This window comes from Barbus barbus (genome assembly GCF_936440315.1).
Source record: "Barbus barbus genome assembly, chromosome: 13".
Taxonomy (NCBI): Eukaryota; Metazoa; Chordata; class Actinopteri; order Cypriniformes; family Cyprinidae; genus Barbus; species Barbus barbus.
In genome coordinates this window covers 25,385,828-25,457,916 of record NC_136741.1, presented here as the reverse complement: position 1 = coordinate 25,457,916, position 72,089 = coordinate 25,385,828, and the positions used below count along the sequence as shown (strand labels likewise).

Below are 72,089 nucleotides of genomic sequence, written 5' to 3'. Positions count from 1 at the left end.
AACAAGAAATATTACAGACTACATGTTTCTACCCGAACATTCTTTGCTTGCAGTCTTTCATGATGTGTGTGCTGTCATTGATAGCACGGGACTAGACAGGTGGTGACATGAGCGTAAACAAACAATGGCTAGCAAATAGGTGTTCTGCCCAGTTTTATCGTCAGAAAAGCCCAAAAAGAAAGAAACTGGATTGCATGAAGAGGACTGTCAAAGAGAACTGAGGTAAAATAGTTTTTAACTGACCTTTTTCACTCTGAAAAAGCGGTAATCCCGGCAATCCCTTACACATCATAATAAATGCCGGAGTTTTATTGAAATAGCTCCATGAACATTTCCTCCATTGTAAAATTACACCTATCAGAACCAATACCGTTGTCTCTCTTTTGTTTCGGCTTGTTTGAAAGCATGTACGAAGGCGCTTCTATGCTGCTATTAGCCTGTGTCATAGCTGTGACGGAACTTGTCGTGGATGATGAAAAAAAAAGTAAACATGCTAGACTTTCTGTGTTGATGTTAAGAAGCATTGCAGAAATGGCATCAATTTTCATGCACTATTACATTCTACACAATATGAAACGACTGAATCTTGCATCCCGACGCCCATTGTTGTTTATGAATCCCTGTGACACCCTACGTCGAGCAAATACAACATTCCTATTCTCCACTATTGTTTTTATATGTGTTATTCTACCATCTGTATCACAACCTTTATCTAAAATAGTAATATTTAAGGTCTTCCGCACCAATATTAGGACACCCTTATATGCGAAGATAAATGAGATACCACTTCATTTAACTTATTATTACACCTGTGTATATCCTCCTCTTTTAAATGGGATTCTTGAACTAACACTATATCAGTCCTTCTTCGCAAAAAAATCCAGAAAACCTGTACGTTTGTGAGGGCCATTTAGGCCTGTTATAACTCAGAATATTAAGGTGAGTCATAGGTATCGAACATAATTACTGCATAATAAGACTAAATACAAGTTTGAGAATAAAACCAGTTGAGTCTACCCTTAAACCACCCCCACCCTTCCCATCACTATTCAAAAAATATATAAATACATTCCCATGAACTATGGCAGATCAAACCAAGAACAAACCATGATCTGCCAGCACCCCTTAATATGGTCCGTGGCGTCAACAAAACCCTGCACATTACTGAAGCACCAACATTGACCCCATAGTCACATATTGACTAGGTAGTATTTCTATTTAAAAAATTAAAAAATAAATAAAAATATAAAAATATAAAAACAAGGGAGAGAGAGAAGGAATACAACTAGAAACATAAATAAAATAACATAATCAGTAAGTGATACTGTATGCACAATGAAAGCTTCTAGTAACTATGAATTAAGAAGTGATCAGTGAAAGAGACAGTCACCCAACCATTTAGAGCATCTCTTCTCCGATTAGACAGCAAATGTCCAGCTGAAGCTCACTGAGAGTTGGTGGATGAATGGGATCTGAGAAAAACTTTTGCTTCTTCCAGGGAGTATAGCATTTTAGGTTCACCTTGATTGAGAATGACCTTCAGCGTTGCAGGATAGAGAAGAAAATGCTGGATGCCAGCTTCTCTCATTTCCTTCCTAATTGGCGCAAATGGACTTCTTTTTGCGATGATTGGAGAAAAATCTGGAAAGAAAGACAGCGTTGCTCCGTCGGATGTTTTCACCGGGGCATGAAGTCTGGCGGCCTGCAGAATGAGCTCCCTGTCCTGCACTGCAGCAGTTTAAAGATGAAAACCCGTGGTTTAGCCCGATCTGAGGAGAACCTTGTGTACACGCGATACGCTCGCTCTACTTCAATCTCTTTGCCCGCCAGAGACGGGAGCCACATCAGCAATCCAACCAGATGCAGATTGCTGCGCCTATTGCGATGCTGTAAATCCACAACCTGTTGCTCGAGCGCGGCAACATGCCTATCGTGATCTACGACGACTTTCTTTTGTTCTCTCATCTCCCCTGTAAGAAGATCCAGTTTAGAGCATAGCGACTGAACAACTGACATGTGAGAAGCGAACTCTTTCTGCATCGTGGTCAACTCGGTTCTTAGAATGTCCTCAAAGTGTGTAACGGTGTTCGCCATCTTGTCCATCATATTGTTCGCAGTCGGTAACTTAGATTTCTTCTTAATTGGAGAAGCCGACGGAGACAACTCCTGCTGTTTCCGATTGTATGCCATCAGTGAAAGTATTAGAATAAAACTTAAAATAAAACGAAAAAAAAAAAAAAAAAATGCAAAAAGGGCCAAACATACGGAGCTCTACTCAAGTGCGACTAGGTTAATGAGCACGACATGTGACTCCGTAACTTTTCTCAGTCTTGAAGTTCTTCTGTCAAAGCCAATTTTGGTTAATGCATGTTCTCTTGACCTATGTTTGGATTATTTAGAAGGAGTTTTCCCCAGATCCTTTTGAGCTGCATATTTGGGAACTGTTCTTTGTATTTGGATATTTTGCCTACAAGTCACTGTGGATCTGTACCTTCCTCAGCCCAGCTTTTGATGCTTGATTTGTTGTGCTTATTCAAGAAGGACTTTAAGTAAAGACAGTTTACTTTCCTCAAATCCTGCCTCATAATTCTCTGCAAATTTGGGTCTACACTGCTCCATAGTACAGTGGTTAGTGCATTGATCTTTCAACAACACACTCTGGTTTCAAGTTCCGGTTGTGACAGAAAAAGCTTTTTAAAAATGTTGTATCTTGCACAAGATGCTGCAAAAGACCAACGAAGCACAAGTTAAAAGAAGTTCAGATTTTAAAAAAGACCTTGAAACCTTGCATTCTTTCTCCCATTCCCCTGCCTGTGTCTAGTGTTTTTCAAAGCAAAAACACATTCTGTGTGAATGGCCCCTAATGTTGTAGCCATGGCCCTCTGATTCCAAACACAGCCAAAGTCTTAGTTTATGGTTATAAAAATAAAACCCAAAGAGACCAACCGTACATTACCATTAGGTGGGCATTCTGTGTTTGCTGGGTAAAGGTAAGTACATCTCTAAGGGCTGAGTGTGTGTAAGTCAGTGTGGCAGCATTGAGATCTTCAATAAAAAAAGTATTTTTACCACGGACACTCTTTTTTTTTTTTTTTTTTTTTAGCAAGTGATCTATGTAAATTAATAGCTTAATGTTATCATGTCAAATTATTTTAAAAATAAAATGGTTTAATATATTTCCTTATTAAACTAAATGCATATCAGACAAATTAATTTAAAAAATATATATATTTTAATTTCATAGAATGTTTGTGTTGCATTGAATGCTGCAGTAGCTGTAAATTACGTTTCAGTGTTGTATTGAATATTACAGTAGTTTTCTTTTTAATCATTCATAAATGACATTTCTCTGATCGTATTTTTTTTTTGTTCCACTGAGCTCACCTGCTTTAGAATCAGCATGAGTATTTTCCTACATTTTTGATGGCTTAAAATATTGCCTCCATACACAGCTCACTAAACTTTAGAGCAGAGCAGTTGATTGCTGGTGCTAAGGACTTCATACAGAACTTGAAAAGCCTGGAAAGTACTTGATAACTTGTTTCTTCAAAGCACAATAATACATTGAAACACCCTGTTGAAAACACACTCACTTGGGTGTTTCTGTTCATGACTGTGACTGATATATTCTGGTTGTCTCTCCATAGAACAATCATAAACCCTTAATACTTTGACTGGACACACACATTAATTGCAATAATTAAGTAGTGTTGTCGCAGGCAGTAGTGGTCTCTAAATTCCTCCTTTGCTTCTTAGAAGTGGTGGGGAGGGGGGCATCTGATTTATTGCTCAATAAAGCCAGGACCTGTTTTGCTCAATTAGCTCTATTTATCTGAGTAATGGTATTTTACTGAGTCTGCCCTTCCTACTCCATCGAGGCAGCGAGGTATGCATATGGCATCAGAGTCTGACTACATTTCATTCAATTTCCCCTGTTAATCAACAAGGAGAAAATATTGGAATGATGTGGATATATAAAGCTATATATGCTCCCTGTTTTTTAAAGGCAGTATAATGAAATAATTTGCTAGTCTTGTTGTCAAGTCATTTGTCAAATAAACACAGGTGTTTATTCTTATGCCATGCACCATAGAAGAAACGGGTTCATCATTAGGCACTGGTAGGATTAATCAAAGTATACATATACAACCAACATCATCTTCCATAACCTGAGTACTTTTAATCAGCTGCCCATCAACATAATAATTATATTCAGGTAGCATGGTAAATTGTTTATGTCGAAACATAATCAGAAATAATCATAATCACACTGATTGGCCTTATAAGCGACTGTAATGAACCTGTTTATGAAGAAAGGAGGTAGAACATCTGGTGTCCTGGTGCAGATAAATGCTATGAAGTCTGTAGAGATGATCACACACTTCAGAAGGTCTCCCGAGCTTCTCAATCTTATAGTCTTAATGACCAAAACGGTCGCCAAAGTCTAGAATTCAAGGTTCCTTGAAGGCATCATTACTAAATACCTCAAATGGAAAAGTAACATTGTCTTCAGAACTTAAAAGGTTGTATTCCCTGAGACTTCCCAAGAAGTTCAACCTGCTTCAGGCGGTTCTGCAGTTCTCTTTAGTCTTACACTGCTATTGTTGAATCAATTCTCACCTCACCATTCTGTAACAAATCGTTGGTTGCAGTCTGGCCACTTCTTCCAGAATATATACAAACCAAGATCTTGTATTATCAACAACATCAGAATACTTGATTCTAAAGGTGCAGTCACACTTAAAATACGGTCACATTACCCAAATTTTGCACCAAAAAAGGTCCACGGCCTGTTGTCAACAGAGTAGCAAATACAGTACATGAAAAACATCTCACACAGAAATAACTTTCAAGACAAGAAGTTTTCTGTTTGTCAACGTGGCAAATCTGCATGATCACCAGTAGTGAAATCTTTCACTCAAAATTCCCTTATTGTGTAATTCCCATTGAAATTACTGGATTTTGCCCACCAAAAATTGCAAAATAAAGGTAAATGTGTCCGCACAAATGGAGTCTCGCACAAGGACGAAAATATTCAGAACTCAGATTTCACTGGTGTTCAAGTTGGACATGTGAATTTGTTACATTGACCAACAGAAAACTAATTGGTTTGAAAGTAATTTCACAAGTTCATACTTACATATACTTAGCACGAGTAAGGTAATGTGTATTTGGCGAGTGGGAAGTCGTGGCCTAATGGTTAGAGAGTTGGACTCGTGATCCAAAGGTTGCGGTTTCGAGTCTCCGGCCGGCAGGGATTGTAGGTGGGAATGTCCAGCGCTCTCTCCACCCTCAATACCACGACTGAGGTGCCCTTGAGCAAGGCACCGAACCCCCAACTGCTCCCCGGGCGCTGCAGCATAAAATGGCTGCCCACTGCTCCGGGTGTATGTTCACGGTGTGTGTGTTCACTGCTGTGTGTGTGCACGTTGGATGGGTTAAATGCAGAGCACGAATTCCGAGTATGGGTCACCATACTTGGCTGAATGTCACTTCACTATAGTAATGCGTAATTGGCGTGCTGTCCGGGGAAGGGCTCCAAGCTCAGGAATGGCCCGAACCCAGAGTACCCCCCCGTATAGTGTGGTGAGAACTCTAGTGGTAACATCTTGAGTGGAGAAGGGGCGGTGGAGGGATGCTGATTAACCGTCAAATGAATAGAGATATGTCAGCTGTATTTATATCCGTGCATTGATTAACTTTGAGCGCGTTCCTCTTGTGTTAATTAGGCTAAGTATCTTACGTGCTCCTCCTGTGCTTTAAGAATCGCTATACTATTCTGCCATGCAAAGGCAAAAGACCGTAACTTAGATTTTTGTCGAAATTTAGTTATTGATATTTTTGGGACATTCAATACAACTTTTATCATGTACATAAGTATCTTGAGTCAATTTCGTTGTTTTTCCGAGAAAATAATGGGTCATCTCAACCGTAACTTTGAAAAGCCCCAGAGAAACCAAGGCAGAACACCGTATAACACCAGTAACGGCTCTTTCGCTTTGTTTGGAAAGCTCAAATTGATTTACGGCGTTCTGCCTTTGTTTCGCCGCGCGTCAAAATAAAGTTACGGTGCCGTCTTGGAGTTATACAGTGTTTTGCCTTTTTTTTACTGTCTATTAAAGTCTGCCGCATTTTAATTACGGTGTAGACAAACGAATTAGATCGCGATCTACCAAACAGCTCCATATAACAAAGCACTGTAATGACTAGACACCTTGGCAGCAATACATAATCGTGAATAACCTTTAAATAATAAAGATTATTTTTTCCCTTTTTGTAATGTAGATTATTCACCATGCTGGCACTTCTAGTTGGATGCGTGTGTACTTGAATGCCATAGCATGTAGCATGATCAATCATAAAATCAGTAGCCTAACAGTTCACAATAAAATCAATCCATAGCGCTGAACGTCGTCGGGGATGTTTAATCCACACGCATTTCTGAGCATGCCTGCTTGCTGGCGTTCACATAAATCCACAAATCATTCTTTTAGGTTAGGCTATTTCTGTCAGTCCTCTGTCGTGTGTGTCATGTGTTCCTGCCTCTTGTGCCCTTATTTGGTTTGTTTCCTGTCCTTGTTATGTGATTAGTAGTTTATTCTGTTCCAGGTGTGTGTGTTTGAGTTAATTTACCTGTGCATTTATAGTCCTGTCTGTGTAGTGCCATTTCGTCTGGTCTACTCGTTACTCCCCGGTGTTCCTGTCAGTGTCTGGCCTGCCTTGTCTTGTCCTGATGTCCAGTAAAGACTGTGTTTGAGTTACATCCGTGTCTGCGTGTTCCTCGTTCCTTCCTGCTGTGTGCACTGTGACAATTTCATTCAAGTAAAGCAATTATGCTATTCTTTTATGTTACTGAGCATAGCAAATAAATTGTTATCCACTCACATGTTTAACTTTTAGTCTGCTTGATACGGCCCAAAAAATAAATAAATAATACAGTCACATTACTATATGCAATAGCCAATATGAGATAGCCCATGATCAGTAGATTTTATACAGGTGTTACTATAACGATTTTGTAAATGGTGAACAGCCATCAAATATTGATAATGTGGAAGTTACTGCCTTTTGCTTTGGTCTGACATCTCACTTTTTGCAGATAATGCAAAGGCAGAGTACATTAACTTCAAAATAGGGGTAAAATTCAAGTTCACAATTTTTTTTATGTAGATAATGTTCATTACTAAAACATCTAATTGCCAAATTTCCAGTGTCCTACCTATAATTAATTTGGCTGGACAAGTAAAAAAATGTTAAAGTTATTTTTCTCAGTTTCACACTCTAGCGAGTTAAGCTCTTTTGCCTTTGTAGGGCAGTATTGACTTTGAACCTTTTTCCAGACAAATTTTACTGAAATGCCTCTATTTGACCACATCTCAATTGGTCAGTCATGACATTCTGATATTTATTTATTTTTGTTAACAATTGTTTGAGTTTTATTTTGTGGAACTGTAGTACAAAACAAAAATCAGCTGTACAAATTTAAAACCCACCCCAACCCATCCCACCCCTTGGTAGACTTAAAATAAATAATAATAAATAAAAAAATAACATAACATAACATAAATAATAATAATAAACAAATATGAATTAATATTAATAGACAAACAAATAAGAATCAAATCATTTTTACAAAGATTTTTAGAAAAGACAACTTTAAAAGCTGAATGCCATGAATTTACAGTTTTCACGTTAGATCCATGTATACGAGAAGTAGAGAGTTCCAGTGAGATAGTGTCCAACAAATACACAGTCCAGGTTCTTCTGTCCATTGTGTGAGGAGGATTCCAACGGTTGACAAGCAATTTTTTTGCTGCTGTGAGAGCAGCTAACAGTAAAGATCTTTGTTGGACGGACAAGGTGAAGTCCCAAAAGGGATTCATGAAAAAATGGTGCGGAGTCAAACATATCTCAGTACCCAACAAATATGATAGGTCCTGTGAGAGAGAGAGTCCAAAAAGGTGAGAGAGAAAAATGCAAAAACGTGCCTAAAACTCCTTGGGAACAGAGATTACAGACGACCGATTCATATAAAAACGTTTCATTGGAGTCAAGTAAACCCTATGCAGCAATTTCCAATTAATCATTTGGTGATTAGGGTTTTTAGAAGACAATTTAAACATACCCCATACCTGATCGGAAAATAAAACATGCACATCCTCATTAAGATACTTAGCCCAAACAGTAGTAATAGATAAAGGTTTGTATGAATGCTCAAGAAGAAAGAGATAGATGACTGAAGCAGAGGAGGGAGATTCCTAAGAAGGAAGGATCAGTTAGTGCAAAGGGTGAACAGGCAGTTGAGAGTTCCAAGGCACCCCATATGCCCGTAGGTCTGATCTAATGCGCAAATACATAAAAAAGGAGGTGCCTGGCAGATTATATTGAGTTTTAAGATTCTGGAAGGATTTTAAACCACTATCATCATAGATATCTCCCAGAGTATTTACTTTATTATGAGTCCATTGCGGACAATGAAATGGAGTACTGCCTGACGAAAGGTTATTATTGTGGAAAATAGGCGAATGCCTATGCAATTTTGTAACAAGTTGTGAACGTCTTTCAACATCCCTCCATGTGGAGAGGAGATTGGTTACAATGGGACCAAACCGAGATTTATACTGCCTAAGCGGAACTTAATAACAGAGGAGAAAGTGGGCAACCCTGACGAGTACCTCGATGTATAAAGAATGGGTTAGAGTGAACATCTGGATTGGCATACAGAACTTTTATCATACTTATGAAACTCGATTCCAGACCAAGATACTGCGGAACCGCCCATAAATAGTTCCATTCTAGCTGTTCGACAGCTTTCATCGCATCTAGAGATAATACTGCGCAAGGGGAGGACAAACTATTCTTTGAATTAATAATATGATATAACCTGCGTAAGTTATCCGAAGCTGAGCGAGATTTAATGGATCCTGTTTGGTCATGATGAACTAGCCTATTCATAAATTTCTCTAGACGACGAGATAGTACTGTAGCATATAATGTAACATCAGTCCCTATCAAAGAAAGTGGCCGGTAACTAGAAGAGGAAGTCGGATCTTTATCTTTTTTTAACAAGAGAGAAATAACAGCTATATTAATAGATGGGTGAAATGAGCCTTGCGTAACTGAAAAATTTATCATATCTAACATGAGGGGGCCTAAATCCGACCAAAAAGTAAAAGTCCAGCTGGAGCTCACTGAGAGTTGGTGGATGAATGGGATCTGAGAAAAACTCTTGCTTCTTCTGGGGAATATAGCATTTTAGGTTCACCTTGATTGAGAATGACCTGCAGTGTTGCAGGATGAAGGAGAAAATTCTGGATGCCAGCATCTCTCATCTCCTTCCTAATTGGCGCAAATGCACTTCTTTTTGCGGTGACCGGAGAAAAATCTGGAAAGAAAGACAGCGTTGCTCCGTCGGACGTTTTCACCGGGGCATGAAGTCTGGCGGCCCGCAGAATGAGCTCCTTGTCCGTGTACTGCAGCAGTTTAAAGATGAAAACCCGTGGTTTAGCACGATCTGAGGAGAGCCTTCTGTACACACGATGCGCTCGCTCCACTTCGATCTCTTTGCCCGCCAGAGACGGGAGCCATGTTGGTAGCGATCTTTTCAAAATGTCCATTGGGTCGTCCTTTTCGGAACCTTCAGGCAATCCAACCAGATGCAGATTGCTGCGCCTATTGTGATCCTGTAAGTCCACAACCTGTTGTGATCTGCGACAACTTTCTTTTGTTCTCTCATCTCCCCTGTAAGAAGATCCAGTTTAGAGCATAGCGACTGAACAACTGACATGTGAGAAGCGAATTTGTTCCGCATCGCCGTCAACTCGGTTTTTAGAATGTCCTCAAAGTGTGTAACAGTGTTTGCCATCTTGTCCATCATATCGCTTGAGTTCGGTGACTTGGATTTCTTCTTAATCGGATAAGCCGACGGAGACAACTCCTGATGTTTACGACTGCATGCCATCAGGTAAAGCACAACCAATGAATAAAACTTAAAACAAAACGAAAAAAATCAGCAAAAATAGGCCAAGCGTACGGAGCTCTACTCAAGTGCGACTAGGTTGATGAGCACTTTACGTAACTCCTGATATTTCTAAATATTGGCTGTCATTCATTCAGCTAACTAAAAACGCAGCAACTTTCATGTCTCGCACATGAAGTTGGTGTGGTCACATTAGAAAAATGAGCAAATTTGCATGACCAAAATTGAACACGAGTTACGTAATCAGATTACTTTTTTTTAAAAGTAATTAGTAAAGTAGCGCATTACTTTTAAATTTACAAGAACATTTCTAAATTACTTTTTCAAATAAGTAGGCTATCGCAGGTTACTTTGTTTTGCAATTTATTCACTGGCACCTCTCCTGTCCCCATGTTGAGACAAATTGGGAGTGAGTTGCGGAGGCAGAGGTACTTCCTTCTGGCTGAGGCATATTCATTTCACTTTTGGTGTGAAAGGGCCGTTACAGATGCCAAAGATATAACATTTGGGGTTTTGTTATTAAAAATAAATCAGCAAGCCCAGCTCAGAAGACAAAAAGTAAAGCTAAAGTAACGCAATGCATTACTTTCCATAAAAAGTAACTAAGTAAAGCAATTGGTTACTTTTTATGGAGTAATGCAATATTGCAATGCATTACTTTTAAAAGCAACTTTCCCCAACACTGCTCACTCTCTAGGGTGTAGTGACAATGACCTCAGAGGACTTCAGTATTATTAGTCTTAATATTGTTGTAGTGTCCATCGTGTTGCTAGGTCAGTTGTTTTGTAAAATTTTTGATACGTACTTAAAATCACCTAAACAATTATGTATATAAATACTACACCAGCTAAACATGCCTCAGTGCTGCCATAAATAATACTGAACTTTTACCCATATTCATCATTAATTTGAAGCTTGCACTTTTATTTTAGGTATCACATTTTAAAGCAAAAGAAAATATGCCTTGCTAAGCTCCAGCAAGTAATGAAGACAGAGACTGCAGAAAATCCAATCAATACATTGTCTCTGTGAGCACTGCGCTGCAGCCCCATTTTCACTTGAGGTCTGTCTCTAGCTACATGCGAGAAACAAAAATTAATTAAATGCACAAATATTTCAGCATCTCAGGGTCAGGCTGCTGTCTAGACTCCTAATTGTAAAAACGAGATGGCCGTTGATTGGATGCTGCAGAAGCTTTATCTAATGTCTCTCTATGTAATGCAAACCCTCATTATAGAAAATGTAGGCATTACACTAGTACAGTATGTGTTTCAGTTTCCAAAAGCAAAATAAATGTTAACAGGGGACAGAGCAATTATAATTCAGTTTACATATTTGAAAGATAGCAGTAATGAAATTAAAGCTCACATAGAAAATGTGGGAATTTGGGGAGTGTGAAATATGAAGTTGTGAATTATAGAGATACTGTATAAAGAGATGCAGATATCTTGTGTATTGTTAAGCCAATGCGTGAGTCTCAAGCTAAGGGTTAGATAAAGGAACTAAAATGCTAATACTTTTTCAGAGTTTTTACAAACAGTTGACTCAGTGTTTGAAATGAGTTTTTGTAAAGGTCCGACAAAATATCTTAAAAAAAAAAGAAAGAAAAAATAAAAATGTTCTGATATTTCTGCAACAGCAAGGAAGTGATTGGTCGATGGTGCTACAAGATTGAGCATGGACTCAGCAGGGGCAAACTGGGTCATGCTAACCAGCCAAACCTTGACCAAAACACTAAAGCACTAAATGTATCATTGAGTTAATCTTCAGTTGAATCAGTAGCCAAATAAAAGCTATTGTGTTCTCCATGGAGGGGGTCAGCTCAGGTAGCCACTATGCTGAGATCATGCTACCAGCAAATACTACTCACTTTATCTCAGAAGCAAAAAAGAGAGTGCACTTTCACATATTGTATTTTTAAAAACTGCTATAAAAACTCCTCTCTTCTTTACTTTGCTGAAGTTGCTGTACATAGAAGAAAAATTAGGATGAATGAAGCTTTCATCTGAAGTGAATAGCTGAGGGCCCTTTAGACTTGGGGACCAAGTCATTTGCTGCAAAGTTGCAATATGCTGAGATTATTCTTTCAGATGTCCAGAAAAAATGTCTGTCTGTCTGTATATCCATCTATCTGTCCGTCCGTCCCTCTGTCCGTCTGTCTTCTGTCTGTCTGTTTATCCATCCTACCTTATAATTGAAGCTGCAGATATTTTCATTTTATTGTGCTGCTCCACAGAGGCTGATCTTTGGGCTTTCTAATACAATATGAGCTTTTTATTTTGTGGATTTCATCTGTTGTATCCTGCAGGCTAACCACTGTTGCATTAAAATGTTACCGTATCCGTATATGCTGAACACATCATAAGAGTGGCTGACCCCTCCATACTTCTTCTCATTGTCTCATTTCCAACTGCTCGACCACTTTCACCGAGGTTATTTCCCTGACAGAGCACATCCGTGTTTTTACACCCAAATACATAGATTTCCTCTGGGATGAAAGCTTATTGAGCACAATGTCTGATATGCTTTGTAAAACCATATTCCAGGAATATAGCAGAATCTACGGTGCGTAGCTCTCAGACAGATGTACTATTTTATAGATCTTTACTTACGATATATCTTTTCACAGACTCTGCCTGCAGTATCCAATACTTTTTGCTGAGTTAACTCCAGTGTTTTTTAAAGTCCTTGTCATCTTCAGTCTGCTTTTACCTTAATGTATCCAGCGGTGGGCCTGGAATATGAAAGCCACGTAAGATGTTTTCCGCACATTCATAAAAGCCCCACAATAGGATGCATGCGTTAAGGCATTAATCAGCACAGAAGGTTCAAGCAAAAAGGCTGTGATGCTGCATTTAGCAAGTCCAGAGTGAAGAAAAAAATGATACAATTTAATGTCAAATCTGCATACAAACCTCATTCAACATCCTTAAACATGCAAACAGAATTTACATAAACATTGTACAGAATCTGGGTTTGACTCTATGTGGAGCCGTTCTAAAAACATACATAAATGAACAAAATTGCATTTCCTGGAGGACTTATTTGATAGGATTTAATGCCAATGTGGAATTTTGGAATTCCAACCCTGTATCACGAGAATTCGATTTGTCATACCAGAACATCAAGGTCATTCTAAGGCAAAAGAGGTGTTTTTTTGTTTGTTTTTTTTTGTTTTTTTTTTAAACATATGAACATTGAGTATTTGCCTATTTGATGATATACTATATTATGGATAATGGGTTAAGAGCAGCAGACTCACTGTAGGGTTTATGTGGTACTGAATATGGCTATGCCGTTTTTAGTATAGCCCGAACCATTAATAATAATCATTTCAATGCAAAAACTTTCAAAAAATAGCATGCGAGTAATTGTGAGTAAACCCTTATGTTGCCTTACGCTTTTTGGATTTCAACAGAAATTATGATTATTTAAGCAACAACTCCTTTGTACACATAATAACCCACATTTAATGAATGCACAGTATACAGTATCTGAAATATAAAATGTCAATAATATTTGCTTCGAACGAAAAATAAAAATACAAAGTTCATACCCTGACATAAAACTTGCTTGGCTACATGATGACACGAAGAAAGCACAAAAGGTGTACAGAGTTTGCATTTACAAAAAAGCAAACTTTCTGGCAGCTCCAAAGTCACCAATGATTTGCAAAGATTTAATACAAAAACACCCCACAAAAGTATACACAACTGACATGTTTGATCAGTTACAGCACGCGCAACAAACTAAGCTTTGTAAAATTATGTGAGTATGACTGAGTTTGACAATAACACATTAATTGCAAAAATGTCCTTCGGGTGCCGTTATGCCGTGCTTTTTTCCTTCCGTTTCCTTTTGACTGACCTTTTGTGAGAGCTTGCCCAACAAATAAATTGTCCGTGGTCCATTATGCTGAGCTCTGCTTGTTTCCCTTGATTTCCATGGAGACCCTCTCCTTGCGCCCAGAGTATTGTCCAATAAAAGAGCCGTCCTCGTTGAAGTGAGCGTCCTCGTCGCCGTAGTCCACCATTCTGTCTCCGCTGTCCCCTCCTTTCAAGTCGCCATTCAACGAATGCTGGCTGCTTTTCAGTGGTTTCTCATCATTATCACTGTGTAAGACATGGGAAACAAAACTGAGATTTATGAATAATCTTAATGCAGCTCTTTCCATATAAGTAATAGTGACAACAAATGTACTAACTAATGCCGATTTACAGTCGAATACAGGTATGTTATTCATTTTGACAAAATGAATAATTTACAATGCATAATGACTTAGTCTGTTAATAACACAAATCTGCTACTTGTATTCAGAAGACCTGAAATATATATATATATAAAAAAACAAAAAAAAACATACAGGTTCATAAAAGCATGAGGGTGAGTAAATAATAACAATATTGCCAGTATTGTGTGAACAACTCCTTTAAAAAGAGCAATAGAGAAACACTCCAGCATGACAACGTATTTCAGTTTCTAACACACAGTGCATGTGCCTATGAAACCACCAGCTCCAAACCCAATGGAATGACTTATATCATAGAAACATAAAAAATTCTAAAGGTGGATGGGTGCATTTGAGCATGCATTATCTGCACTCAAACCGTGAAGTGCATGCATTCACACACTGTTTGACGTCTGCATAAAACAAGCCTTGTGTTTCATATAGTGAAACACAAGACACTGAGCCGGGCACATCTAGAGTTCAGCCTTTATCATGAACACATCTCAAATAATCTGCTCAAAATATTTCAGATTCATAATTGTCACTACACACACTGTTCTTGAAGAGACTGTTATTGGATCGCTGAATGATTAATGAAACAAGAAACACGTTTATTGCCGGCCTCAAGACAAGTGTCTTTCAACTAAACCAGATTGTTTACCATCATCCTACCGGGAAATCTTTTGTTCGCTCGATCTCAATACAACATCAGTTTCATTTTTAGAGCAAAGCCATTGTTTCTAAAGTGCTACATGTGTTTTAGCTACTCACAAAGCACCACGTGAAACAGAAACACATCAGTGGCACTGATGTGTGAACAACATTGGTTTTGTTGTTATTGTTTAGCACATACGTGTGGTGGTTACTTTAGCTTGCTGCACGTCCAGAGCTCAGGCTGGTTTGGTGCTGGCTTTCAAACCAAAGAAAAAATGCACAGATTACAAGGAAACAGTGTCAGAGGTTGCCGTCATTCTGCCACTATGTGTGCAGTAAATCTTGGTAGTGATTTGAAATACCTGTATTCACAGAAGGTATCATCATTTATGCCCTGGGACTCCAAGTCGGGGTGCAGATCCTCTTTCTCTTTCACTGAATCAACACAAGAGAGCATTGTGAATTTAGAGAGACTAACAAATATTCTTTATCTTTTAACATAACATATATTTAATAACATTATATATACACTGTGTATATACTATTTATTTATATATATATATATATATAAACACACTACAATTCAAAAGTTTGGGGCAGGTAAGACTTTTTAAAGTATTTGACAAAAGTCTCTAAGCTGCATTTATTTGATCACAAATACAGTAAATATTAAAATTGTAATAATATTTCAGAAAATGTTTTAATATTCAGCAGCCATTTCTCCAGTTTTCAGTGTCACACGATCCCTCAGAAATCATTCTAATATGCTGATTGGAAACATTTCTTATTATTATCAATGTTGAAAACATGTTGTGCTGTTTAATATTTTTATATTATTATTCTTATGATTATTTGATGTATTTATTTAATTATTCATATATTTATTTTATAAAAAAAATGCACTAACCCCAAACTTTTGAAAAGTAGCGTGTAAAGCTACATAATGTGCATTTAATCAATCAAGAAATTATCAAGACCTAAATATATTAGTTAATTTAAGTATGTATTTAAAGGTAATTTATTTAACTGATCAAGAAACTATCAAGAAATACGGCAAATATGCTAACCTTAAATTACCTTTACATTAAGGTTAGCCTGTAACAACATTTCATACCAGCTGTTCCATTAACTTTTTCTCATTCATTGTGATTATTATTATTAAAATTGTATCCACAGCAAGCACATCGGCAAGTTCATATTAACACATGTAAATGAACAGATCCGGCTCATGCTGTTTCTGTACAGTAATTAGAAAACTTTCACACTTGTAAAGGTTTCAGCAGTTTAGAAGATCTAGATACAAATACAATGTTATTGGTAGAACCTTGAATCATAACCAATTTGCAGCCCCCGATGAAGATGTGCAAAATGGTCTAAATATATACGCATTAACACATTCCACGTGCTGCTGTGATGATCAAGCTGTGAATTTGATATACAATGATTTTCCATCTTACTTTCAGTGTGTGTTTTTTTTACTTCTAGTTAAACCGTTTGGCTTTTTTATACTTAAAATAAAATCTCCAGACAGTTTAGACATTTGTTAGGGTTTTCTGAGTGCCATATAGTGGATTCAGTTCACATTCACAAAAGAACTCTGCAATTTTCCCCAGCAACTGATTTGTTTCATTGTGTGAGAGAATACCTGAGTACTTTCCTCCTTTATTTCGGTTCACGAAGCACGCTATGAGCACAATGAGGGTGAGCAGAGCTATGGCGCACATGAGCCCAATGAACCAGCCCTGGTTGGAGATGCCTCCATGAATACTGGCCAGACCTGCGAGAGACAAAACATCCTCTTAGTTTGACATTTCCTGAGGACACTTCACCGAATGTTGACATCCACCGAGAACATCCTACACTAAATGAGAGACACCAGTCAAACTCTAAAATGGAAATGTGCAGATATTAATATTAACTGCCAGACAGCACGTCTAATTAAATCAACAGCAGAGGCTGATAAAACATAATTCCTTTTATCAAGTCCACAGAACACATGCTCTGGGATGGACATGTGCACACCACGCATGATAATTTTATCACAGGATGTTGCTTGCACTTTTGATGAGATGAGAAAAGAAGAGATAAAGACGATTTTACTTTGCATTTCTGTCATCTCGGAGACTACGTTCCCCTCACCTTTGGCACTGGTCCTGATAACGTCTTCAAAAATACTAGAATTATCAACCCAGCTTTTAGTCATAAGACGCACTGTGTATTCAGTCCCAGGTTCGAGCCCGTCAATGATGTGGAAAGTCTTAGAAGAATTTAGCACATTGGAAATCTTCCAGTTACCTTCACCTACAGGATGTACATAGTGGGTGGTGTTAGTATTCTAAGAAATCTCTACTACAGTATATATACACATAATTATACTGTATATGGGGGTAGGAGAACAATTATTATGGCTGCCAAATTAATGTGCTAAGTAAGTAATGCAATTGAAAATTGAACCTACAGGTATTTGTAAATTCCATTAAGATTAGATTATGTAATTTACTCAAAAAAGACTTTAGAAAGAATTTACCATGATTAAACTACACAAACCTCAAGGTTTAATTTACAAGAACAAGGATGGAGAACAGTATGAAAAGCTTACGGTTGTTCATAAAGGCAATGTATAAATCTGACTCCGTCTGTTCTGTGCCTGGAATCCAGCTGATATTTGCAAAGTTGTGACTAACTGAGGTGCTAATATTCAACACAGCTGAGAAAAGAGAGAAATGACATAGAGGGTTAGTACTGTAAATGACACGAGGAAGAGTTGTTTGTTAGATGAATTAGAGGAGAAAGAGTGCCTTTTTTATGTTCTTTATATTCACTGTAATACATGAATTTAGCCAGATATCACTTCAACCAAATGCTGCTTATTGGCATAGCCATGATTTCTAATGCAATAGGAGTTGCAATGCACTGCAAAATAAAAAGGTATTGCAGAAAAGGCCCGTTCACACCAAGGACGACAACTATAAAGTTAGAGTTTAGAAATCATTCCAAATTTAAAAGAATAGCACACCAGAACTATAGCAATGATGAAACAGAGAAAGGATATTGTTAAAATCACTTTCAAAATGAACATTAAAAACATTGACAGCCAATCAGAATCCATCCTACTTTAAAGTGCTCAAGCATTTAAAATGGCAGACAATGCAGCAATGCTTATATTTAACAATGATATTGTGCAATGGTGTGGATGCTAATATAGTTATCATTATAGTTATCTTCATCGTTTTAGTTATTGTTCTTGGTGTGAACGGTCCTTAACACTGTCCTAACCAGGCATGAAACCAGTAATAAAAATAATAAAAAATCTTTACACAACTTGTTTTTAAGTTGGTAGCCCCACCCACAAGGAAACCTGATTGGTCCAAAGTACAGCTCCGCATAACACAATACTGGGCATCTTCATGTTAATTTGGAATTATAATAATAATAATAATAATAATACAACAACTTTTAATTGTTCACATCACTGCACAAAATAATGTGCTTCAACGGAAACCCTCATAACTAATTTATTAATAAATACATTTTACTAGTATGTGACATCACCAATGAAGTAAGCAACACTGGAGCGTTCAAACTAACTCAAAGTAATTACCAGTTTGACTAAGGTATGTTTTACTACTTAGGAGCTTATAATTACTGTAATTTTGTCATGTGAACACTACATGTGTTTTGATTGGCTGGTAGCTTGTTACGTCGCAGAGCATTTTTACTTTCACTGTAGTCAGACTAATTACTTGTCACTGGAAACCCGAGTGTCGCGGCTGGTTAGGACACAGTGTAAGGAAATTAATGTGATGGGATGGCACAAACAAATGGTGGATCTTTAGATGATAGAATGGAGTGCGGTTTAATTTCCATCAGAAACGTAGCTGGGAGTCTTCTGTAATTAAATGACTAATTAACGACCTGAAATAATGATGTGCTCGTTACACTGGGCGAAATGAGAGGAAATAATAGGAGATAATTTTAAACAGAGTTGCAGAGTAATAATTACACAGTCACCAAATTCTGAAAGCCGCAGAAAGACCTAAATACAGTATACACTGTTTCTATTCAGGAAGCTAAAAGTATTCGGCTTGGACAATTGCTACCTACACGGCATGCCACCGGAGCTATATCAATCACAGATAACTTGTGTTTTCATCACCTTCAGGTGTAGCAATTAGGCAGACTGTTGTCTGCTGTCAAAACTCATTACCACACATCTCAATCACACAACTCCTCTCCCTTTGGGCAAATGGAACATCCTCTCACATGCAAATGGAACACATTCATTCTCAGGCTCTTTTCAGGAATCCATCTGCACCGAAGGACCCCAGCTATCCTGCCCATCGCCCAATGTTTGAATGACATCCTCTAATCGTGATGCGTTTCCATCCACCCTGTTATTGCAGAAATTGTGTTAATCATCGGTGCGGTGTGACACCTTTGCTTGACACAGAAATGGTGCTATAAATATTGAGCGAGCTAGCTGGAGGTTTGTCAGTCCGCATCTGCCGCCACAGCGGGAGGGAGGAAAGCTCGCGCCACACGTGTCCTGCAAAACTGCTACCGAAAGCCACTTTTGTGGGGAAATTTAGCAATGGAATTTAAATGGCTTCCTCTTATCCATTTAAAAGCCACTTCTGGGCTACATCAGCTGTTCTGCGCCTCAGTCCCCCGATAAGCCCCAACAAATCAGACCTTGACACTTCATCCATAAATACACTAATGTTTGGGATCAGTAAGATTTTTATTTATTTACTTATTTTAAAGAAATTAATACTTTATTCAGCATTCCGACAGTAAAGATTTGAACTTTTTGGTTTATCAAAAAATATACCATGGTTTTCACAAACATATTTATCACGGTTTTCAACTGTGACAGTAATAGAAAATGTTTCTAGAGCATCAAATCAACATATTAGAATGATTTCTGAAGGATCATGTGATGCTGAACTGGAGAAATTATGCTGAAAATTCAGCTTTGTAAATTAAATTTTTAATGTATTAAAATAGAAAACATCTATAATTATATTTCACAACATTCGTTTTTTATTGTATTTATGATCAAATTAATGCAGCTTAGGTGATCATACTGTATATTAAAAAACAATCTTACAAACCCCAAACTTCTGAATGTGTTTGTTTTTCCATAACTGAATATTTGTAGAGTTTACTGGCATAAAAAGCCCAATTTGTTTCTCATTTGTTCTTTTGAGACTTATTTTTTGTGTGGTTTAGTACCTATAGAAGAAAGAGTAGCATTAGCCACAGGGGAAACAGTGGTTTTTCTTGGAGGAAATCGTGAGCCGGATTTTCCTGGAAAGAAAGACAGTATTTTTAACGGTTTGAACTATTCTAAGGGAGTGATGTGGCTAAGAAAGAAGCAGCCATGTGATGTACTAAACAAGTGGATGCTAAATGAAATATAAAAATTGTCTATGCTAGCTGAACCATAGCATTATGCAAGAAATATTTTGAATTGATTGAACAGGAATAAATGGAATAAATCAATTAGTTTCAGCTACCAGCAAAGAACAGATGACAGGTTAATAGTGAGATTTATCTAATTTAGCAACCATCAAGACCTATACTGTCAGCTAGACTCACACAAGGACAGGGCAAAATAATAAAAAAAGCATTATGCTTCTACGGTATATGAAAATGAAATGATTACCCTATTATGAACACATGCATTTTCAAGATAGAGTCCAGCAATACAGCTACAATTTTATCTTCTAGTCTAGAGTGTTAGCTATTTCTAGTGCTAAAGAAAATAGAAGACTTCATACTGATGTTGAAAGAGGCCACATCTGCTGAAGCTGGCGAAACAAAAGCAATAAAGCAATGAAAAAGACATATTGCAAGGACAACAGAAAGACACTGAAATCACGACAACTTTAGTTCATAAGACAGCTTGTTTATAAGAGAGCAGTGCCTGTTACCGAAGCATTAAAGCGAGAAAACAATAGCAAGAAGCTTGGGAAATTCCATTCCAAAGTATTTAAAAATATGGCGTCATATTTTTAAATGTCTCACCAGAAATATGAAAGTATTAAAGAAGGGTTTTGAAAGGCATTTTGTATGTATCAGATAGAAATGCCATGGTATGTAATATATATAGATATATATAGTAGGGAAAAACTGCCATATTCATTTACTGTACCATGTTTTGTGTCCAATAAAAAGGAAAATGCCATGGTAACATGTCCAGAAATACATGGAAAACACCATGATACCTTTTAAAATAAGACATTATCTATCATATGCTCCCAGTTGTACATAAACAAAAAAATTGTACTAACTGCATTTGAAATCATCTGATTTTCTTGATGTATACTGATCATGTTTAGGCGGTTGTTTCCCATTAACACATATAGATATCTCCCCTCACATCAGAGCAGTCATTTGTTTTCTTGACTGTTTTCTATTACTCTGCCGAATATTGGAATTATGCCTTGGGATTTTCATCTCGATCATATTTCTTCCATAAACACAACTTCCTTACGAACCCTCGGCGAAACGGCAATAAACAGCACTTTATCAACAATCTGCTAACTGCTGATGATAAGTATGGCTGCGTGAACCATTAATCATGATAAATGTGCTGTGAATTCACAGTTGTGTGGTTTTTTCTTTTAATATATTTTTTGATGTTGATTACCAACTTATTTCTATGTCTGTATTAATAACAATCCAGCATTTCCATCCCCAAAGGCAACATATCATTTCTTCTTCCTTTTTGCAGGCAAGCTTTTACCCTCAAATCAATAAGTGCTTGGTCTTCCAAGACAGTGATGAATGCAGCCCAGTCGCACACTTTTATGATATTGTTTAGCTATAAAGAAATGCTTAGATGGGCATATGAAAAGCTTGGTGAGATGGGAGGTTGAAATAATGTCCCCTGCATTCGCCAGGTCAATGCCCATAACAACAGCAACTTGGTCATCCATGTCAAAGCGCCAGATTCCCTGTCCTTTGGAATGCCACAGGCTGACTCCCCTGAGACACCCCCACCCCTGAGCAGCTGCTGCCCATACTCACTCGCTTCGGGGACAGTGGTGCGCTCCTCGCTGACAGCTGGTCCGCAGCCCACCCGCGTGCAGCACCGTAGGTAAAACTTGTATTTGCTCAGTGCTTCCAGATCCTGGAGGTGCAGCTTATTGCTGTCAGCAGAGATGTTGAGGGTCATCAGAGAACCTAGTTCCTCTGTGTCATTTACTAAACAGGAAAAGGAAAAATAGAATACGGTCAATGCAATCTAAACTATTTATATAGTTCCACATATTAGAATCCATTGATGATCACATAAACAAAAAATAAAGCTATGCAGCTAAGCGGCATGTGTTCATCATGTGTTATGGTTGGTCGCTCAGCTGGACTGGTAGCAGGAAGGCCATGCCATCGAAATGTCAGATGTGTTTAGTCAGCCAGAGGTCAAATTCAATGTTTTTTTTCTTTTTCTTTTTCCTGACACAGACTGACATATTGCACTAGGATTGTCACAATACCCTAAATTTGATAGTGGACGTCAATAAGGTTGTCTTATGGTATGATGCAATTGTTTTAGTTTTGATATTTTACCCAAATTGCAACTGAACACACTTTCATTAGTAAATATTAATGAATATATATATATATAAAAAAAGTTTTTTCCAAGCAATTATTGGTAAACAGTCAGCAATAGGGACCAAATACATAAATAAAGGCTAAACACCACAGGTGAATACTAACTACTGCAATAGATATGGTCACACAGTTAATTTATCACAGTTGTTACGTCCCATGACGTAAATGTTGTGTATGTTGGGAGATGGTCACATGTTTTTCTCTCCTCCCTTTCTTTCTATCTCTCTGCCAAGCAGCGGTCCAAATCATCCGCAGCTGATTGCAATTAGCGGCAGTGTGGTTTCCCTGTTACACAGTGTGCAACGGATATAAAGGAGCAGAGAGGTACAGCTCGGGAGGAGTCCCTTGTCCGCTATCCCAGAGACGTTGTTTGTTTAGTTGCTCTTGAGCAATCTGTGATCTGTAAACTTAAAGTGTGGTTACAACAACGTTACTGTTGAGACTCTGTGTGAGTCTAGTTTTGTGAACCGTGTAGGGAGTTGGGCACCAATTTATTTGGGTTTAACCTTTTCTAAAGGTTTTGTTATAACTTTTAGAAACACTTTTGTTTTTTATTTTGGCATTTGCTCTCTCCTGACGACTTGGTTATTTAAGTTGTTTAACTACTCTGATATTGTATATTTTCAATATGTATTCTTTTTGGTTTATGTTAAGCTCTTAATAAAACAATTAAGTACATTTCCGCCATTTGATATTCTTTTGTATCATGATGTTTAATAGAGGGTTTTGTGTGAACCTTTATTGGAAGTGTTAAGGGTGAGTGATATGAGCTGGGATAGAGGAAAAGGAGATTTCTCAACGTTCACTTATTTAGTCACATCTTTTGACTTTGTTACTTCCGCTCTGAAACTCCTAGATTATAGAGGGGAATGTAACGCATTATATTAAAACATTTAATTTTGTATTACAAGTTTTCTTAAAATATTATGTTTAAATAACTAAGGGATTATTTAATAATGCACTAATTTGCACACCGTACATTTCCAGGACAGAAATCTGAACATTGGATCAAGCCAGGTTCAAAATACATTTTCACCATATTTTTAGGGGGAAAATTCAGGTAAATGGTTTATGAACAAACCCTTCAGTAAAAACTCTCAGAATACAGACAAGAATAAAATTGCAAAGTTTAGTGTAAGTACTACCGAAGTGGTGATTTCTTGCTCGGTGCATGAGAAAAAAACTCATATTTTGAGAAAACGGTCTTTAAAGACATGTACTATAATTGAAATTATAGTATTATAATTGATCATCAGTATGAAGTCTTCTAAGAAATTATAATTGAACTATTATATCGCAAATAGACAGTGTAATAAAATAAACACTTAAATTTGTATTTTGGGTGGTTTCTTTCCATTAGTAGGAAGAAATGTTATGCTAGCAAAATAACCCAAAATCTCTAAATTGAGTATAGCATGTATAGACACAAATTAAAAATATTTGGACACAAACCAGATTTTCTCTCTTTTTGCATTCACTCGTGACAAACCACTTCTGTTTGCATTAATAACCCTGGCAAGAACTGCAGTTGACCTTTCACGTTTCACAGCAAGGGACGAGCGTTATTTACAGATGATGCACACACGTAAGCATGTGTGCATTTGAAAGTAGCCATCAGACAGTCAAGCAGGCAGCATTTGTGTACTGAATTGGGTACTACCAATTAAAACAATTTCTTATCCATCTGCTAATGCTGTGTTATTGAGCTATTATGCTTATGTTGCGTAAACGTGTTCTGGAGTCCCCCTTGCCTTCAAATAATTCCCAATAAATCAGTCAAACAAAAACAAAATTGAAATAAAAAACACTGAATCCTCCATAAGTAACTCACAATGTGTGAATTGTTAACTCTGTACGATTTCAACGTAGTTGCATCTGGCTACGCGCCATCTGTGCAGTGGCTCTTTTATCCCAGTAGCTATTTTCCATTCGACGGGTACAGCTGTGCGCTCTCTCGCCAGCATTTACACACCAATTTCTTCAAGGGGACTTCAATGAGCCCACTTCAAAGGGAGCACAATGGTTCTAGCAAGCTCTCGTGATGAAAATGTTGCTTCTTTTAATACACAACCTGACACTTGGTCTCAATGATCAGCCGCAGCAACAAACACAATTAGCTGACGAGGCCTCCCAGACTGCACGCATCATAATCAGTTCCGTCATCACTCCTGCTGGGATCTGATTGCGTGTTGAGCGGTGCACGTGCCCAGTCTGGTGTTGTGATATGATGCATGTAGAACAGCATAGGGTCAGGGCCAGAAAGCGCGTTGGCTGGATCACAATGGTATACCAGGTCACGAATGTCTTTCCCATGAGCACTTTGCAATACCTATGTGCCAGGATCATGTAGACCAGGGGTGTCAAACTCAGTTCCTGGAGGGCCTGCAGTCCCTGCAGAGTTTAATTCCAACCCTGCTCCAACACACATACCATGTAGTTTTCAAATAAGCCTTAATGATTTGATTAGCTGGATCAGATGTGTTTAATAGGGTTGCATCTAAACTGTGCAGGGCTGTGGCCCTCCAGGAATTGAGTTTGACACCCCAGGTGTAGACCAAGGTTTCCCAGACTGGGGATTGTGAAGGTTTGTGAGGGAACTGCAGGGATTTTGGAAAGTAATAATTCATTAAACCATAAAAATATACAATTAAAACAAATACATTTAAAATCAAATCAAAATAAAATGCTTACTAAAAAACATTAATATTGTATGTTTACCTGCATGTCATGTGACCACTAAGTGGCATAAGAGAACTTAAATAATTAAAAAAATCATTTAAAATCGCAGGGGTACTGCAAGTAAATATTTTAGGCCAAAGGGGTGACAAAAAACTTTGCCAATCCCTGGTCCAAAAAATAAAGGGAAACCAATTTTTCAAAAACATTTTACCTAAGGACATAAAACAAATCTGAAAAGTGGTGGGATAGCACATTGTAAAACGTATTAGCTTTGCATATTAATATTAATTTAATGTGGTTGTTCACCCAGTAGTCTAACTGTTTTGACTTAGTAGGAACATACTGCAATAATATTTTAATTTAATTGTTTTTATTAAAATGTCTTTCAAAATAAGATTTTTCTATTTTAATTTTTTTTAATATACAGTATTACACGAAGTTGCTTTCTTGTTTCAAGAATTTTTAGAATTGTATTTTAACTAAAAAAACCGAATTAAAACTCAGTGTAGAAGCCATAGTATAAACAAGGCTTGAGTGTTGATGATGCTTGCGTGCTACTGGTTTACAGTGTCTTCTGATTGGTCTAAAGCTGATGAGAATGGGTAACTAATTTTTATTTGGATACTTAAGATCGGTCGTGGGCCCTGTGTCTCATCTGGTTGCCCGTTGAAGGCAATACTGCCCAAAGTTGCCCAGCAACATTGCTTAAAAAGTTGCCCCATATCTCATCAGCCTAAAAGTTGTTTTTATGTGGTCGGCTGTAATTATTCTTAATCTTACCATTTTTGCCATACTTTGAATATCAAAATCTATATTTTGGAAAAAATAAAATAAAATCCCCCGATATTTACAGATATGCTTCACAATGTTTTGCTTTTCCCTACTGTTCATCACTTTCCTATTAATACAATGTGCATTGTTAACCCACTCTGTTTATGTAATCAGCAGTGTTTCTCACTGTAAATCCTAATTAAAACCAAAGCATACTCTAATGACATGCAGTAAATAGCTGCTTAATTCACTAGTGTGCCTTCAGTTCGATAGAACAGGACTTGTATAATAAAAATAAGCAAACTGAGTGAGGCAACTAGTCAAAGTAATTGTTTTCCATAAATCATTTAGCAAATATACAACTGTGTCTTATTGAGGTCCTGTGCAGTTATTTTAATAAAATTGTAGTCTCTGTTGAATTTAAGATGCAGCTGCCAACCCTAAGGTAGGTGGCACAACAATATCTCCTAGTGGTGAGACGTAGGCATCACTCGATGTAATGAGACATGAACCATCATAGAGCACTTTGCTGTTTTTGTATGTCCAAATCTGTATCTGCATCACAGGGAGCATGTTGACACAGGGCAATAGCTTTTTTTATGTTCTGTAGTCTGGCCCTTTAAGTGACATGAGTGGAGTCCTAAAAACCTTCAATGCAAATCCAGTGGTTTGTGGTTTCACTGTAGAATCGCTGTAACGACCAGTAATGCCGCTGTGTCATGGGCCACGTCAGAAATGAATATCAGTAATAAAAGTGGTTTAACCCCAGCGCATAACCCTCACAGCAAGATGCAGATGTTTATAGTGAGGGTTATGAACAAATTGGAAATGCAATGTTCACATACTTAGCTGATATTGGAGGATGTAGCCAATTATGAGTCCATTTGCGTCAACTGGAGGAGACCATGTCAATGTGACCTTGTGTTTCTGGATGTTTGTAACACTGAAAGCAGCTACTTGACCAGGAACTAAAGGTAGAGAAAGAAACAAAGAGTTGACAGTTATATTAATAATTTAAAGGAACATTCTGCACAAAAATGGCCATTATTATTCATTTGTTCATTCCAAAACTTTGTGACTTTCTTTCTTCTGTTAAAGACATCTTCCCCTATATCAAAGGTCTCGCATCTGATTTGCATTTCCAAATATTCAAACTTGGTGTCACTAGAATGGCCACGTGACAAATCAGAACCAACTGCTGCATCCAAATTCACCTATACTTATACTTATTCCTTAAAACTATGTACTCTTTTTATGAATAAAAAGACTTTGAGTGTGTAGCAGAAGAACAGGTAACCTTTGGGATATACTGCTTCATGATAATTGCATCTTTAACAGACCGCACTGTTGTTTAGTTACATGCATCCTGCCCTGTCATCATCTCGTCACAGTCAAGATCTTTAATTTCATATAATTTCCTGCCATATTGGAGAAAAATTAAGTAGCATGTTGATCTGGCAGTCAGTAACATGTGCATGATGCAAGTTAATGACCAAACATATCTTTATAAATGTTCCGAATGTTGTTGCAGATGCAAATAAACTGAATAAATATTTTTTTTCACAACTCAAACCCCTTTATTTAAATCTCTCTACTTAACCGTAAGTCTCGCGCATATGCCATGTTTGTAGTTTTTGAACTCTTTTTATTCTTATTTGTAGTTATAATCAAATTTTTGTCCAATGTGCAATGGGTTGTGGGCAATACCAGCTATTAGCATGTGCATAGATTTGCTACATGCAATCATTTAGGACACAACAATTGTAATTTTGAATACTATTTAGCATTATAGTATGCAAATTGGGACATAGCACATGTCTTTTTAGGTAAACTAAAGGCTGGAACACACTACACAAATTTTTAAATTGGAATATAACATGGGCATCATACACTTGTCGACTTTGGCAATGGTTACATAGAACAACTTGGCATCATACAGTATAATGACTGTGGATTACATACTACTAGAATTTTCAAAAACAATAAACTCACAGAAACATGACAAATGAAAAGAATGTGTGTGCTAAAATCACCTCAAAAAACAAATGTGTTTGATATCCTCTGAGTGGACAGATAGTCTGAAGCTAAAAAATCTGAGTCTGTGCCTGAAGTACATGATGCGATTTTCTATGAAATCTGTCAAATCCAACTGCCCCAAACCTGCAGACTGCCTCTGAATTTCATCAACTAGCATCTACTCATCCTGACTGCAAATCAGGGGAAAACTGTGCAATAGCCTTAACTTCACAGAACCAAATTTATTATGCTTAGCTCAAGTGTTCACACACATCCTCTCCTCACTCACCTCCCTCAGGTGTTTTGAAGCTGACCGGATGACTGCCAGGCCCGTTTCCTCTGCTGTTAAAGGCCATGACAATGAGGCTGTATTCAGAGAACGGCACAAGCCCTGAGACCACCGCATGGTTCCTCTCGCCTGAGAATGTCAATGTGTGTTTGTCACCATGTGTTTTCTTTGAGTCCAGCAGACTACGAAGCCTCCAAAAGCTTATCTATAAGTAAAAGAGATTCGATTAGTCCATAGGTAGTGAAATACAGCTGATGAGTAAAACAACACCACTTTTTAATACATATGGATAGCTTTGACAGCTTGCTGTGAAACAAGAGGAGCTTCAAGGTCAAAAAAGGGGTCACTGGCCTTTAAACCATGGCTAAAAAGCAAAACACATGTTGGTGCGGAATTACCCTGTAGCCCCCCAGATGTCCATTGAGTTTGTCCTTGTGAACATGGTCCCATCTGACCTTCACCATGGTGTTGTTCATCACATCTACGGCTACATCCTCTGGAGCAGCCGAGGGGACTATGGACGAATCACATGCAAATAAAATATTACAAATGGCTCTATATAGCTGCTTTCAAATGACATTGTTCCTACATCAAGTTAATGCCAGTGAATTAGAGTAAGCTATATCCATGAAATAAGGACCACGAAATGTGGTGTAATTTTGTGGGTAATCATAGGAAAAACTGAGGCGGGGGTAATAGTTGTTTATGTGGAGTTATGGACTATCATATTGTTTTTATGCTTTGTAACTACATTTCGTTATCAAACACTTGGCAAATTGCCTACACAACAGTGATTTACCATACACAGTCTAAGTAATCTATATAATCAACATTTCGCATTCACAATCTCACAGACACCACATATGACACTTGCTAATGGGAAGAGATTTGATTATAATGGAATAAAATCTAGTTAAACACCAGTGTTGGAAGAGCAACATTGAAAATCTACCTTGCCAAGCTATGCTACATATAAATATACATAATTATATTAAGCTGTTCTTTTGAAAAGTAATGGAAGCAATGTATATATTTTTTCAATAAAAACTCTAGAAGTAGTATGCATTTATTAGCACTTATAAAGCACATAATAATGCCTTGTTCTGCATGACCATATTTTAGATCCCTTAAAACTCTTAATTAATAGTGAATGTGTGTTCCCTATTCTAAAGTGTAACCACAATTGTAAACAGAACAATTAAGGAATCAGAAAAGATAAATCTCTGCCATACAGGGATTCAGACAGGTGACTCATTTTTGGAATGTGGTCATTTACTGTACTTTTACTGTGCAAATTAACTGATTCACTAGAATGAATCATGCCTTCATCAGCTTTCTCAGCTTTAAAGCTGCATGTGCAAAACAGCAATTTATCATTAATTCGCTAGTTTTAGCGAGTTACTCCCAAACACTGGCAAATATGTGCTAAGATAAGAGAGAAATAGAGGCAGAGACTAAGAGAGAAAAGGGGACTAAACTAATCGTACTGCAGACGTAGTGACCTGAGATTACATCAGGAGGGCAACTCCAAAAGAAAACTGAAGGCAAGAGAATAATTATAGCCACAAATGTAAATAGCTCATAGCCATGATAACATTTCATTTGTTAGTCTACAAAGACTCTGAGTGAGGAAATCGTTCTCCCTTGTGCAATTTAATATCCTCAATAACGCAAAACAAATCGGCATATCAGCGCAACTGTTTGGATATTGTGTAAAGGCAAGATGGTATTTCATCAGCGTTTTCTGCCCTCTAGGTTTGTTGATATTCTCGTCACACATGTACTGCACTTTCGCTAGAGAGGGGGGGTGTTTCCGTTTACAGTCAATGCTTATTTACAATGTAACAAGACCCTTACAGACAAAGAAAAGGTTAGAAAAAAATAAGATGTGTCTTTCAAAATCAATACCTGCTTTGTATGTTCTCAAAGGTAAACATGCACAGTGAGTTGACAGTGAATGAATGTATTTGAATGCATGCTCATCTCCACAGCTCAGACACAATAGAGGTTCTTCCTACTTACAATCCTCTCCTGAGTATGCTGTTATTGTTTTGGGGTCCGGACCCCAGCCCGCGTGGTTCTTGGCCTGAATTTTGATCTCGTAAAGGATGAACGTTGGGGTGTTTTTAACCAGAAATGAGTGCCTCTTCACCATGTGTTCCATCCAGTCCTCTCCAGTGCCTTGTCTTCTGTAGCTTACCTTGTACTCCAGACCAGGTCCGTTGTGTTCAATAGGTGACAGTGGCTGTGACAGGAGAACGAAAGAGCTCAGCAAGTTGACAGGAAACAGTAAATCAAAGGAGTTTTTATTGTCTCAGCCTCAGAGGGCATGCTCACAGACCATTTGTTGCTGACCGTATGATTAATATTGCACACACAAAAAATGGCAAACACTGGCAGAAATAGACACTTACAATTAGACTATCTGGCTTTACACAGTTTCTAGGAGTAAGGTACATGTTAATCAGTTTAAGTTTATATAATGAGCACTTCTGAGGAAGATTAGACAGTTTTGTTCAAGATAGATAGTATGGAACTGTATATTTATGCTTTGTTTTCTTAGACATGTCCAAAATTATTATCCAAAAGTCTGAGGTTGGTAAGATTTTTTTAAATCTTAGAAGTCTCTCGTTTGATCAAAATAGAGTAAAAACAGAAGAATGTATTAAAAACAACTCTTCCACTTTAATACATTTTAAAACGTAATTTATTCCAGTGATACAAAGTTGAATTTTCAGCAGGAATTACTTCAGTCTTTAGCATTAGACTAACTTTCAGAAATCATATACAACATGTGGATTTTGCTCAAGAAGAATTCCCTACGTTAATGTTTGCTTAATATTCCCCAAACTTTTGATTCCTCAGGTTTTTTTTTTTTTTTCATTTTATAATTAATTGATTTTATAGTTCATTTTTGTCTATGCAGGTCTATTATTGTGGAAACCTCTGCAGAATGTTCAGTGCTGATATACCTGGTTAACTGTCAGCGATTTTTCATGATGTCAAACATTTTAACAATTGACTTTTATTAGCAAAGCTCTAACAGCTAACTATGCTTTTAGAATCATCTTGCAGCAAAAGACCGAACAAAATGCAATTATTCATTAACATCCACCATTAACAATGAGATTCCTCGTAATTCTAGAAAGTAGGTGTATTAGCATGAAAAGATGGCCGAGTACGTAATAGCTCAGAAACTGTAAAAGAGTTTCACCCTTATGTGAAAATCTAAATTTATGTATCCCGTTTCTTTAACTTTTTAATCAAAGACTCACTCTGGTCTCCTTTTGATGGGAACCTGTGTCCAGAGAGATCCATTTCAGCAGGGCTTTGTAACTTTCCCAACAACACGGCAATAGAGATAGCTGTGTTTTGCTATGCAAAAACTCCTATCTTGGGGAATGTGCTTATCGATAATTGGAATTTAACAACTGGCACTGTTAGTTTTCTCTCCCCCTCTGAGAACTAAATGAAATTCCGTATTTGAGAGTACTTCTTTATCTGTGCAGCCCTTCCAGTGCTTTGAACGTTAGATATTCCCGAAGACTATTGGAATTGAACGTTTAGCATCGTACCTCCCAGTTGATATCCATTTCATGTGGCAAATGACCTTCGATCTTGATATTTTCTGGGTTCTTGTCAGGTGCTTTGGAAAGAGCAGAAATATGGATTTTGTTGGAGGAGAAATTGTTAGTGGAAGAAAGAAAAATGGCCTGTGAAATATGCACTTTATAGACTGGAGCTTAAACGGCAGAGAAAATCAATTATCTCACAAGTTTGAATGTTTTAAAGTTCAGTAGGTGATGAAGTTGGCCTCACTGCTATCTGTAAAGGCGACATGCTTAGGAGAAACAGTAGGAGAGCTCATAGATACCTGATGCTGGAGTTTTGTATCTTTCAGTGGCCTGGCTTGGCCGACCTCTTCCCACCTCATTGATGGCATAGACTCTAAATAGGTAGTCCACGTGTCCGTGAAGCTTCAGCAGAGCGTAGTGATGGTTTCCCGGGACTCTCATAATCTCCCTCCAGCTGCCTGGCTCATGTTGGCTTTCCTCAAACTCTATAACAAACTCTGCACAAAGTTTGAAATTCGAACTGGAGTCAACACATGCACAAAACTGGATTTTGTCAGGAAATATTGTTTACATTGACTCTCAAATTGAGTCTCAAACTGACTACATTAGGTTACACCAATGAAAATTGTTGTTGAAGGGTATCACATAGAAAACAGACCAGTAACAGTAACAAAACAGTAACAACTGCGCATTTCCAATCTTTTATAGTGCGTGAGAAAAATGAATCTGTCCATAAACTGCATCCCAGTGTAGCTATGTGATACTCATTTTGTAAAATATTTTGTAACGCCCCAAATTTAAATACAATTTTAATTACATTTAAATAACCATTTAAAATTCTTGGGGTCAGTAAGACTTAATAAAAGTAATTAATGCTTTTATTCAGCAATAATTAATTTAAAGTGAAAGTAACAGACATTATAATGTCATAAAAGATTTCAATTTAAAATTCTGTTTATCAAAGAATCCTGCAAAAAGAAAAAAAAGCACCATAAATGTGTTTTTTTATATATATAATTGAAATGATAAAATATGATTCTTGAGCATCAACTCAACATATTAGAATGATTTGAAGTCTGGAGTAATGGTTTATGAATACTTCACAGGAATAAATTACATTTTAAAATATATTAAAATAGAAAAGAGTTATTTTAAATTGTAACAATATTTCACTCTAGTATTGTTTTTACAATGATAACAAATGCATCCTTGGTGAGCATATGAGACTTCATAAACATAAAAAAAAAAATACCAACCCAAACTTTTGAACAGTAGTGTAATTTGCTTATGCTTTTATATAAAATAAACATTGACCAAACTAACTGAACACTTTTCTAGATGACAGTTCGACGAGTAACACCAAGAGGTTAAGTCCTAGTGTATCCAAATTTAGTAATACAGTATATAGACAGTATGACTATTAAGACTATGTTACCGGTAATAGAGCTATTATGGTCATCTCCTGGAATCCACTGCAGTTTCACACTTCTGCCATTGTGTTCAGAAAGGATCACATCCTCTGGTGGATCAGGAACATCTAAGGAAACAACACATTTTATTTAGGGCTGCCAATCGATCAAGCATCTTGAGTTCAATCAGATTCATTACATGATATTGTTGCTTTTTTGGTTTTTGTTGCCATTTTATAGATATGTTGGAGACAGCGGGAGAAAATAAGGAGTTGATTGGGAGAAGAGGAATGTTGTGTCTGGGAAATGACTCCAGCTGGTTTCAAACATGTCAGAGCTCATGCACTACCTGCCAGGCCATGTCTCCAGCTAGTTCATTTGTACAAATACTACATGGTGCTGTCTCATTAAGGGTATAATTCCTGCCGTGCTGCAGCAGGTATCCGAATTCCACCTGTGTCATGTGCTGAACCCATTTTAGCTCTCAGAACTTCTGTCAAAATTTACTTTCCTAAACCGTGAAGACCAAAAGCACATAACTTACCCACAACTGAAAGCTGTGCAACTGCCACGTCCTGATCGACTGGTGTTCTGGCCACACAAACATAAAAGCCCTGGTCTCCAAAGCTCACATTAATGATTTCAAGCACACCATCGTCCAGGATATATCTACAAACACCAGCAAAGACACTGATTAGATAGCTCTGATATTCGCCACTGTAAAGGAATGACATCCTGTTGCATCTTACCGTGCGTTCTCACTGCCATTGAGGGCCATGCCATCTTTTTCCCAGAGGATCTTAAAGTCATCACCAAAGGTGGGATCGAACTCTGCCCGGCATGAAAACTGGATAGTGGTTCCGGCCAAAACCCGCAAATCGCGTGGAGGATTGACTATTCTGGTGGGATCTAACAAGGAAAACAAAACTCATTTTGGATTATATGGATTAACTTCATTTTATTGATTTTCTGAATCTAGTAAACGCCTTGAAATCGATTGATTTACTAGTGTATCTGTTTCTCTTACCTTTGACTTCAAGTGTTGCGGCAATGGCAACTTTGCCCTCAGTGTTTTGAGCAAAACAAGAATACTCCCCCATGTCCTCTTTCATCACATTGTGGATCTCCAGCGAACCATTCTTATAAACAGAAAACCTTTCTCCTTCCACTGCATTGGCACTGTCAGCTTTACTCCTGTGCAACCATAAACCAACTGGTTTTCAGAAAACAGCACCAACTGTGTGCATATTAGTGTTCCCGTCTTTTTAAAATTTCAGAAAAAAACAAAAAACCTCACTGCACTTAAAAACCCGTAAACCACAATAATCCGTATAGACAAAAAGTTGGGGAAAAGGCCTGCAAAAAAGAACTAAAATAAAATAAAATAAATAAAAATGTCTTATTTGTAAGTCGCTTTGGATAAAAGCGTCTGCTAAATGACTAAAAGTAAAGTAAGTAAATTAAAAACAGTGCCTAATTAGCACTAAAGAAGGTGACCAAAATGTTGTTAATCATTTGCATTCACCTTTATTTTTTGTCTTTTTTTCATCTTCAGTGTTTGCAGGTAATGTTTGCAACTTTGTACTAAAAATAAGTCACAGGCCACAAAACATAATTTTTTTTAATAGATTTAATTCTCTTTAGTGTGTAAGGAGCAAAACTTTTTAAATAAAATTTTAATTTTATTTTTTAGAAATACTGCTGTTCAATAGTTTAAGGTCCATAAGATTATTAAAATTAAATTAATAAATTAATGAATACTTTAACTCAGCAAGGACACTTTAAATAGCTCAAAAGTGACAGTAAAGATATGTATAATGTAACAAAAGATTTATTTTTCAAATAAATGCTGTTTTTTGGACTAAATCAGATTTGCTGAACTTTCAGCTTTGCCTTTACAAGAATATATTACATTCAAATAGAAAACATTTTTTAACTGTAAAAACATTAAAAAATATATAAAATAAACCTAGCCTTGATGAGCATAAGAGCTCTTTTACAAACATTAAAAAATATTACCAACCTCAAAGTTTTTTTTAATGATGGTGTACATTTTATGAATTCAATAAAATGCTCTGTTTGCTTTCTCTTGTGTGACACCACAGTCAACACTTCTGCTGTTACTGCTTTAACTTAACTGTAGCATACTTACAGATGCACATGAGTAGTTTACCTCATTATCACAGTGCTGAACACAGCCTGAGGGCCCACCCTTGAGTAAACTGCTTCACTAGTGCGAAACCACATGCAAGACACTCTATCACTGCAGCACTAACACCTCTAGAGCTGTGCTGCCCTCTGCTGGCATGTGCAAATACTCTACTCACCATGTGATACTGGATGTTGGTGAGCTGAAGACTTTACAGTGCATGACCACACCTTTCCCCTCCACTGCCATATATTGCAGATTGTTTTCTGTTAAGATCAGGGGCTGGATGTCTGGGGAGAGAGTTATCAGCATTGCACCATTAAACATGACAAAACACGATTGGATTAGTCTCTTTATCTCTTTTCTTGTGATACACGTTGCTATCATATAACAGTCCTTGTCCTTAGAAAAGCAGCTTCCTGCTCTATCAGGGGAGGTAAGCGGGGGTTTGTAGGGTTACGGAGCGAGAGAGATTTGAGATATGTTTTTCTGCTTCTTCTTTATTTAATTTCATTTTTCCTTTTCATATTTTTTTTTAAAAGTGAGGATCCTTAGCAGCTTATTTTATCTCCCAGATGAAAGCAACACATGCTTTGGTTCTAGCAACTGAATATGAATGGAGGAAGGCAAAATTGTTCGCACATAAAAGCATCTGGCTGCCTGAGGGAGAGTGTGTCTGGAGATCAGAACTGACAGAAGAGCTCCACCCTAAAGCCTGTGTGCTATCATGAGGACCTTACGCTCTCTGAACAAACCCAAGGGCCGTCCACTGTCTATATCACACCTCAGCTTATGGCTCTGTCCACACAAACAAAAAAACAGATGCTTGTTCACAGCCAAGCAACACCGTGGTGTTTTTGTGTGATTTCTTTGGCCTAGAGTGAATGAAACCATGAATATCCCATAAGTAGGCAAGGAATAATGCAACGGGTCTCTCTTAAATGGATGGATGCCGAGCTTAAAAATATGTTGCTGTACTCTGAACAGCATTTAAGCATGGAATAAGACATATCTACAAACAAATAATAACACCGTCCTGCATCATACGTATTTCCTGAATAAAATTAAATACTTTTCAATTACTAATTTTGGGATGTTGATTCCAAAAATCATGCCTGTTTTGTTCTAGCATGTTACACTTACATACATTGTCCTTTAATCACCAGACATGATTTTGCAAAAAAAAAAAAAAATTTTTTTTACAAATTAAGTAATATCAAGTCTTTTTTGCATATCAGCAGAAATGTATTTTCAACATGCAGATCTGTGTATTAATGAATGCAATCACAATTTTAGATTATAGCTCAACTCAAACCAGGAAGACACCATATTTCATCTGAATGCAAATAGTTACAGCATTGTACAGTTTACTTACTCATAATCATGATGTTGGCGTTGGCTAGGATGGTGCCGTGTCTATTTGTGGCCTCACACTGGTAAACAGCGCTGTTTTCGGGTTTTGTGTTGTGGATGGAAATGGTGCCATCTTTTAAGACTTTCCTATTGGATGATGGGACCTCTGAAAATGTGGGTTAAATGATTAGTTAAAGTACAGTATGACAGGATATCTTTATAAAAACTATCACTGTAAAATTATCATCTTAAGTAAATGGATTATTTAAATGCAATTACACCCATTTACATAAACAAATAAAAAAAAGTGGTGACAATTACAGTTTTCATTAACAAACATCGGTACATTATATAGTACAATGCTTGCCGGGCCATTTAGAAAGCCATTTTTAAGCTAGTTGGCACAATGATTTGAAATCAATATAATCAGAATATTATATTGTTAATGGAAGGTTCAGTAATTTGAAACAGGAATTAGGAATGTTTACCGTTCAGAGGTAGGCTGTTGACCCTCCATGCAACACTAGGTTGAGGATTTCCTTTCACAACACACTTAATAACCACAGTGGCTCCAATTGTCACTAATTGACTTTGAGGTTCAATCTCAAATTCAGGAGGTTCTGTTCATGCAGAAGAATCACATGACATAATTCTGATTAGTCAAATGTGTCATTCAGTGGTTGGATATTTCCTAATATTCACCATGTTTGAACACAAACAGTTGTTAAAGGTCAAGATGATGTTGATGTTAGAAATCATGTGGCCTGACCTTTCTATAGTTGCTTGAAAATATAGATACATCTATCCCTCACAGTCTCGTTTTTTTTTTGTCTGTGTTAAATTCAATATGGCATTTACTCTAACAAAGGTCTATATTGGAAAAATACAGACACTATATGTGATGAAAATACAGAAACACTAAATATAAGGTTATCAGCTGTGAACAGTAATCTGTTATATGTATGCATAAATGTTCTCTTAATAACCTGAAACTGATCATTTATCATCCCCACAATTATCACTGTGTCCTCTATTTCTACTTGTCCTAATCATGCATACTTTGTATTTGACCAGAAGAAGGCGCTCTTTTACCAAAAAGAGTGTCTTTCATACAGACATGATATTGAAACCATTTATAAAGCAACACTGGCACATTTACTGTGGTTATATTATGAGATTAATGTGATCAATAATATGACTCACCCTCTATTGTAACATGAAAATAATGCACAACCTCTCCGTGGGGATTTTTGGCTCTGCACATATATTTCCCTTCATCCTCCTCATTCGCCATCTCTACAGTAAGCAGCTTCCCATGACTCTCCACCACGGCTCTTTCTGGAAGCTTGTGGAAGCCTATTTTAACCCACTCCACCTTTGGTGTGGGGCTGAAAGACAGAAACAATCAAAACATTTTAAAGTCTAGTAATAAATGTTTTATGTTTGGTGATCAAATAGAGATGAACTATTCATATTTTTTTATTATTAAATTAATATTTTAAATTAATTCATCTAAATCAGGGGTGTCAAACTCAGTTCCTGAAGGGGCGCATCCCTGCTGAGTTTGACCCCCCTGATCTAAACACTCTTAATTACTTTTTTTTTTTTTTTTAATCATTTTAAATATTCCCACTAGATTTCAAAAGCATTTCAAGTGGTATAATTGATGAATGCTTAGCTCTTAATTAGATTATCAAATTAACTGAATTAATAAAATGAATTAGACAATGACACTTACAAGCCCTCTGCGATACACTCCAACTGAAGATCTTCGCCTTTCACCAGATATGTATGTGACTCCTTTCCTGTGGGCGTCAGTAGAATGGGCTTCCTCTCCAAGAGAGAGTTTGCTTTATAACAGTTAAAAGATTACATATATAAATATGCATGAAAAATAATATAATATAATAGTTATCATGCTCAGTTGTCAAGTTGTCTCAGTTGTGTTGATTTAAATGCTTTAATTACTGTGCCACTAGCATCACCAAAAAGAACTGCAAAAACTCTGTTTTGCATTAATAAATTACTCATGAAAAGTGTTTTAACATAGAAAAAACAAAAACAAGTATAGAGAATGATGGATGAACCTATGAATTATTCCCATTGATTACAGAAAACCTTTGAGATTTTCAGATCTAGGCTAAAGAGTAGGCATGATGTGACATGGAATGAGATAATTAATCAAAACTAATTCAAAACAAAGAAGCTGCTCTACATCCATGTAGCATCCCTAATGAATGTCACTCACCGTAACCTCTGCCGCTACCAGAGTCTGAGTCCTTCATTAACTTGTCTTGGATGAAGAAATGGAGACAAATAAAATATGTGTGGCAAATGCAAAAACAGCTAAAAAAACAGATAACATGGACATGAAATACACAAACAAGTCTTTAAAGGAAGTATTATGACAGTACGGGGAGCATCAATATCTTCCAAGCTGATTTGCTGAAGTCCAGCAAGTGCTTGGAGATTGACTATATGAGAAACTGAGGGGATGTATCAGATGCACATGACCGACATGTTTGAAATTGATGCTGGTCATGTAAAGAAATGATCACGCTATGCAATCAAACTCTTAAAAAGGAGTATTTTAACGTACTGCTTTTGACCACGACAGACATGGCGTTTTTCTGGACGATGGTTCGTATGCGGGGGAAGGCAGCAAAGCAACAGTAATCTCTGCGACTGTCCGTCTCGATGGCGTTTGAGAAGTACAAGTTCCCGTTCAGTCCCACTGATACTCTCTCGTCCTGCTCGATGTGCTGTAGACCTGTGATGTTTCATAGAAATTCGGAAAATCAAAATTGAAGCTCAATACACTTTTAGCTTATTAACAAGGATATTAGAGTAATAATATTATTACTTTAATGAGCATTAATAGATGTGGACAGTTTAAGAATAGTTCACCTAAAAATGAAAATTTCCTCACCCTTGGGCCATCCAAAATGTAGATGAATTTGGGTCTTCATCAGAATAGAATTAGATAAATTTCCCATTACATTACTTGTTCAGAAATGGATCCTCTGCAGTGAATGGGTGCCGTCAGAATGAAAGTCCACCAGCTCGTAGAAGCATTGACAAGACTCCAGTCCACCAGTTAACATCTTGTGAAGCCACAAACAATGGTCGGGAATGATTAATGTGGATTATTGTAATGTTTTTATCAGCTGTTAGGACTTTCATTATGACGGCAGCCATTCACTGCAGAGGATCCATTGGTGAAGAGGTGATGCAATGCTTCATTTCTCTAAATCTGTTCCAATGAAGAAACAAACCCATTTACATCTTAGATAGCCTGAGGGTGGGGACATTTTTAAAAAGCTTTGGGTGAACTATTCCTTAAAATAAGTAATATAATGTGTAACATTATTAAAGTTTGCCACATGGCCAGGTTTTCCACTGTTACACACATTTGTCTTTTCAAAGGTAATAAATTATTTAAAGATTACATCATTAAAATAATAAATATAATTAAATTTTTAATTCAATGTATATATTTTAATTAAACAATAAATATATAATATACAATTAATCATAAAAACAATTTCCAGGAGGGTTATTAAAAACCTGCATACTCGACTCAGAAGTAGGGCCAGTCAATCATTTTAACTGCAATATTGATCAGATGATCACTGAATACACTGTGGGCAGACTGTGGGCGGACTGTGGGTGTGATTTAGACTAATTTAACCCAGATAACCTAACTTGAACTTACTTATTGTCATCCAGTAGATTTGCAGGGGGGGGATTCCTTTAGGTGGGTTGCACTCCAGAATGACTGACTGACCTTCCTTAACCTCAATCGGATCGATGATCTCTTTAGGGAATTGTGGAACATCTGCAGAAATGAATAGGCAAAAATAATCGATACCTATTATTATGTACCATTTTACAAACTAAATCACCATTAGGTGGCAGTATAACACAGACTTTGTCTCCCAAGGCATTCCTGGAAAGATTATTCATTCCAATTTCCCAAATTTAGTCCAAAAATCGGCCAATATCACATCACTCTGCTGCTGAAACTGTACATGTCAACTGAGTGATTGAAAACCGGTCTTGTTTGGTAACTGATGACTCTTTGCTCTGGTTACATCAGGGGAGATTTATGTGGTGTATTTCAGAACACAATGAGAAATGTGACGTTGAAAAATGACGGAGAGAGAGGAGAAAACGAATTTTTCATCAGACCTCTCCTCACGGTCCATACACACTGTGATGAAAGGGAAAGAAAAGCTCCAGGGTTTGTATCCCACTAAGGACCAGAGCAGTTGTTTTATTGGACACTGCTCTCTAGATCATTCTGAAAGAGTCGTTACGGAGCATACAGTACAAAGTTATACATTACTTACTCGGAACAATGAATTCAATCTCTTCCGACATGGCCGTTCCTAACTTGTTGGTTGCAAAGCAGCGATAGTTGCCCTGGAATTCTGTGAGATTCCCATTATTGGGAATGATGAATGTTCCAGAATCATCTAATGTTATCAATCTGGGGTCCTGATAAGGATTAAAGTCTTGACCACTCTTTGTCCACCTGAATCTGAAAAAAGAATAAAACAGAGATAATCAATCATTAAACGGCATTATACCACCCAGCATGCCTCCTTTGAAATATGATGAAAACATCACAAGCATGCAAAGAGGATTTCCACGTTCAGGTTTTCAAATTTAAATGTCATCAAATACTCAGACAAGGCTTTGAAACGTGCTTTCAAATGTCACTGGGGTGTTTCTGATGTTTTTTTTTCATATATTATGAGCTGTTCTACCCATGATCTAGATACCCTGATGAATTTCCATGCTGGTTTGGTGCTGATCTAGCACAGCTGCACTGTTCACCCACAAAAATAGCTGGTGATGCTGATCAACCAGCATGGAAGCACTATGATGATGATCTTGCGGTCGTTCCTGAAGGTCATTCCCTCCATCTCTGGTCTAGTATTCGATGCAAAACTGGCACAAGCAAGTAATTAGTAAAGGAAGACAAATGATAAGACAACTTCAAGATGAGGATGCATTTATTACGATTACATACCATATGATTGTCTCATGACTGAATCTGATCCAATTTGATCAGTTTGGAACAAATTAATAAAATTGTTATAAATAAGATTGAGACCGGAAAAACAGAACTGTTTTCAAAAAATTCAAAATTTAAAGAAATTTAAATACTTTTTTTTTTTACTTTCTATTCATCAAAGAGCACTTAAAAATCTTGAAATAAATCATGGTTTCCACCAAAATATAACTTTTCTTTTTTTTTTTTCAAGTTCTTACACACAAAATCTTTATTGTCACACAACTTCTGAAACCTGACACTCAAACACCAAAACCACACACCAAATCTGCAAAACCACACACTAATTCTCGGCCTTTGACTCAGTTTTTGCAAAACACAACACACAATTCTCTATGTATCACACAAAAATCTAACAGGAATTAATATTATGGCAAATGTGTTTGCAAATGTGCTTTTGAGATGTGTTTGTCATATTTTGAATGCAGTGCTTTGTTTTGCAAGAGATGTGAGGCATTTTGTATTTTGTGTGTGCAATTCTTGGATTTGGATTTGTGTGTAAAATTTTGAAAATAAAGAGAAAATGTAAGCAGCTGAAAAAAAGTAAGCAGCCCAACCGTTTTCAACACTGATAATAATAATTTTCTTCTTAAGCATCAGATCATGCGATACTGAAGACTAGAGTATTGTTGCTGTAAATTCAGCTTTGTCATCACAGAATTACAATTTTAGAATATATTAAAGTATAAAACAAAGGCAGTAATATTTTACAATATTACAGTGGAAAAAAATATATATATATGTATATATATATATATATATATATATTAATCCCCTGCTGATTTTGTACATTTGCCCACTGACAAAGAAATGATCAGTCTCTAATTTTAATGGTAGGTTTATTTGAACAGTGAGAGACAGAATAGCAACAACAAAAATCCAGAAAAATGCATTTCAAAAAAGTTATAAACTTTTGCATTTTAATGAGTGAAATAAGTACTTGACCCCTTCACAAAACATCACTTAGTACTTGGTGGCAAAACCCTTGTTGGCAATCACAGAGGTCAGACATTTCTTGTAGTTGGCCACCAGGTTTGCACACTTTTCAGGAGGAATTTTGTCCCACTCCTCTTTGCAGATCCTCTCCAAGTCATTAAGGTTTCGAGGCTGACATTTGGCAACTCAAATCTTCAGCTCCCTCCACAGATGTTCTACGGGATTAAGGTCTGGCTAGGCCACTCCAGGACCTTAATGTGCTTCTTCTTGAGCCACTCCTTTGTTGCCTTGTCCATGTGTTTTGGGCCATTGTCATGCTGGAATACCCATTCACGACCCATTTTCAATGCCCTGGCAGACTTCAATACCCTGGCTCTGATGGTACATGGCCCCGTCCATCGTCCCTTTGATGCAGTGCAGTTGTCCTGTCCCCTTAGCAGAAAAACACCCCCAAAGCATAATGTTTTCACCTCCATGTTTGACGGTGGGGATGGTGTTCTTGGGGTCATAGGCACCATTCCTCCTCCTCCAAACAGTTTTGTGTTTTTTATGCCAAAAAGCTCGATTTTGGTCTCATTTGACCACAACACTTTCATCCAGTTCTCCTCTGAATCATTGGCAAACTTCAGACGGGCCTGTATATGTGCTTTCTTGAGCAGGGGGACCTTTCGGGCGCTGCAGGATTTCAGTCCTTCACAGCGTAGTGTGTTTCCAATTGTTTTCTTGGTGACTATGGTCCCAGCTGCCTTGAAATCATTGACAAGATCCTCCCGTGTAGTTCTGGGCTGATTCCTCACCGTTCTCATGATCATTGAAACTCCACGAGGTGAGATCTTGCATGGAGCCCCAGACCGAGGGAGATTGACAGTTATTTTGTGTTCCCTTCCAGGAACTTCGAGCTACGTCCGAAGACGCTATGGGAACGCCATCAGCGTAACCGGCACTCTGAATATTGTATACAACCAGTCTAATGAATGGGCGAGGCGTCACGGGCGGGGTGACGTCACGACCAGGAAGTTATATAAGCACGTGCGGCGGAGCCGGCATCAGCTTTTTGTCATTCAGCAAGCGCTCTGTGTATTGTCAGTCTGATTTGTGTCTTGTGAGTCTTATTTGGTGTTGTCTGTCTTAGAAACCCAAGAGATTATGCCTAAAACCAAGGCAAAGACTAGGGGCGATCCCAGATCGCGTTTCAGGTTGTGTGTTAGTCCCTGCCCTCGTTACATAACGAGTGGACACACACACAACCTGTGCGTGGTCTGTTTGGGTGCGGAGCATGCGGCATCAGCTCTCGAGGGAGCCGATTGCCTGCACTGTGAGCGGCTCTCGCTGCGCACACTCCGCACCCGGAAGGCTCTCTTCGAGAAGGGAGCCTTCGCGAGCCTCCCACGCGGTGCTGGCCCCGCTGCTGCCGAGTCAGAGCGGCGGCTGCACGCGTGGGGCTCGCAGGCTGATCTGGCTGGCGAGAGTCAGACGGGGATCTTCTCCCGTATCCGCCAGATCTGGCGCCCCGTCTCTCGGTGCGGAAGCGGTTCTCTTTCCCCAGAGACGAGGGCTCGACGCTTCATCTCTCTTCCTCCGAGGAGGTTGATGAGACGAGCGTTGACGAGGTTTCGCCGCCTCCGTCGCTCCAATGTAATAGCGAGCTCGCCAAGCGCGCTGTTGGTCCCGCTTTGCAAAATCAGAGCGGTGGCTGGGCTCGCGCGGCTCGCATATGGATCATCAGATCCAGCGCGCGTTCTCTGTGCTTGGAAGCGGTTCTCTTCCCCCAGAGAGAGGGCGCGACGCCCCGCCTGTCTTCCTCCGAGGAGGTGGATGAGGAAGGCATCGATGAGCTTTGTAAGCTTCAGTGTTTTGTACAGACACAAATAAAGCCGGTCCCGCTCTGCTGAGGCAGAGCGGCAGCTGCGCTCATGGGGCTCGTAGGAGAAAAGGCTGACCTGGTTGGCGGGCATATAGAAGAGAAAGGAAAAGAAACTATCTTCTCCCGTATCCACCAGATCTGGCGCCCCGTCTCGCGGTTCGGAAGCGGTACTCTTCCCCCCGAGACGAGGGCTTGACGCTGCGTCCTCCGAGGAAAAGGGATGTGACGAGCGTTGACGAGGTTTCGCCGCCTCTCTCGCCCCAGTGTGAGGAGCCATAAGAGCCTTCAGTTTTCCCCGATCTCCACCGAGGTGTTGAGATCGCGGGTGGAATCTTTGAGGGCAGATGGTATGCGCGCTCTCGAAATTCAGGTGGCTGCTGGGCGGGCGCAGCCTCCTCCGCATACCAGCTCCTCGCGCAACAGGTCCTGACGGGCGAGCCCCAGGACCGCGGAGGGCGACCCCTACTGGGGTGGAGCGGCTTACACCGCGGCACACGGTGACCGTTTCCCCTCAGGTGCTCTCCAGGGATTTGTCTGTCAACCCTGCTGTTCCAGGGCACAGCAGGTCCCAGCGAGTGTTGCTCTCAGGTTCTTCCGCCTGTGATTTCAGCGGGCCTGAGAAACTCGCCTCAGCCGCCAGATTACGCGTCTCCTGTCGGTGCGCCGCAGTGAGGCAGCGGTCTGGCCGCTTTTCTGACACCAGAGGTCAGTCTCGTGAGACTGATTCCCTTAGTAGCTCGTTGGACAGCGAGCTGCCGAATGTGTCTTTCTGGTTTGTTCAGATGTCCTGACGGGCGGGCCCCAGGACTACGGAGGACGACCCCTACTGGGGTGGAGCGGCTTACACCGCGGCTCACGGTGACCGTCTCCCCTCGGTGCCCTCCGGGGATTTGTCTGCCAACCCTGCAGTTCCAGGGCACAGCAGGTCCCAGCGAGCGTTATTCTCAGGTTCTACCGCCTGTGATCTCAGCGGGCCTGAGAGACTCGCCCCAGCCGCCAGACTACGCGTCCCCTGCCGGTACGCTCCAGCAAGACAGCGGTCTGGCCGCTTCTCTAACACCAGAGGTCAGTCTCGAGAGACTGATTCCCTTAGTAGATCGTTTGGCGGCCTGGCAACGGCTGCCGAACGTGTCTCTCTGGGTCCTGCGCACGGTAGAGGCTGGCTATTCCATCCAGTTCGATGGGCCGCCCCCGCGGTTCAACGGGGTCTGCGTGACTACGGTCCGCCCCGAGCAGGCTCTGGTCCTGGAACAGGAAGTCAACACTTTGCTGAAAAAGGAAGCCATAGAGTTGGTTCCACCTCACGAAGTGTACACCGGCTTCTACAGCCGATACTTCATTGTTCCGAAGAGGGACGGAGGGCTGAGGCCCATACTGGACTTGCGTCTCTTGAACCTCTCAGTCAGATCGCTGAAGTTCAGGATGCTGACGGTCAAGCAGATCGTATCTCAAATCAGGTCCGAGGACTGGTTTGTCACGATAGACCTCAAAGACGCCTATTTCCATGTGTCCATCCTTCCCTCTCACAGGAAGTTCCTGAGGTTCGCTTTCGGGGGCAAAGCGTACCAATATCGGGTTCTTCCCTTCGGCCTAGCACTCTCACCCCGCACCTTCACCAAGTGTGTGGATGCGGTCCTGGTCCCGTTGCGACTGCGAGGCATCCGCATACTAAATTATATCGACGATTGGTTGATTCTCGCTCAGATAGAGCAGTTGGCGGTTCGGCATCGAGATGTCGTTCTCGCCCACATGAAAGATCTGGGGTTAAGACTAAACGCCAAGGAGAGTGTGCTTTCTCCAGTTCAGAGAACCACTTATCTAGGCGTGGTGTGGGATTCGACCACGACGCAGGCGCGGTTATCCCCTGCTCGGATCGAGTCGATCCTCGCGGCAGTCGAGAGAGTGCGAGAAGGCCAGCCATTCACTGTTAAGCAGAGACAGCTTGGGTTCATGGCAGCTGCGTCCAGTGTGATTCCCTCTGGCCTGCTGTACATGAGGCCCCTACAGTGGTGGCTCAAGACCCAAGGGGGTCTCCCTGAGGGGAGACTCGCTTCGCATTGTCAAGGATCACGCCATTGTATGGAGAAACCGTGCCTTAGACTCGTGGAGGAAACCTTGGTTCTTGTCCTAGGGCCTGGTGCCGGGAGCTCCTGGTCGCCGTGTTTCCTTAGCGACGGACGTCTCCCTCACCAGTTGGGGTGCGGTCATGAGTGGCCACCCTGCCCGCGGTCTGTGGAGTGGTCGCCACTTGACGTGGCATATCAACCAGCTAGAGATCCTAGCTGTGTTCCGTGCGTTCAAGCACTTCCTCCCGGACCTGAGAGATCACCACGTGCTGGTCCGCACCGACAGCACGGCAGTGGTCTCTTACATCTCAATGTAGGAGCAGACGTTCTGTCGAGACAGGGGCTGAGGCCCGGGGAATGGATGCTTCACCTCGAGGGGTGAAGCAGATTTCGAAGGTTGGGCCAGGCACGGGTAGACCTGTTCGCGACTCCAGAGTCAGCGTAATGTCCCCTCTGGTTTTCTTTAGTTCCTCCAGCTCCTCTGGGACTGGATACTATGGTACAGACGCGGCCCATGCCCCGTCTGTACGCCTTCCCTCCCCGATCGCTCTGCTCCCGGGAGTTCTGGCGAGAGTGCGCCAGGACGCGGTCAGTCTACTGTTAGTAGCACCGTTCTGGCCGGGCCGAGTTTGGTTCTCGGACCCGATTTCTCTCCTTGACGGCACTCCGTGGCCGGTACTGATCAGGAGAGATCTCCTCTCACAGGCCGGGGGCACCTATGTGCACCCTCGCCCGGAGCTATGGAAGCCGTGGGTTTGGCCTCTGAGCAGGCGCAACTCATAGCTTCCGGTCTATCGACTAGGTTGTCGAGACCCTCCTTTAATCCAGAGCTCCCTCCACGAGGAAACTGTACGTTGAAGTGCGGAGACCGCCACCTTGACCCAGTCAACTGCCCAGTTTGTGCAGTTCTGGAGTTCCTGCAGGCCTGATTCTCCGCAGGGTTAACCCACTCCACTACTAAGGTCTACGTGGCAGTTATTTGTCATACCACGCCCTTATCGGTGGCCTGTCAGTGGGCAGACACCCCCTGGTTACACGTTTCCTCCGCGGTGCGCTGAGGCTGAGGCCGCCTGTACGACCCCGTGTCCCCACGTGGGACCTGGCTGTGGTACTAGAGGCTCTGTGCAGAGCACCCTTTGAGCCTCTCGGGGAGATAGACTCCTCACCATCAAGACCGTCTTTCTGCTGGCTATCACCTCTCTGAGGAGGGTGAGTGACCTCCAGGCCCTATCTGTGGCCCCTTCGCATATTGACTTTGCGCCCGGTTCGGCAAAAGTCTTCCTCTACCCCCGTGTGGGGTACATACCGAAGGTTCTGACGGTCGTACCATAGCCGGTCGTACTCCAGGCCTTCTGTCCTCCTCCCTTCAGGGAGCCCGACCAGGAAAGGCACAACTGTGTGTGTCCAGTGCGAGCACTGGACGCATATATCCACAGAATGGCTGTGGAGAAAGACGGACCAGCTGCTCGAGTGCTTTGGTCCGCCTAAGAAGGGTCTTCCTGTTACGAAGCCCACTCTTACTAGGTGGATAGTGGATGCCATCAATCTGGCGTACGAGACCTCTGACCTTCCCCCGCCGCTGGGAGTCAGAGCGCACTCGACCCGAGGTGTGGCGGCCTCCAAGGCCTTCTGGGCAGGTGTCTCCATGCAAGACATCTGCAACGCTGCTGGGTGGTCCACGCCCCTGACATTCGCCAGGTTTTACAACCTCGACATCAGAGCCACTCCAGGCTCATCCATCCTTTCAGCCTGACACCAGGCAGGGACTTGTCAGTCTGGCGGCGTTGGTATTGCGTTCCCATAGCGTCTTCGGACGTAGCTCGAAGTTCCTGGAAGGGAACGTACCAGGTTACGTATGTAACCCAGGTTCCCTGAAGGGAACGAGAGCTACGTCCCGAGCCACACTTCCGGCATCCCTGCCAGCGCTTGCTTCATGACTTGAAGCTGATGCCGGCTCCGCCGCACGTGCTTATATAACTTCCTGGTCGTGACGTCACCCCGCCCGTGACGCCTCGCCCATTCATTAGACTGGTTGTATACAATATTCAGAGTGCCGGTTACGCTGATGGCGTTCCCATAGCGTCTTCGGACGTAGCTCTCGTTCCCTTCAGGGAACCTGGGTTACATACGTAACCTGGTACGTTTCTTCCATTTGCGAATAATCGCACCAACTGTTGTCATCTTCTCACCAAGCTGCTTGGTGATGGTTTTGTAGCCCATTCCAGCATTGTGTCGGTCTACAATCTTGTCCCTGACATCCTTGGACAGCTCTTTGGTCTTGGCCATGGTAGAGAGTTTGGAATCTGATTGATTGATTGCTTCTGTGGACAGGTGTCTTTTATACAGGTAACAAACTGAGATTAGGAGCAATCCCTTTAAGAGAGTGCTACTAAACTCAGCTCCTTATCTGTATAAAAGACACCTGGGAGCCAGAAATCTTGCTGATTGATAGGGGATCAAATACTTATTTCACTCATTAAAATGCAAATCAATTCACAACTTTTTTGAAATGCGTTTTTCTGGATTTTTTTATTTTTATTTTTTGTTATTATTCTGTCTCTCACTGTTCAAATAAACCTACCATTACAATTATAGACTGATCATTTCTTTGTCAGCGGGCAAACATACAAAATCAGCAGGGATCAAAAAAAAATTTTCCCCACTGTATAATTTATTTTCTTTACTTTATTTTTTTGATCAAATTAACGTAGCCTTGGAGAGAATTTCAAATGAACTAAACTTTTAAATGGTAGCGTATTTGTGTGTGTGTGTGTGTGTGTGTGTGTTGCTTACTCTGGTCCAGGGTTTCCTGTGGCCTCACACTTCATAGGAAAGCTCTCTTCGAAAGGGAAGGCGATCAGAGAGGCAGGTGAGTGCTCTGTAATTGTGGGCAGCTGCTCCACTAGATAAAGAAACATCCAGAGAGGAAGAGCTCAGCAGACTGAAGAGGAAAAATGGTAGCATGCAGACTACATGCAGCAAATGGTGATTGAAATGGCTTTAGTTCAATCGTAATGGTTTTCCACAATTAGGTCAACTGTTTTGATCAATGCATACAAGACTAAAGGTAAACAAAATGTTTGTTGGAGAACATAATTAGATATTGAATCGTTGATTGTGTTGTTGGCCAAAGAGTGAGTTGTTATCAGGCAATGGCAAATGATCCGGTCAAATGATGTCAATGAGAGTTTGTTTGCGGTTTAGAACAGGAAGAAACTAATGGCTAATACAGCTTGAGTGTAAAATTGGATATGCATTATCAAAATCGTGATGGAGTTATGGTATGAGTTACAATTTGAAAAATGTAAAGTGGTTTGCTGGCTCTGATGTTGTTGGTTGTCGACTATGCACACACACACACGCATACACACACACACACACACACACACACATACATATACACAAACACACACTTTAAAATCATCTAAATGCTTTGATTTGAGGGAACACTCAGGTTAACATTTCTACTCTATTAACCACAACAACAAAATAGTGTTTAATTTGTTTCTGTCTATGAAAAATAACTAATTTGATTTAGACTGTGTTTACAAAAAGGACACAATTTTTTATTTTATTATTTTTTTTTTAAATAGGGTTTCATGCTAAAAAAATATATACATTCCAGGATGTACCATAGTAGTACCATGGTATCCAAATACCATCATGGATATGATAATTATGACGTACTATGGTATCCCCAGTCTGATCCTATAGTATCAAGGTAGTAGCTAGTTCATTGTAAATGTCCCCAACAATAGAGCAAATCTTTGCATTTATGCATGATTTTCAAAAGAAATCTGATGGTTGGTGGATGATAATGGCCTCTATGGATGAAGTTACTAGTTCTATGGATGGCTTGGCATTAAACTTACTGTTTATGCGTGCTAAAACTAACAAATCCCCCGCAGCAGGAAGAACACAGAGAAACAAATGTGCAGGCATTTGTTAGAACCATATAGATATGACTTCATATAACAAATCATTTATTGTCATCAAACAATTAAATTCAGGTCCATAATTGACTAAATAAAAGTAGAACTTAAAAAAGAGCAGTGCTGTGTTCCCATAAGATATATTTCAGGCCCTAAAGATATATGGTGAATAATTTAACAGTACCAAAATAAACTTTTATCTGGTTTCCATGGAAACGGTGAAATACATAGCCCGAGCAATAAATTATACCTGCTCTCAGCTTGAGTGAATCTGCTTACATACACCAAGTTTCAAACAGATTAGTTGTAAGAACAGTGTGCTCAATGTGGAAGCCAGCTTCCCTCTCAGAGTAAAAAATATAACAAACAATTATGTGATAGACGTGAAATAATAATATCACATTGTGAAGTCGTAATCACAAGATAAACTTAAAAAAGCTGCAATTATGAGATATAATGTTAGATATATATTCCCAACTGATATGAAAATGAAGTTACAGTTGTTATATATGGAATAACAATTGAGTTATGAATTCGGGATTGTGCAATATAAACTATGAAGTTGTGGGATATAAAGTTGCAATCGTGATATACATTCGTTATTATGAGATAAAGGTGAGATATAAAGGCATTTTTGAGTTGTGAAGGAGCTTTTCTGATAAATAAAGAAAATTAATAAAAAAATTTAACCGTGGCACTTGAAGTTGCAAATTAGATATCAATTCTTAATTGTGATTGCATGAAATTGCAAATACCGTAACATAAATATGAATTCTCAAGTCGTGTTTGTGAGATGTGAAGTCTTAACTGACATGAAATCACATTTGTCAGAATATCAAGCTACAGTTGTGAGATATTGAAAAGTCAAAAGTGTGATTGCAAGTAGCAATTAATATAAATATGAAGTCATAATTATAGTAATTGTGAGAGATGATTTTACAGTTTTAATATCGAAAGTCTCAATTGTGAAATATGAAGTCACATTTGTAAGATAAGTTTGAATTGTGAGAAAAAAATTAGGATTTGTAAGAAATAAAGTGCAATTGAGTAATATAAAGTTGCAATTAAAAAATAATAATAATAATAAAGTTGAAATTATGAGAAATTAAGTAAAACATTTTACCTTTTTATTTTATACCTTTTTATTTTTTTAATCTGAAGATGGAAAAGGCTTCCATAGATAATTTTTCTCCCAGAGGGCAAGAAAAACTAATTGTGCAAATGGCAAACAACTGAATTGAAAGAGTGTTGAAAATCTGATTAAATATGTAAACCAGTAAGAACTGCAGAGAAAGACAAGAAAAATTATACAGAAATAATACATAGAACACAAAGTAATTTATTCAACTTACCTTCAAGTGGAATATCCAAGGCAATACTCTGATACCTGCAGCTCATATTAAGGCAAGTGCCCAAAAGGAGGAGGATTTTCCATAGCAACAGCATGACTGGCCAAAGCCTCTGAGGAGAGCGGAGGATGATAGGGAACGCTGCAGTTTGCCAAGAGTCAGTGCATCTCACTCAAACACAGTCTGGGGTCTCTCTACCTGCACAAAACACAACACAGATCTTACTGGCACCCAGACGTCAGCTGCAAACAAGAAATCACTGCCACATACACGCACACCACCTTGAGTATAAACAATACACAGACTTCCGAGCAACCATATGCTTACGGTCGGCCCACAACATCACATATAAAAACAACCCTGTCACCTGCACAGACACAAAGACTTGCATATTCTGCATGTCTCCTGCTGAGTAACTTGCGTCAATGTCGATCCCAACTTGTATTTACTTGAAATGCATCTGTGAGAGGAATCTGCATATTAAAGCTCTCTGAGTCCCTGGAGACATGAATTGTATTTCTGCAAATTGTTTGTCAGTGTATGTGTGGCAGGCACATTTCTTCCCTCAGTTTTTCCTTCGTAATGCTGAATACGAAAAATGAAACCTTGAAAAAATAAAATAAATGGAGCCCCCCTGCAGTTATGGTAATGCGCAGCAGCTGTTGCAGAAATTATTCTGAATTATGAATTCATGGCACTATAACAGTGACAGATTTTGATTAGCTGGATGCAGTAGAGAGAGCAGAACCACACGGCTGTTAAATCACAAAGTTTGCAGATGTGCTTAAATATGCAGTAAGAAATATGCAGCTTTGTTATACCAAACTGGATGAACTTTGATTTAAATGTCATGTTTGCTGCCATTAAAGTCGTCTTGAGCAGCCTCTCGTGATGTCATGTGTGGTAAGGGATCAGTAGTTGATTTAACCTTTTGGAATCTGGCGCCAGCGAGACATCTGGCTGGAGACAAATAGAGTTCACACCCATTTTCCCATCAGATTCATAACAGCGCTGGCAATAAAATGCTGCAGTTGATCGGAGTAACTTTAATGGAGGTCACCTTACATAGTGTACTGGGAATCAGCCTTGTACTTCCAAAACTACAATACGACATCTGGTGCCTGTTGGTTTGCAACATCTATAATTAGGGTCAGACAGAATCTGTAGACTTTTTCTATAGTGAGTTTGGTAGAAAAATCTATGGGATTCTGTGGAATGGATTTTGAAGAAAATTAAATATGTTAAAGAGCAAAGAGCATTTATTGGTTGTCACATTATTTACTGAACTCACAGCGCAGGGAAAGCGTGATGACTGATGAATAATAGGCAAACCAATAGTGGATTATGCACAATAAGACAGTGTCATTTGTATACAAGGCAAAAACACAGGGCAAGGTGTGATGAATAACAAACAATGGGCATGCCAGTTGCTAATTCTTTACAAAAAAGTAAACAAAAATGAAAAATTTGATTAATCACACACTATTTTATTTTATTGACAGTTAAAATAAATAAAATACAATGTGATATGTATGCAAGACAAACATGCAGACAAGGCATGTGTAGTAAATGACAAATAATGGGCATACCAGTTGCTGATATGATAAATTTAAACAAAAATTTAAATAAAAAATGTGAAATTAATCACAAACTAATATATTCTATTGAGAAATAAAATACAGTACTGTACATAAATTCAGTGTCAACTTAATTGTAATGAAATATATTCAATATATTATAAACTTATTTAAAAATTTAAAATATATCAACATTGAAGTACTGTATGTAATGCACTGTGCCCCATTATTGTGATATAGTATATACATTACTGTGCCTGTTAGTTTGAAGCCCCTAAGAACCAAACCTCGATCCATCACCATTGTGCACCTAAGGCACTTAGTGCTGGGAGAGTTTGCTTCAGGGGATTGTCCCTGTACTGGAAGTCACTTTGAATATAATTGTCTGTTAATGACTACTTACAAAGACTTTATCCCAATGGCTATATTTCTATACGAATTTTGCAAAAGAATCTCACTGGTGCTCAATAGCCGTTCTCATGAAGGCTGTAGCCCCGGCTCATTAGGTCACTTCCTTTTTGACTTTAATTAGTTAAACACACAATAAAATAGATCCGTGCTTAACTCTGAGAACAAAAGAGTATCAGGGAGGAAGGCAGATAGAGAAAGAGAGAGAGAAAAAAAGACAACTTTATCAGCCATTCCCACCCCTTCAGGAGCTACATTTTCACAGAAAACCATTGATGACTCTTTGAAACCATATGAGGTCATTTATTCATGCAACTAATTAAAGTCCAAAGAAGGATTTGGTTGGTGCAGGACTGTTATGTTCTCTTTATTTCAGCGTTCAGGGCCAGTCATGAGAGATAACCACACTTCGCTGCCCCTCCATTTTAACCCCACCAGCTGCTTCAATCACCAACTCCTCCCCTTAATCTTCTCCTCTTCTTAACAAATCCGATAGGAAACACAGAGGTTAAAAGGAGAAATAATTGAATAATTGACCACTGTGTGAATGAGTCGATTCGCTTCATTCCTCAGTGGGGGCTCTTGTTTTCTGATGGGCTTGAACTCTGCTCCACATGCCTGCATTTCTTCATAATGGTATTAACTCTGCCGGGGAGAGCTTTTGTGATTTAGTGCTAGTTACGGTGACCTCTGAGATGACCTCTGTGATGTCACTAGAAAGGATGGGTTTCTGCACCCCTTGACTGTCATACTGAAAGGCTTGTGGCTACGGTCTGTCAGACTTGGATGCATTTCTTGGAGCCAAAGACAATGCCTGAGGCTCTACCGCTTGCCCCGAGACTGCTTTATCTCCCACAGATGGTGTCTAGCTTTAGAGGCCAGATTAAAATCAAAAGGTAAAGCGCTAAGCTAATTCGATTGTTATTTACTGGCAAGTGCAGTGTCTTACTGGTGGCATATGTTTATCTTCCTGATCCAATACAATGCACCCTGGATTTTCACTACTGCACTAGTCACAATGAAACCTGAAGTACTTAGAGAATCTTTGTGTTAATATGCTCATTTACATGAACCATTTGATCAAAGCAATTCACTACAATGACTTTACGTCACTAAATATGAGTCCTTTATAATGAATCAATTCACCAGAATGAATCAGACATTCCATTGCAACGTGTGAGAAAGAGTTGTTTTGTACCAACTGTGACAATCACTTTCCATGTCAACGTATTAAAAGAAAAGGAGTCACTTAGTATGATTCAATCATAAAAATGAACAAGAAAGAGTTGTTTAGTATGAACTCATTCACTAGAATTACTTTCCATAGCAGCATGTTTGAGAGAACAATTCATGAATCAGACTTTCCATCATATCATGTAAGTAAATTAGTATAAACTGATTCACTAAAATGCATTGGTCTTTCCATACAGTAGCGATATATGTGAGAGAGTCATTTAGCATGAACTAATTCAGCAAAATAAACCAGTCTTTCCGTGGTTAAATATGTGAGAAGGTTTAGTATGAACCTATACACTAGAATACACTTTCCATTGCAACATATATGAGAGAGAATCATTTAGTATGAATTGATTGACAAGAATGAATCAGATTTCCCTTCACTATGTGAAAGAGAGAGTCATTTAGTACAAACGTGTAAGAAGAGTACAACATGTGTAAGAGTTATGTCATAGAAACAAATTCACTTGAATGAATCACTACACCACCTCTCACTGAAAAAAGTAGCTAAGTTTTGAAAAGTAATACTTTCTTATTTTAAAATCAACTGAAGTCGCACTACTGAAAAATGCAATAGAAAGTTAGTAGCTTTGCTACTTCGCTTGGTTCCTAACATTGTAAATCACAAATTATACAGAGCCTCTTGTCATAAAATGTCTTCATAGGAATATTCAAGACAGACTGCCTGAAGGCCTATGAAAGAACATTTCAGTTATAAATAAATCATAAATCTGGCACTTACAAATAGATCAGCATGAATCAACTCAGAATGGATCAACTCTATCCACTCGTAAGTGGATTTGTAAAGAAATGTCAGTAAGACAACATTGCAACCAAAGAGAACTCCTCTAAATGTTTCAGTCTGCAACATTTAAACTAACAAAACTCATCTCCATACAGCCTACCTAAGAAATACCCTGTAAACAACAAAGTGGGACTTTAATAACTACAGCCTGCTCTTAATCCCCACATCTCAGTCTAATGATACTGGCAAGGGGTAAAAGCTGCCCAGCGTGGGAAGGTCTGCGTGAACTCTGACCTGGCATTGCCTGGGCAAAGCGGTCTAGAGTAAGAGCCAGAGGAGGAGGAGAAAATAGAATCTGGGCCAAGAGAAATCAAGAGCAAGCTTTTCTCCCCAATTGACTGATGGCGTCCTGCCCCTCGCGCACTCACCTCGCCCACTGTGAAGACTCATTTAGCTTGGAGGATAAGCGTAAATCAGGACAGTCAAAAAATAGGAAGCAAACTGGCAGTGGAAGGGAAGCAGTTGGCTGTTCAACTCTATGAGGAAATACAATCACATGTATTCCTCACACAACAGGATCCGTCACCGCCAAAGCATCGCCATTTATCTGATTATTACTGGCTGTATTTTAATAAATAACCAGAAGAAATGCATCGGATGCTTACATGTAGAGGTACACAATTCATCTTCTGGTTTTTAACTAATATCAGTGTTTTTTTTTTTTTATTAATTTATCAGTATCAGTATTGGATATTTATCGCCCAGCTATTTCCCAGATTAAACCAGCATCTAATACAGTAATAGAGATAAATATTAGAAAATATTTTTATTCTATGAAAGTGTTTTCAATTTAAAGAGATATTGTTCCAAACCTGCATGACTTTCTAACTTGTGTGGAACAAAAACATTTTGAAGAAAGCTGGGTAGCATTTTATTTTATATTCCTGTTCTGCATGTACTGTACATACTGTGTATAACAATTACAATAACTGGGTAATAACTAGGTACTAACCCTGAACCTACCCCTAAACCTAACATTAACCCATGTAATTACCTTGTACCTCCCACCACTTTCTTGGGTTAAACACTATAAGTACACGTACTGTGAAATAAAGTGTAGCCGAAAGTTGGGGTCCAAACAACATTGGATTCCATTGACATTTTCAAAATATCTTCTGTGTTCCAATACAAATACAGGTTTGGAACGACATAACAGTGAGTAAATTATAACATAATTAAAATTTTTGGTTGAACTATCTCTTTAAGAGTGCATGACGGCGGTCTTAACAACTGGCAACGAAAGAGTCAATGCAAGCAAAGCTGCCTGTTTACAGTAATTCTACTTCAAATGGTCTCAGTACCACTACATTGTCAATAAGTAGACGGATATCTGCTATTCAGCATACACTCAGCATTTAAGTGCCTTTTAGTATGAAAACTTTGTGTGCACACTGTGAAGGCCACTAATGGGATTAGCTCCATCCATGTCTTGTCAAACTGGATTAATATATTCTGCTGCCTGAAGAGTCTTGATGGCTGTGTATCCTCCTCAAACCTTTGGAAAATACCCCGATTCTGATTTAATCTCTCCAGCACAATTAAAAAAATGGTGAGATTACTCACACTGAAGTGCAATTAGCAAATTCACCTCATTTTGTGCTCTAATTAGAGTGTTTTATCCATTTAGTCACTTTAATCTCTCGCTTAGCTTGATTACAGTGAGAACAAAAACAGAAAATGGATAAAGATGTTACATTTAGGGTACATTCACATGTTATGTGAATGAGCATAGTAAATGTATACTTTTTTTATTTTAATATATTTTTAAATTGTAATTTATTTCAGATTTATTTCGAATTGATGTCTTATTGTTATCAATATTTAAAATAATTTTTGTGGAATGTTTTGTGGAAACTGTGGAGCTCTACCATTGAAAGAAAGTAATGGTATGAAAATGAAAATATTTCTATTTCAAAAGAAAAATTGTTCGGTTGAACTTTTTATGAGTTTAGAACTATCAAGTAAATGTTGCTGTTCATAGCACAAATAATTTGAACTGAATAATATTATGAGAAATATATGACGTTTTGTTCTGAGCACAGTTTGAGACGTTGAGATTTCTCAGAACAGTTGACTGGGGGCTTTTTCTTAGAGAAGTGGGAAACTAACACAACAATTTAATCTCTTTACTCTCTTGGAGAAACAAAGATGTTATTATTAAAGAGATTTGTGATTTTTTTTTTTTCTTTATTATGAGCACCTGTCTGTCCTTATCAATCTACAATACAATATCTATTCATCTTAAAACATCTGCAATTCTAACACTTCAAGATGCTGCTAAACTGTTAAAAATCAGCATAAATACTGCATAAATGCCACCTTCAACAGGCATCAGCTACACAACATATATATTATTAAAACTTCTGTTTGGGCAAAGCAGAGACATAACTCTAAATGAGATTAAAACATGTAAGCGATATTAAATAATAACTATGGCTAACTGAGATTTGACTCCGCTTCAATCTCCTTTAACATGCATGCCAGAGACTAAACGGTTCAATTACCAGCCCATCAATAATACAGTAGCCTGAACGAGGCTTCGAGGAGGGAATGGGACAGGGGGACGAGTAAGGAATGCAGGGACGCTTTGCGCTCAGAGGCAGAAAGCATGCATTTGGGAAAGAATAGAAAAAGATGTGGGCAGGTGGAAGACAGCTTTGGAATAGGATAGTGGGAAGCAGAAGTCATAAACCGTCTCTGTCGTTGACAGGGGATGGGAGAGGGATGTGGGAGTGAATGAAGGAGACAGAACGTAGATGGATGGAGGCGAGGAATGGTGTGGGCGTAGATCGTGAACTTGCCGTACAGAGAAGTGGAGAGATTGTTTTTTGATGGAGTGGGAGAGTGGATGAGCAAAACATAGAATGACGTGAAGGCGTATTGACCGAGACGTACAGATGGATTATGAAGGAACTAGAGAAGAAGAAATGTGAAAAGATGAGAAAAGTGAGCGAGAGAACTATAATCAATGTAATGAGCTCCTAACCTTAAGTCCCCATTGTGACCCCTGTGAACTGCTATGACAGAGATTAACGTGCCCCTGGTCAACAGTGCAATTTATTTTAAAAGTGCCATCAAACCAAGACCAGTTCCTCAGTATCAACCTGTTACATGCTGTTCTTGATTTTATGGAGTGGGTCCCTAGTGGAAAGGGTCTCACTTCCTCTCATAAATGTTCTTGTCGGGGCAAAAATACACACCAGGTGATCCGTTGGGCATGTTTTTCATTCAAGGTCAAGCATGTGAGTCAATTTTCAGTAGAGTAAATGATTCATTGACATTACTCATAACAGCTAAAAGACTCACTGGCATAATGACATAACCTGTAGAATTAATGAACAAATCTTTTTTTTTTATTCAAACAGATTCAAAAGAGTCACTTAGAGGAATAAAAGTCCTCAGCTATACTCTCTTGGAACAGATTCCCTCCTTCTGCCATCACAAGTATCTTTTGTATCCAAATTACAATACATTTACATCATCAACTCAAGTCCAACCACTAACCGTTTACAGCTGTAAATATATAATGACTCGGGAGAATGTACAAGCTTCACTGTTTTATTCATGTTCTTACCTTACTGGTTTTACTACCAAACCAAAACACATACAGATTGGCACTCGCTTCTGTCTGCTACAAAACAAATAAAAAAAGGAAACAAACAATGCTGCTTGCGAAAGGCAATTTCAGTTAAAACAAGTGGTAATGAGAAATTCATTATACTCAGTATTCACTAATGAAAATTTGGCCAAATTGCATTTCTACCAACCAAATGAACTGAACTGTGACGTATAAGATCCACACACAAAGCTGTAAAGTTCAAGTACCCTAAAATACAGCAGGCGTCTAGCCTTGCTAGACAGTATTTCAAAATTTCAGAAACAAGTTCATGACCAGAATGCAATGTTCTACAGATGTGTTGTTGGGCCCGAATGCATACAGCCCAATCTGAGAGCGAGAAAGAAACACATTGTCCGCACGGCTAAGGTCACAGATCGTTCAAATGCTCGGCAATCACAGATGTGCTGTCAAACAGGGAGGAGGGGGAGGGATAGAGAGAGAGAGGGACAGAGAGCGTAAAAATGTCCCTATATGTACCACTTCAAGTACACGTGAGAAGGAACTGGCTGAGTGAGAGATTCCCTTTTGTGTCTCAGCTTTTATAATATTTTTTTTCATTACCCTCTTTCTTTGAAGTCTTTGAGATGAGTGGAAGCCTACGTGCCCTGGACAGCGATCATATTAGGCTGTTATCCGTGTTGAGTGGCCTGAAGTAGAGAGGCTTGGAAACAGGCACACCAGGGGGACAGGAGTGTTATTTTGTGAGAACTGACACAGCAAGAGCCCTGGCTACGTTCATTCAGATCTGACGGATGTTGGCAATCTCCCAGGATGAAACTTGGCTGTAGCCAGACAAGATAAATGGAACTTGTGCCCAAGATTATCTTCTTCCCCTGACAAATCTAAAGCTAATTTACTTTTTCCTCTTGTAGGCACATTTTTTTATTCCTAAGGCAAAGAAATATCTAGTGTTTGTCATAGAGTAAATACAGCACTAATTCCCCTCTGTATATTTTCTAAACAATGGCGCACCTGTGTCTATTGCCTTTTGTAGTGTGTAGAAGGTGATTCATATGAGCTATTAATGTAAAACATGTTACAACTTGTTCCTTAACATCTGGATAATCTTGTTTTAAATAAACTATTTGACAGTTCTGTCGGAAGCACTAAAACAATCTGTATTTCTTTACCATTTCAATGCTAAAATAAACCACTCGCCTTTTTATTAGAGTGTTATGAAACAGAACCTGACACAACACTGCGAAATCCAAAAAAGGTGTGTATTGGACACACTTTCATGACCTCAGATGCTTATTAAGAAAATCCCAAAGATTAAAGAATGAAGTTACAGAGCAAATAAACCATTTCTGCAACTCTTCTCATACCAAATAACCAACATTATAATAATAAAAGAAAAAGGCATAGAAATAAGCAAGAAAAACATGTACTGTTAAGACTGACTGACTCACTGTTTTTATTTTTGGGGTCTCAGAGACCCTAAGAATGCATGTTTACAAATAAGCATAATTATTTATTAAAAGTATTGAATTAAACACTTATTTTTCCTCAAAATAATAATAATAATAATCATTTCCACCCCCAAAAATGTTTTTTTGGACCAAATCAAAACCCAGTAGACAGATATTACTCAAATTTTTAACCCTCTGTTGTACCACAAAGTTGACATGCACTTATTTAGAAATGTAGCATTCTTCCTATTGGAGGGAAATTTGGGATCAAAATCAGTAGTGTATCTTTATAGAAGCATTTGAAAAATAATTACATTTATTCAATTATTTACATACATAAAGCGGTCTCTTCGATTGCAGACATAAGATGTTTGAAGCATGTTAGCAGTTCAAATTTAGTTTTTAATCAATTCTCATAACATTAAAAAATAAACAATAACAATCTACCTTATTATAAAATAGATAACAGAACATCAGAGCTAATAAGCCAAAACATTAATATGAGGGAGAAATAAAAAGTAAAAGTCATCTGACATGGACATTAGTCCATTAGTCCATATATAAAAAGGTCACACTTAATTTTAAATCCTATATAAGCACTGGATAAAAAGAAAATCATTTTGCATAACACACACTGCTTCACTGTCCCTCCGTAGGCTTTCTGTAACACGTGCGGGTGTCACAGCACACACTACTACAGTAGTAATTCCCTCTACCGGCACGCTTTTATATCAAGCTCAGACAAACCCATCAAACAGAAGCCTAAATACTCACAGGAATCTGCTTCATTCTTGTCCACTTGTCCTCAAAAAGACAGTCTTCCTCTTCGGCACAGTCTAATCCCACAGGCGTGAGACACCGAGAGTGCTGAGGAAATCCAGAGAAACGTCTACTACAGCAGCCGCGGGAGAGAAGCCCCGCCACTAGCTCGCAGAACGGTGCGGAGCGAGAGAGGCACTGGGGAGACAAATGCTGCCAAAGCCTCTCGCCTGGCAAAGAAGCTCAATAAACGAGTGACAATCACTCCCACAAAGCCAGATCTGAGCGCTTTTCACATGGAGTGTACAAAGAAGGAGAGATACAGAGAGAGAGAGAGAGAGAGAGAGAGAATGAATGAGTGAGAGATAATGAAAGAGAGTGAATGAATTCTGGATGGAAGAAGTTGCATTTAAAGCACTCATGCATGGGGAGACTTGTCCATGTTTTGTGCCATGGATGTCAAGATCCATGTTTTGCCTTTTGTAACACTGTCAGTATGGTTAAATAGGGTTAATCTGAAGTTTATTTGAGCATTGTTTGATATTAAAAAGAAAAGATAAATATACATATTTTGAGAACGCTATTAGTTTAGTCTTTTACATTTTATATTTTAGGGTAATGTGAGCAGCACTTGCTGGCACAAGAGTAGCCATTATGATGTTCTGGGTAATTGCAAGGGCGTTGCTATGCGGTTCCTAAGGTTTTCAATATGGTTTTTAGTTGCTATGCGGCTGCTAGCTTGTACTGCTTGATCAAAAGGGCCCACCCCCAAGTCTATGATATGCTGGTCTACAGATATGGGTTGGGTCACTGCTTCATTTAAGTGAATTTCACTCATTTTCTCATTGGTAAATCCAATGAGAAATCCAAGAAAATCTCTTGGAAAAGACCTCAATTTTTTCATATCCCAAAGCCCTAAGCATGAATAACAGCAACAGTGATGCTATCCTTAGCAAAAACTACAATACACATACAACACACATATGAGAAAAGCAGTAGTTTAGTGATTTTTAGATACTTTTTCACATTTTCTCAAGAAAATGTCACGTAGGCTAATTGGTTACAGTAGCATACAATTCTCTCATGCCGTTCAGTCATATTGTCCATACAATGAAAGTCAAAGTTTCCAAAGTTATTTGGACCACAATGTTAAAATATCTTTGTGTGTGTGTGTGTGTGTGTGTTCCTAAAAAGAATGAAAAGGCATTCAGCTTTAGATCAACAACAGGTTAAGTAAATGATCACAGAATTGTCATGTTTTGGTGAACTACCCCTTTAACCTATAGGTTCACAACCTTAAGGGTCATGACCCCACATAGGGTAGCCAGAGATGCAAATGGGACTGCAGAAGATTTCTATACACTGTATCCTGCTTATTGTACATACATATTTTTTTCAGCATACTTTTATAGCTATGTGATTCAGATTGTGCACTTTCAATTATGATCAATCAGAAAAATTTAAATGATTGAATAACTGAAAAGAAACTGAAAAATAAATTTTGAATTATATCATTTATAGCAATAAGATTTCATTCTTAATATCATTTGGAGCCTGTGAGATCATCACATATACACTGTATCTCCTGCATTAGGGGATGCAATAATTTTGAAACTTAAAAACGGGTCACCCTGGACCAAATAATGATGATAACCTCTGTCTCAAATCCACTTGATTGACATAAGCCAGTGGACAGCAACAGTTCATTTGTACCTCACAAAGAGGGCTGGATCTCTGGGGAATATGTGATTTGCCGACAGAGCAGATAGCACAGGGCAGGACATGGTCACACAATCTAAACACAAAAGCCCCACCCCATCCTGCAGTGCTGAGTTGGAACAGACTCGCTGTCATGTGTGATGTGGAACTGGGTGAATGGGTGTGGGGAGAGTTTGAAATCAGGGAGGCTTGACATGTTTGCTTCAATTATGCTGATGTAGGTGCCGCTGACGTGTCTGTCAAATGGAAGAGTGCCCATACAGGTAAAGGTATAATTAGTCTTTCAGGTTTCCAGGAAATGATGCTCTCCATGTGTCAAGTGCTCTCCGTGTGAGGTGAGATCACACGATGTGCCATCAATTACAGGAAACATCATTAAACGTACAGGCACCATAAACATTCCTAATTAAAATTCAATTAGAATGGATTCTTTCATGTTCTCACTGTACCATTAATTTCATTATCTGTGACTCGTACTCACTACAGGGCACAAGATCATCTGAAATGCATAAAGGACTTTTACATATTTTTCCATGCAAGATTCTTACTCCGTGTCTGACAGATGTCTTGATCTGCTTCTGATTAGGATAATTAATCACTTAGGTATGTTTTCTTTAAGCCAAAACCATTGTCCTCTTTCCTATTTAACATGCTCAGAATGTTAATTGAATAACAAAGGAATGATTACTTAGGGTTTCAGAAAGTAAAAATCACTTTTTTATATATTTATTTTTTTAATTGTATGTGGCTTGGGTAATTTATAAGTTTATTTATTAGCTATAAATAGGAAAAATATCGAAACTCTTTGGTTATTTTTGAGCGAGATGCTAACGGTCTAATCAGATTCAATGATCTATGCTAAGCTGCAGCTAAAAGTGCTACCGCCAGACCCGGAGATCGGCAGAATGGATTCGAAAACGGTAAAACTCAACTGTTTAACTCTTGGGAAGTTGGAAAATGAGCCTATTTTCAAAAATAGTGGTGTCTTCCTTTAAAGCCAAAGACTAGTACCTTTGTCATTTTGACTAATTTTCAAATATTTTTTGTTTCAAATCAAAGTTTATAATATTGCGATTCACCTCGTAGCTGGTTTGTTTGGTTCATTTACATTTATTCATTTAGCTGACGCTTTTATCCAAAGCGACTTACAATTGCTATATATGTCAGAGGTCGCACGCCTCTGGAGCAACTAGGGGTTAAGTGTCTTGCTCAGGGACACATTGGTGTCTCACAGTGGATTCGAACCCGGGTCTCTCACACCAACGGCATGTGTCTTATCCACTGCGCCATCACCACCCCTCTTCAGGTTCATGTCTTATAACTCTTTAATGAGAACTTTTTTTAAAATTCCTACAGGAATTTTTTTTTGGGGAAAGATACTTTCGGAATCAAGGTTGCTAAAAATGTGATCGGGTACTATTGCTGTTTGGAGTAGTTTTATAATGTTGCTATAGTGTTGCTGTTGTATTATAAAGGTTGCTAGAGTGTTCTGAGTGGCTGTCAATCATCAAAATTATCATTCAAACAATCACAGCACAAACAAGGAAGAGATAAATACTAAGTACTGAGTTAAATGAGTTAGATACTAAGTAAGGGCAATAACAGTAATGTTTGTCTTAATAAGCACAGCAAACAAATTTAACATCTATTACTGATGCTAAGCTGTTCTGCAAAAAGACCATTCATCTGAACTTGGGCGATAATGTGAACAAGACCCTTAAAATGCTCCCGTTTACTGGTTAAAGGAAGGACAGAGGCAGGTTTTGGCAGGAAGAGAGTGTTGTTTGATAGCGTGAGCAGATTGCCAGACAGAGAGAACACTCAAAGCGCCACTGTGCCGGTGCTGAACTGACGGGGCCCTTCCAGTCCCAAGCGTGTCCTTTTAAGTGCTCAGAGGATGAAGCTGCCATTATGGCCACACAAACAGAAGGACGGCTGATGAACTTCATAGGAATGCTTCTTCCTGAAAGCAACAGGGTTAGAATAGAGTGGCAGGAGGGACTATAGAGAGCGAATGGGAGGGCGAGCTGCCAGTTCCACCAAGCTTAGTCTTCATGCAACAAGGCCGAACAAACCTGACATTGTTTTGGGCGCTGCCTAGGGGATCACATCCATTCTTTCTATTTCTTTTCCTCCACTCCTCGATTTCATTCACTGTTCACAGTCAGAAACCTCTCTCGCTTTTCCGCTTTGGAGGATTCTATTGAGGTTGTTTGATCTGTCATTATCATGTTCTACGCCCACTTATGTTGTTTGTTTTCTTACTTGGTAATTGAATAAACCATATATGACTGAATAACCTTACTTATGAAAAGGGGGTCAAACAAAAACAACATTGTGTGCTGCGGTTAACATGTCTGTACTAGGAGTAACAATGACTATTTAAAAATGCTTTTACTTGATACAAGACCATTTAGAAGCAAATATGATGAAGTAGCATAATGCTCGTACAATACCGTTAGTGCACATTGACATACTTAGGCACTCGCACACAAAATGTCTTCTAAATTTTTCTACTAGGGCTGCTGCTGCTGCTTTTAGAGTTTTAGCAGCATACGTGTAGTATAAATTTACAATGTACAAGAATTACAATTATTAAAGGAATATAAATACACAGAAATAAACAATACTGATGCAAGGTATCAATAAAGTGTAGCAGACACCATATTCAGTGTTGAACAGTAAGAAAAAAACCTATATGAAATTTGGCCCACAAAGTCATTCATTCAGACGTTTTCATTCATGATACAGGAATGAGAGAATGGTCATTGTAAATCACATAAAAGTAGTCCACTTTTATGTGATTTAAAAGTAGTTTGGGGAAGTCGTGGCCTAATGGTTAGAGAGTTGGACTCGTAATCCAAAGGTTGCGGGTTCGAGTCTCTGGCCGGCAGGAATTGTAGGTGGGGGGAGTGAATGTCCAGCGCTCTCTCCACCCTCAATACCACGACTGAGGTGCCCTTGAGCAAGGCACCGAACCCCCAACTGCTCCCCGGGCGCCGCAGCATAAATGGCTGCCCACTGCTCCGGGTGTGTGTTCACGGTGTGTGTGTGTTCACTGCTGTGTGTGTGCACGTTGGATGGGTTAAATGCAGAGCACGAATTCCGAGTATGGGTCACCATACTTGGCTGAATGTCACTTCACTTTCACATGATCGTGTGTGCTATTCCAAGTTTGAATGTTTAAAATGAACAAGATCTAGGAAGTCTCATATGTCCCCTCAATATACAATATATTGTACTGCAATATATGACATTAAGTAAAAAATGTAATATAATTTAAATGATTTGCTGGCCATATAAAGATAGCATCGTCTATACTGTGTCTGTGTGTGTGTGTGTGCGTGTGTTTTGAGATTTAGTCATTAAGTTAATTAAACTTTGATAGCATAGTATCAGGGTTAGCAAGTTAGATTTATTTACAAAAAACAGTGTCTGTTCAAATGAATCAACTATCATCTATTAGTGTAGAAAACATTCTTGATTTTTACCTAACATGCATATGTCCAAACCTTGTCTGAGGATAGACCATTTAACATTTGCCGATAACCATAACTGTATAGACAGACAGGGGAAAATGCACAACCTGCAAAAACCACAAAACAGTGAAGGGCACAGAAGAGTGAAGCACAGGTGCACTCCTCTATAGGAAATAACCCCCTGTAACCTTCAGGTAATGCTGACAACCTACACAATGAGCTCACCTGGGTCCTGATCAATGCCCTCCAGCATGTCAAGATGATATATGCACCAGCATTGAGAGTGTGTCTCAGAGCTGGTGATATAGGCTGAGGCATAAAGACCGCTGTACGGCATGTGCTAGGTCAGGGGCAGGACGAACCCAGCTCACCAGACCGAATAAGGACGGTCTCCTGCTGACTGAACGCTAATCCAGCGTGCAATGATTACTGAACTGAACTCTTTCCAGACCTACAGAACTGCCAAATTACACTACTTTTATAATTTAAACAAATAGTAATTAGACATATTCACTGCTTTTGATACTGCTTTATGCATATGTCATGACATGTTGTGCAACAGACATATTTAACCCTCTGGGGTCTGAGGGGGTTTTTGGGTCCTGTAAAAGTTTTGATATTTGTGCATTTTTCAGTTTCTTACATATTTCTTACATACAGTTTGATTCAGTTCAAGTCTGATTCAGCTCAAACTGTGCTACAATAATATTTGAGTAATATGTGATTTTCATGCACTTCCAGTTTTCAGTGCTTCCCTGATATATTTTAATTCTCAAGCTAGTCTTTAGAGTAAAACAGTTGCTGATACAAAAGAAAGTTAGCATGAATTACCTTGTTTAACATGCTCGAGTTACCATTGATCGAGTCACTGAAATCAAACAACACTGATCAATGGCCTCCTGGGGTTGTAGAAAATGCTCTCCTAAGTATTTATTTTAAGTAAGGTTAATTTACTCAAATAATTTATCAGGTTGATTCACACCAGAGCCCCAGAAGTTAATTTGGTTTGGTTCCAAGTACCTCCTTTTGAACTCTTTCAGACATGTCATAATTATCGTTTATCTGATGTGTAGCGCTCCGTGAACTCTAACACCATATGCCATTCTAATAAAATACCCATTGTCTTGATTGCCTGTTTATATGCAATTCCCCATTAGCCTTGACACTTTGATAGCATCTAAATTGTTTCCAGACGCAAGTTTATAGAACCAGCAACATACAGGACACGATTTACTGTAGGTATTCATTATAGAATCTACAAGTGTGCCAAGACGAAAATATAGCATGTTCGACACAGCTGTTGAGAAAGCCATCAACTCAAAGCCATGTTCTTCTTCAAAATGAAATTAACAAAGCTAAGTGTGTTTAAGTGCTCGGTGAGTTTTGGGTGAGGCTTAGTGTGCCATATGGTTAGCATAACTCAACCTGAGAGAGAGAGAGGTCGAGAGAGCTCAGACTCTTTCTGACTGCCTTATTCACAGATGGCACTCTCTGCAATCACTGGCATCAGTGAGCATGTGATCATTCTTCCTGATTAGCCGCCCCACCAAAGATCTTGTGCAAACATATGTCAATTCAACAAACGTCTTTCGGTGAGATATCCTGGTTGGGGTGTCAAAACAGGCAAGTTAACCTGTCAAATTGTCTTTAATTGAGATTTAAAGGTTTATATTTTGCAAGTTTTATATTGGATAAGTGGCAAAAATAACTAAACATATTAGACTACACATATTAGTAATTATTTATTAAATTTAATTTTTGAGTGAAAATTGCGTGTGAATTATTTTATTATTATTATTATTTGTTTGTGTGTGTGTGTGTGTGTGTGCATGTTTATGTGGTTTATGAGGACACAAATTTGTATAATGACATGGGTATGACAGAGGTATTACAATATGAAGGTGGTTTATGAGGACACTGCCTATGTCCCCGTAATTCAAAAGGCTTAAAAAACATACTAAATGGTGTTTTTTTGAAAATCTAAAAATGCACAAAGTCTCCTGTGAGGGCTAAGTTTAGGTGTAGGGTTGGTGTAGGGCAATAGCACACACAGTTTGTTCAGTATAAAAACCATTATGCCTATGGAGAGTCCCCATAAACCACAAAAACCAACATGTGTGTGTGTGTGTGTGTGTAAATGTGTAAGTGTAGTTAGGTACTACATCCGCCGAAATAAGTGATTTTTAAATTTATCGGTATTCAGTATTGTGTATATATGAGCTAATATTGGGAATTTAAATGATTAACACTGTTGTCATTTACACTGTGAAAAAAATTAATAAAACACAGATTATTTGAGTAAACTTAAACTGCCACTCATAAACTCTAAAAACTAAAAAAAATTATATATATAATGTTTAAATTATTATTAATGCTTAAAAATTATTAGTTTTATTTTTAAAGTGTTTCATTTTTAGTTTTTTAACATCAAGCAATTAACAGTATTTGGACATAAAATCAAAATAAATATTTAATGCGGATATTCACGGGGATATTCACGGGGAAGTCGTGGCCTAATGGTTAGAGAGTCGGACTCGTAATCCAAAGGTTGCGGGTCGAGTCTCGGGCCGGCAGGGATTGTAGGTGGGGGGAGTGAATGTCCAGCGCTCTCTCCACTGAGGTGCCCTTGAGCAAGGCACCGAACCCCCAACTGCTCCCCGGGCGCCGCAGCATAAGGTGTGTGTTCATTGCTGTGTGTGTGCACGTTGGATGGGTTAAATGCAGAGCACGAACACTTGGCAGTATGTCACTTCACTTAATATTAGCTTAATAATTAATTAATAATACATTTTAGCTTAATAAATATTTAATATTTGCTTAATATTATAAACCATAATTTTAATATATATAAACACCTTCTTACAAAGCACTTTTAAACGTAAAGGGGAAAAAATGGTCAGTAGTGTCCTATCTGATACGCAGCTCCTCTGCTGCTCTCTTTATTGCCCCAAGTCTCTCATCTAGTTGACAAGTCAGGGTCTTCCTGAAACCCATTTTAATCATGTTACCCCAGAAATCAATAAACTATTTCCCCCTGGGCCAACCTCAACAATGAAGAGGGTCTGCCATCCTGAAGTACTCTGAATGTGTACACAAGCCGTCTGAATGCAATACAAACACAAAGCTGCGAAGACAAATTCATTAAAATAACCACCATGTCTCTTCCAAACGAATGGGTGTACATGGCAACCTATCCCCGCTTAAACTGCCTGTGCATGTACAAAAAGCTTCAAGGGCTGGTTTTCAAGTTTCCTACAAGAATAAAAGCTGGTCGATAGTAATTTAATGGAATGATTCTGCAGGCCAATCATCACAGAAAAATTATATCATAAAGCACTCCAGGTGGAATCCATACCACTCCTACAGACACCTCAGTTCCTGTTAAATCAGATTCACAAGTGAGATGTGTGTTTCTGGGAGGCCTCTATGTCAATCCTTCTCTTCCTCTTCCCTTAATAAGATCAAACACAGCGGTTAGTAAGCCCATGATAAGGCAAAGCATCTCGCTAATGCCTTTTAAAGAGAGTGTAAGCACCAGTCTGTCTTTGGAGGCCAGGGGTTGCAGTAGGGGAATGGAAGGGCATGTTGTAATACTGCTCTAATCCTGCGGCGGATAATGTATCAAGGATCAGCTTCGCATGAGCAAGTTTTTCCTGATGAGGTGGAGGTCTCCACACTCAGAAGGAACGCAAGGTGTTGCATTGACATGCGGGTTACAGTCGTGTATGCCTCTGGAATGCACAAGTGTTCTTCAGTCAGACTACTGAAGAACAGTGTGGAGAAGATGGTAAACTTCCCTCAGAACATTTTGCTCGTTGAGCCTATAGCGAGAATGCTTGAAAAAATTCAAGATCTTGGAAATGCAGCGGAAATATTACATAAACGCCCACTCTTTGTCATGAAAACAGTGTGGGAATCTTGGTAACATTAAATAATTTACCCTGTAAAGCCTGACATAAAATCATTAAAAAAAAAACTCATATTTTGTAAACTAATTATATAAATATACTTCAGTTATATTAAAACATAATATTAAAAAATAATTTGTATATGTAAACAGGTACATAAAAAAATTTGAATATCATGAAAAAGTTAATTTTTTCTTGTAATTTATTTCAAAAAGTGAAACTTTCATATATTTTAGATTCATTACATGTAAAGTAAAACATTTCAAAAGTTTTTTTTGTTTTAATTTTGATGATCATGAAAGTCAAAAATCAGTATCTCAAAATATTCAAATATTTACATTAAAGTGAAAGTGATGTGACATGACCCATACTCGGAATTCGTGCTCTGCATTTAACCCATTCAAAGTGCACACACACAGCAGTGAACACACACACACCGTGAACACACACCCAGAGCAGTGGGCAGCCATTTATGCTGCGGCGCCCGGAGAGCAGTTGGGGGTTCGGTGACTTGCTCAAGGGCACCTCAGTCGTGGTATTGAGGGCGGAGAGAGCGCTGTACATTCACGTGTACATTCACATCCACGACTTCCCAAACCATCCCTACAGTATAAATTCTGGGTATCTCTTGTTCTTTGAAACCACAATAATGGGGAACACTGCTGACTTGGCAATGGTCCAGAAGACTAACATTGACGCCCTCTACAAAGAAGGTAAGTCACAGAGGGTCATTACTGAAAGGTGTGGCTGTTCACAGAGTGCTGTATCAAAGCATATTAAATGCAAAGTTGACTGGAAGGAAGAATTTGGGTAGGAAAAGGAGCACAAGCAACAGGGATGACCACAAGCTTGAGAATATTGTCAAGCAAAGCTGATTCGAACACTTGTGAGAGCTTCACAAGGAGTGGACTGAAGCTGGAGTCAGTGCATCAAGAGTCACCACGCTCAGACATCTTCAGGAAAAGGGCTAGCAAGCCACTTTTGAAACAGAGACAACATCAGAAGGGTCTTACCTGGGCTGTGGAGAAAAAGAACTGGACTGTTGCTCAGTGGTCCAAAGTCCTCTTTTCAGATTAAAGTAAATTTTGCATTTAATTTGGAAATCAAGGTCCCAGAGTCTGGAGGAAGACTGGAGAGGCACAGAATCCATGTTGCTTGAAGTCCAGTGTGAAGTTTCCACAGTCAGTGATGATTTGGGCTGCCATGTTATATGATGGTGTT

The 72,089-nt window shown here is 38.9% G+C and overlaps 1 protein-coding gene across 2 annotated transcripts; it reads right to left on the bottom strand.

The window, feature by feature from the left end:
* Positions 1-12,849: 12,849 nt before the first annotated feature.
* On the bottom strand, positions 12,850-62,049 carry LOC306878831 (neural cell adhesion molecule L1-like protein). Of its 2 annotated transcripts, XM_079431387.1 has the most exons (27): positions 61,778-62,049; positions 51,953-52,147; positions 49,462-49,570; positions 41,075-41,265; positions 40,438-40,560; positions 39,322-39,492; positions 38,971-39,015; positions 38,461-38,572; positions 37,926-38,110; positions 37,211-37,342; positions 36,745-36,888; positions 35,548-35,659; positions 34,248-34,414; positions 33,970-34,129; positions 33,765-33,889; positions 33,247-33,348; positions 32,111-32,308; positions 31,812-31,882; positions 30,259-30,481; positions 28,635-28,750; positions 28,237-28,441; positions 26,777-26,899; positions 21,897-22,073; positions 16,507-16,638; positions 15,224-15,296; positions 15,061-15,117; positions 12,850-14,091 (listed from the first exon to the last, which is right to left on the bottom strand). In XM_079431387.1, exons 2-26 carry the CDS (start codon positions 52,044-52,046, stop codon positions 15,075-15,077), a joined length of 3,333 nt encoding a protein of 1,110 aa, XP_079287513.1. In that variant the 5' UTR covers positions 52,047-52,147; positions 61,778-62,049; the 3' UTR covers positions 12,850-14,091; positions 15,061-15,074. The 2 variants fall into 2 exon arrangements, with proteins under 2 accessions (XP_079287513.1, XP_079287512.1); XM_079431386.1 differs by lacking the exon at positions 15,061-15,117.
* Between the last annotated feature and the right edge of the window lie 10,040 nt (positions 62,050-72,089).

Bases quoted from the DNA above. Each gene is read 5' to 3' on its own strand.
- LOC306878831 (XM_079431386.1), bottom strand. From the start codon at position 52,046: ATGCTGTTGCTATGGAAAATCCTCCTCCTTTTGGGCACTTGCCTTAAT. The intron at 37,343-37,925 runs GTGAGTCATATT...CTGCATGAACAG, and splicing joins TTTTCATGTTACAATAGAGG to AACCTCCTGAATTTGAGATT. The intron at 14,092-15,223 runs GTATTTCAAATC...TGTCTTACACAG, and splicing joins GATACCTTCTGTGAATACAG to TGATAATGATGAGAAACCAC.